Source organism: Peromyscus maniculatus, chromosome 2 (assembly GCF_049852395.1).
Source record: "Peromyscus maniculatus bairdii isolate BWxNUB_F1_BW_parent chromosome 2, HU_Pman_BW_mat_3.1, whole genome shotgun sequence".
In the NCBI taxonomy this organism is placed as follows: Eukaryota; Metazoa; Chordata; class Mammalia; order Rodentia; family Cricetidae; genus Peromyscus; species Peromyscus maniculatus.
This window is the reverse complement of record NC_134853.1, coordinates 110107869-110179957: the sequence shown is the minus strand read 5'-3', so window position 1 is coordinate 110179957 and position 72089 is coordinate 110107869. Positions and strand designations below refer to the sequence as shown.

General features: G+C 39.3%; 1 pseudogene; it reads left to right on the top strand.

Moving 5' to 3' along the window:
* Window positions 1–13621: 13621 nt before the first annotated feature.
* On the top strand, window positions 13622–61566 carry LOC143271738 (hsc70-interacting protein-like; annotated as a pseudogene).
* Window positions 61567–72089: the final 10523 nt, after the last annotated feature.

Here is a 72089-nt window from a genome sequence, read left to right as displayed (position 1 = left end):
TCTCCCTCTATCAAGATATCTCTTTCATTGCTCTCCCACGCTGTCCCTCTCCCAGCTCCACCATCCCATTCCCTCATGTTCTCATTCCCTTCCCCTCCCCTCTTGCCCCTCCCATGCCCAATTTACTCATAGAGATCTCTTCTGTTTCCCCTTCCCAAGGTGATCCATGTGTTCCTCTTAGGGTCCTCCTTGTTTCCTAGCTTCTCCGGAGCTGTGGTCAACCCCCTTTTTTTGTCTACCTTTTACTCTCCTGACTTTCCCCTTTCCCTTCCCCCTTCTTCTCACATGATCCTGTTCAGGATCATGCTCACTCTGGGCTCTCCCCGATGTTCCTATCTCTGGCTATGCTCTCCCTCATATGTACAATAAACCTTTTCCTCCACCATACCTAGGAGCAGTCATGTCCTTTTTATTTATTTATTTATTTATTTATTTATTTATTTATTTATTTATTTATTTATTTATTTATTTATTTATTTTAGTTCATCTGGTGCCCGAACCTGGAAGTGGCATAAAGAAGGTCCCTCCCAAGGAACTCAGCTGCTCCAAACCAAGCTGCTGACCTAACTCTTCTAAGGCATGCACAGATCATTTGTTTCTGCTGGCTCCTGCCATCCATCAAATTAGATCTCAAATTTTAAAGTCCACCTTCTCAGTTACTTCTCTCCTCCTCATTCTCTAACCATTCTTTCCTTTTTATTCCTTTTTTTTTCATTCAGTGTATTCTCAGAAAGTCCCATACCCATTTCTGTGAATGCACTTGGAGTTTCACCTGCTTGTACATATTTCCATGTTGACATTGGCATCCCAGAGAGTTGTATTTTGCTCTAAACCCCTTCATACAGATGCTGCAGCTGGAGTCAGCATAAAAAGGGCAAACCAAGACGGCATGAGCAGGCTGGTTATTATATCACACACACTGATTTATAGGTTCAGTCTGCCTTTACCTAAATGTCTAGTTATTTCACAGCTGTCGTGAATCAGCCGGATAGAGGATTAAGAGCTAGTGGGGATGAGGAGGGGGGAAGTAGGTGAAAAAAAAATTTCTCTACAATGGAGGAACAAGTTGAGTCAGGTTTCCTGTGGTGATTTCTGTGTTCTGATGCTTCTTAAAGGGAAGCATTGTTTAACGGGAAGATGAAGCAGCTTTCATACACCACTGGGCAGTGTTCATGTTAACCCTGTCAGTGAGGGCGGAAGGGCTGCAGATAGATAGGTTAGGAAGCAATGTGTTAGTAAGCTCTGAACAGCCTCCCTCCAAATACTTTTAACCATTACCTTCTGACTCAATTAGTTTTGTATCTTCACTGTCTCTTGGTGACTTTTAAAACAGAAACCAGTCTGCTTCATATTTCCACACATTGTCTTCTTGTTAATGACACCTCGGGAGAAAGAGGTGTGGAATTCTTCAACAATGAGGCAATGTTTGTGCTGCACCTGGAGTGAGGTAAGCTCACCAGGAGGCACGAAGGAGGAAGTGGATATTGGAAAGCTGTATCAATTTGTGTGAAAACACAGAAGGGAAAGTCAGAAGTTGGTGGAGAGGATCCTGAGAGAAGGTTAGAGTGTTAATTTGGGGTAGGGCTTGGCTGCCTGGCTAAGGTGTTATTGGTCCTTAGGGGCATGAAGAAGACTTTGAAAATCATTGGAAAGGCTGACCTGATCACATTTTGTTTTGTTTGAGGAAGGTAATTCTGGCAATGGCTCAAAGGATGAATATAAGATCAACCCAGGGCGAGGATGACAAGTTTGATGGTTTTGCAAGAGCAAAGATACAAAATGAGTGGGAATAATGAAAAATTGTCAGATAAATAGAACATCAGAGGCAAAATTAGGAATAAATCCTGAAATAAGTTAGGCATGGATGTGCGACTTGAAGTGACTTGAAGGAATTGAGGAAGAGGAACTGAGACTAGACCAGTATGTGTCAAAGAAAGTTATAGTGTGTTCTGTCATGAGCACAGACACAAATAAAGTTCTATTAAATTTAATTTGACTCCATTATTTGAAACTGATGGTCTCATTTAACTTAGCATACCATTATACTAACATGCAAAAAAAAAAAAAAAAGAAGCTACCTGAAATTGTTACCCCTCTAGAATTTCAGTTATAAAATTAGAAATAAAATGGAGTAGAATATTCTCAATATTTCATTTTGTTGCAGAAAGAGGTATTTTTTTGATAATTCTTCTATCTGCAGTAATATATATGCACCTGGAAGGCAGTTTCCAGTGGGATGTGTGTTTATTATGTCATCTACTCTTTGGGGGCACAACAGGAAAGGCTGACACTAGATTTGGGGGAATTTTGTACAGAAAGAATTTGTTAAAATGAACTATCACATGAATTTAATATTCAACTAGAATATAATTTAGCACATTGCCCAGAATGTTCCACATTCTGCTCAAGTTAAAACTCTAGCTGGCCTCTGGGCCTAGTGATACATACCTTTAATTCCAGCAATAGGGAAACAGAGACAGGTAGATTTCTGAGAGTCTGAGACCAGCTTGGTCTACATAGCGAGTCCCAGGCAAATCAGGGTTTCATATTAAGATCTCATCTCAAACTAACCAACAAACCAACCATCACACACACACACCACAACACAAAATAACAGGAATCAACAATCACTGCTCATTGATACCTCTCAATGCCAATGGTCTCAATTCCCCAATAAAGACCTAGACTAACAGAATGGATGAGAAGATAGAATTTACACTTCTTCTGTATCCTAGAAACACACCTTAACATCAAGGTTAGACATCACCTCAGAGTAAAAGGATGGAAAAGACATTCCAAGCAAATGGCTCTTATTGGTGAAATCATTAAGGCCACTCCACGTAGTTAAAAGGGAGGTTTATTTAGTGGCATAACTTACAAGTGAAGGGATAGGTAGGTTGCAGGGTCTGGGAAAGGTGTGTCGCAGTCCGGCAGTGTTCTTTGGAGAACTCTGCTCAGTCTACCTCCAGCGTCCAGGGTCCAGGCACCAAGAGAGACCCTGCATCTGGAACTCCAGTCTTCAGCATCCTCTCTCAGGCCCACCTTGTAGGCATGACAATTACCGAAGCCTCAATGGGGGTTGGAACTTCCAGGTCAACGCTGGAATGGCTACCTACTACAGGCTCTAAGAACTACAAACCAATTTTCTTTATGAAAGATGCAAAAATTAAAAAAAAACTTAAATTTGGAATCCAAGAACACATCAAAAAGATCATTCACTCTGAACAATTAGGCTTTATTTCATAGATGCAGGGATGGTTCAAAGTCCCAACTAGACATCTCTTGCCATCAAATGAAACCTTCAGTGCCAGGAATTGGTTACATCTGATTGAGTTGTTGGCCAAAGGGTATCTCACTGAACTCCCAATCAATCCAGGCTGTTGCCAAGACTGTAGGTTGCTCTTCACAAACTGACAGCAAAGCCCCATTGTTGAAGACAACACCTACACAACAGAGTGAACATGGAGAAGTCGAGCTTGTGCCTCCATGGAGCCTTTACCCCTGTTCTAGCATCTTTGGTAGAGGAGGGTACTCTGCACACTACCGAAAAGAGAAATATGAACACCAGCCCAACCACAAACCTTTTATCTACAATGGTGTCTTGCCTGCAAGATATGCTAGTGCAATGATGACACAAAGATGGTGGGAGTGACCAAGCAAAATCTGAGTAGACTTAAGGCGCACTACATGAAATGAAGCCTATACCTGACATTGCTTGGGTGGGGGAAGAACATGAGACTAGATAGTCCAGGAACCTAGGGTAAACCAGACGAAAGAACATAGCAACAAAATGACTCTTAATGACATTCTGCTATACTCATAGATCAGTGCCTTGCTCAGTCATCAGCAGAGAAGCTTCCTCCCACAGCAGATGGGAACTACAGAGACCCACATCTAGATATTATGAAGAGGATAAGGGACCTTGAAACACTCAACCCTAAATGAATATCTCCATCTAATCACTCCCTTCAAGGCTCAGCGAATCCTGCAGAAGAGGCAGAAAGAATCTAAGAGCCAGAGGACATGAAAGACACCAAGGAAACAACATTTCTTGAAATCAACATGGTCAAAGCTCATGTAATCTCAGAGACTAAAGCAGCATGTATAGGATAATGCACAGTTCTGCACCAGATGGGGTCCCAGAACTTAAAGAAGTGGGCACTTGCCCCCATCCCTAACCCAGAAGTTACCTCCAATTGATAGTCACTTGCAAATAAAAATTCAGTTTTCCCCAATGGAGTCTCTCATTTGGGAAACAAAATACTCCTAAGGATAGTCTGCATGCTCAGCAATAGATGGCCAACAGAAAATGAACTCAAAGGCATCCAAAGCATCGTTGGAAGTTCCTTGTCTCATAATGTCATGTCAGGGATTTGTTAAAAATTTTATTTTTTATCTTACAGATCCTTTGTGTATCTATTATGGCTTTTGGTTTAGTGTTTTTATGGGATTCCTGAATGTGTGAACAATGTGTGTGAACAAATGCGTCTCTGCATCTATGTCTGTTTCATGTGCCCTTTTTTTGGGGGGGGGTCTTTCCCTTTTTATTTTGTCCTATTCTCATGTATTAGTTTTTGTTTTATCTCACCTTATTTTATTTTTATTATTATCCTTCAGAAATTTGTTTATTTTACAATGAGAGAAAGAAGGGAATTGGATCCAGGTGGGAGGGAAGGTGGGGAGGAACTGGGAGGAGTAGAGTGAGGGGAAACGATATTCAGGGTATATTTGAGAAAAGAAGGCTATTTTCAATAAAAGTGAAAAAAACTAGCACTAATGCATAATAAAAAGATTAAAAAGTAAATCCCAGTTTAAAAAGAATAGGCAAAAGACCTCTGTTGTACCATAGAGGATACATGAATGGTTTATAGGGACAAGAAAAAAATGTGTAAATGAAAACCACAATGAGTCCATCTCATACTAACTAAAGCAGTGGAAATTCAAGTTCAACCATGCTGATCAACAGAAGAAGGCAGAACTAGTGGATCATCTACCCTGAAAGAATTAAACAGTGGCATCTCTGTACAAGAAAGGGCATAGCCACTCATTCCTAACAGTTCCAGACCGGAAGCAACACAGGGGATGGGCATGGTTATTGATGTGTGTGTAAGAGGGGAATATTAACTAGAGATAAAAGAACAAGAGAGAACACAACAGTATGGCCGAATCTACGTTTTGTAAAGGAGAGAAGTCGGACATGAAAGAATATGTGCCGTGTGACTATCAGCTAGATTCTGATGGATGGTTGGAGGATGGAGGTCATCGAAGGAGAAACCGTGGGGTTTTCTGTGATAACAGAACTATTCTATTATAAACTTTATTTTGTTTGGACAACTGTTACATAAGTATGTATGTTTGCCAAAATTCAATGAAATATATGGATATGTAGATTTTATTATGCATTTGCCTTGACCTCAGTCAAAAGCGTATGTATTAGGTAGTTCGGATTTGATTTAGATGATTTAATAAAGTACATAGATTTGCTCCCCCCCTCCCCCAGTGAACCACTCACCAGCATTATTATCATGGTCAGCAGCAGATGCTACTGCACAGACTCTATTCCAAACCAGCTAAATCAAGATTTCTAGGACTGAACTCCAAGCATTGGCATCTTCCCAAAAATCTTGATGATTCTAATGTGCAGCCTAAGTGGAACCACAAATGTAAAATATCGGCTGACTAAGAATAAAATTAACTAGACAACATAGAGGCAAGTCAGGATGAAGGACATACATGTCTATAAATTAATGTAATTGCTGTCATGGATAAAATGCTTGCACTGTCCCTAAACTCCTAACGTGACTCTAGAGACAGGGCCTAACTCTAACCCTAACCCTAACCCCTAGAAAAAGGTGATAAAGATTATATGAAAACAGAAGAGTGTGCTATGATCCAGTAATAACAGCATCCCTGTAAAAACGGGAAGATCTTTTATCCTCCTCCCTTCTCTGCCTCCCCTCCTTTTCTTTCTTCCTCTCCCTCCCCTCTCCCACCATACGAGTACTAAAATAAGAAGGTGGCTAACGACTACGGGTAACAACTCTCTCTCCAGATGTGGAACCAGCTGACCTTATGCTTTTGATTTTTCAAGCCACCAGAGCTGTGAGAAAAAAATTCTGTTAGTTTAGCCACTGAGACTATGGACTTTGCTAAGGCAGCTGGATTGTACTAATATCGCTGGTATTCTTGGATGATTTGTCAATTAGAAGGCAGTATTATTACTGTTAAACTACATTAGATGTTGTATGCCACCTTGGAAAATGCACACTTCTACTCACCAAATAAATGTGTTTTATTTTTGAACCATAGCTAAGTATAATTTTAATTCATAAGATGTAAGTGACTCAGAGGATGATAATCAACTAATAAAACACATTGCTTTATGTTTACTCTAGTGGAGCCAGCATTTAATGTTCAGCTGTGTTTCCAGGTGTTTTAGAATACAACAGAAACATGTTCAGAATTGTATGACAGTGATGCTTCAGCAGTTAAATACGATTTTATTAGTAACAATAAGAACAAAATAGATTTTATTACTTTTTTAAAAGAAAATTAATTTTTCTTGGAACTTGGAAACTTAGGTTAGCTTTTCTTTCTAAAATATTTTTTAAGATTTTTTTATTCATGTGTGTGTGTGTGTGTGTGTGTGTGTGTGTGTGTGTGTGTGTGTGTGTGTAGGAGTATATGGTATATGTGTATGAATTCCTACAGAGGCTAGAAGAGGGCATCAGATCCCCTGGAGCTGGAGTCAAAGGCAGATGTGACGTGCTCGATGTGGGTGCTGTGAATGAATCCGGGTCCTCTGGAAGAGTGATAAAATCGTCTTAACCACTGAGCCATCTCTCCAGCCCCCAACTTTTTTCTTTAATGTGGAATAAATTGAAACCTATCAAAACCATCATTTCCTTTAATAAATCACATGCTAGTTAAGATTGGGGCTTATAAGCATATTTCTTTGAACTGCCTTAAAACTTTTGAATGTAGGTAGACTGTGAGTCTTGGGACTCTGAGTCATAAATTAACCCAAGAGCATGATTGGTAGTGAGTGCATTCCAATGGAAAGATTATGCTTTTGCAATATTGGCTTATATAAAATATATTCACAATGTCATGACCATATAGCTAGGAAATCTCTCATAACACATAATTAGTTTCAGTCCTGAGTTAGAAAATGAAATGTATTATTTAAAAATCAGTGTGATTTTCCATGCTTTTCAAAAGGTGTCCAATTTTCAAGGAACTTAAATACCTAAAATAGAAACTTGAAAGCCACTTCCTACTTGAAGGTTTGAAAATAATTGCAGTTTTATTTTTATTATATGAATTTATTAATGTATACTCAACACTTAAAAACTTAATAATTTTATATAGCTAATACACTATCATAAGAGTTTTAGAAAATTATATGAACAGAACAGATAACCTAGTGAGTGTTTAATCTAGGTAAATATATATATATATACTTATATATATATACTATATAGAGAGATGGAATTGTTTTAAGGTCTAAGGAAAAAGAAATTGTGTTTGAATGAAGAATCAGGAAATTTTCTTTGTGGAAAAGAGAGAATTTGAGAATAGTGCTAGGCCTTAGAGGCAGTTTAGACACACCTTTCATTGAGAGGAGCTGAATTTGTTCAGTGCCGACCTGTTTAAGTCCCTCACACACCAGTTCTTCAGGGTCATGCAGTCCTCTGGATGAACTGCTTAACCTTAAAAATCTTGAACCTAAAATTTAGTCCATCAATCCTAGCTTTTCAACCCTGCATTAATAACTTGCATCACTTTTTGCTGTCAGTAGCATTGCTAGGTCTTAACGGGTTTTGAGTTGAAAGACCTGAAGTGAAGCAGAAAACTGCTAAGCTCCGTGCTCATTTTAATCTTTGGTGTCACCATTTGAAAGCACTATTACCAGTATTTCCCGTCTCACAGGACAGCTGACCGGTTCCACTGGGCCATGCACAAAAAGACCGAGCACGGTACCTGGCTTCACTACCAGTGAAATCAGTGCTAGCTGGTGTTTCACACAGTTCTTAAGGTAGTATGCATCAAGTGCCTCCTGGATTGATTTTTTTCTTTGCTCACACATGACCAATCACTTTGGAACTTCTGTCAGAATTAGCAGTGGTTCCAACCAAGCGTTCTATGAGCCTGGATCAAGCATTTTTCTCATGTTCCTACTCACAATCTGCTGCTCATTGCTGGAGGCGATCACTTGACAGTGGATTTGGTGCCTCACCAAAGTCGTAGGCATTCACTGTCTTGTGGCCTGCAGTGATCTTAGTTCCTTAATTGCTGAAAGCCTTTCCTACTTGTATTACTTACTTTCTCATGGCTGCAGTAAAATACCAAAAAAAAAGAAAACTTAAGGAAAGAGGGGATTATTTTGGCTCATTACTGAAGGGTGCGGCCCATCATGGTGGGAGAAATATGGTCTCAGGAGCATGAGGCAGTTGGCACATTGCATCTGCATTGGAGAAGCAGAGATCAATGGATGCCGGAGCTCAGCTTGCTTTCTCCTTTGTACTCAGTTCCGGACTCTAACCCATGAAAGCCTACTGACTGTGCTTAGTATGGGCCTTCCCACCTCACCCTATAAACTCCCTCCTCTCTGTCCAAAGGCTTGTCTCCTGGATGATTCCAGATTCTGTCAAATTGGCAATCAATATTAACCATCACAAGTCGACCCTTTGTTAACCTGACATCCAACCACATTACTTTTAAGTCACAATCCTCCACTCTTTGTCTCCAGAGACCTGTGGCATCTCACAGCACAAGCCTCAAAAATCCTGTAGTCTTATGAAACTCAGGCAACCTTTAACAGTGAGCTCCTGCAACATCAGAATTTCACAATACCAAAAATAAAATGGCATTTCTTTCCCCAAAGAGAGGAATCAGGGCATATTAGGGAAATTTTGAAACAAAACAAAACTAAACCTAGCAGAGAAAACACCAGCTCCTGCAGCATGATGTTGGCTACTTGGGGCTATGACAGAACCATCAGGGCTCCGGAGATTCAGCACACACAGCTTTTCTCTTGAGCCAATAATACTTTCTACATGTAACTTTCCTTAGTAGATATCCTATGGTACTGGCATCATTAACACCCTGAGTTTTCCAATAACTTAGGTTTCACCCACATAGCTCCATATCATGGCCTCTTAGGGCCTCCTTGCAGGAACTCTAATCTTGCCACACCTTGCATGTCTGGCTTCAATAGCCTTCTGAAACCTTAGCACAAGCTTCTATTACTCCCTTGTTCCTGTATGTATTATGCCCACAAAGCCAGTACCATGTGGGTGATGCTGCCTAGTTCACTGCCTGGCTTGAGATGTAAACTGGCCCTCTTGAACCCGTTTGCCTTAGTTCCTCTGTGCCTTCAGGGCTGACTCTGAGGAAACACTTCTCTAGAAAAAGGAAGGAACCCCATTAGTAACATTTTCAGGATTGGTCCTTTCTTTCAAATGTATTTGAATTTTAACAAGATAGAGATTTCAGTAGCTGGGTCTTGCGCTCTGGGCACTTTTCCTATTGTCCATATTCACAGATTTCTTTCTTTTTTTTTTTTTTTTTTTTGGTTTTTTGAGACAGGGTTTCTCTGTGTAGCTTTGCGCCTTTCCTGGAACTCACTTGGTAGCCCAGGCTGGCCTCGAACTCACAGAGATCCGCCTGGCTCTGCCTCCCGAGTGCTGGGATTAAAGGCGTGCGCCACCACCACCCGGCCACAGATTTCTTTTTAATGGTGTGTCTTAGTTAGGATTTCTATTGCTATGAAGGGTCACCATGACCACAGCAATGCTTATAAAGGAAAACATTTAACTGGTGCTGGCTTACAGTTCTAGAAGTTTTTAGTCCATTATCATCATGGCAGGAAGCATGGCAGCATGCAGGCAGACATGGTGCTGGAAAAAAAGCTGAGTGTTCTACATCTGGATCCCCAGGCAGCAGAAAGAGACTGAGACACACTAAGCCTGGCTTGAGGATCTGAGATTTCAAAACCTGCCTCCAGTGACACACTTCCTACTCCAACAAGGCCACACTTCTCAGTAGTGCCTGTCCCTGTGAGCCTCTGGAGCCATTTTCACTTAAACTATCACATGGTGCTAATATCTTTAACAGTTACAGCCACCTTGTCAGCACTGGCTCTGTCCGCAATGTTAGACTCCTTCATTTCTTCCCCAAATGACACATTTTTCACATCGTCTTGCTCCCACGGTTGCTTTTTCTCATTGTAGACTTGGATACTAGCAGTGAGCAGAAACCATGACACAGACTGAATGATATCCTGTTTTGACATTTCCCCCCACCACCCCACCAAACACATCAGTCTATCACTTTTGAATTTAGCTTCACTCAACTTCTCAGAGCGTGAGCAAAATGTAGCCAAATTCTTTGCCAGAATATACATAAATGATACTGGCCCAGTTCTCAATAGAATCCTTGTTTCTAGATGAAGCTTCATGAACTAGACCTCCACTGTCTGCATTTTCTTGCAAAGACATTCCAGTCTCTCAAACGCCTGCCACTCAAACTTCCATTAAGCTATGCTTACAGCAGTTTATGGCTTGTCTATCCCAAAGTTCCAAATTCTCTCATACTTCTCTTGCAAACCAGTTCCTAAATATCATAAGGACCACATGGTCAGGTTTGTTATCACAGCAATGACACCACTCTTGGAACCTATTTTCTACATTATTTCCCTTTTCTGTGATAAAATACTGGACAAAACCAACTTCAGGCAGAAAGCATTTATTTTGGCTCACAATTTGAGGGCACAGTCATGGTGGTGAAGGTCTGCTGGTAGGACAGTGAGGCAGCTGGTTACAGTACATCCACAGTTAGGAAACACACACACACACACACACACTACCCTGGAAACACCATCATATCCATCTGTAACTGTATTGTCTGCATACAAGCCAGATATTTACACTAAAAATTAGGTCAAGAAAGGAAAGGGAAAACTATGACAATCCAGAGTTGCTTTTCTGTTAAATCCACATTTATGACTAAGTCGAGAGGAGAGAGTGCATATAGTACAATATGATTCTATAAGGACCCTAAATACAACAGTTGACTCAACATCCACTTTACCTGTTCTAGCAAGAATAAAATGCACAAGCCTATACAAGCCAAATGTTCTAATGTCTGCATTTTAAACATGAAATTTTAAAATAATTTTTGTATGTTTAAGGCATATAAGAGGATATTGCAGACTATATATAGAAAGTTTAAAAAAAGATCACTGTGTGAATAGTTAACATACCTGTCTGTTCCCACCCCCCTCACTTTTACATAACCTTTTTTGTTTTGTTTTCTGGTAAGATCAGATTATACCTCATTTAGTTCAAATCCTAAATGCATTATGATTTTAAAGAAAGTTTTCCTTATTTAGAACAACATTAAACAGTGAATAAAAACACCCTAAAATGTAGAGCACCCATCAGAGAAGAACTGACACTTTATGCCTTGGGACCGTCAGCAGCATCTTTCTTCCTTTTGAACAAGAGAATCTGCATTTCCTTTTGTACCAGACCTCGAAGTTGGGTAGCTAGCTGGCCCTGCCTTTAATAAACACACAAACTGCAATGTGGTACCAGATTTTCAGTTTTGAAATGACATGCCATCCCACACTCCATCCTATGACACTCACTGTGCAGTGACACAGTGAAGTCCTTGCATCTTTCATTGTTCTCGTATCAGAGATGCAGCCATACTGTCTGCTGTGGATGCTGAGGTCTACCAAGTCCCCCGCTTTTATTTTTTTTTTTATTTTTTTATTTGAGACAGGGTTTCTCTGTGTAGTTTTGATGCCTGTACTGGAGCTCGTTCTGTAGACCAGGCTGGCCTTGAACTCACAGAGCTCCGTCTGGTTCTGCCTCCCGAGCGCTAGGATTAAAGGCGTGCACTGCCGCCGCCCGGCTCCAAAATTCCCTTTTACAGCTGTGGAATTCATGCCCCAGCTGCCAATTGGCTGGGTAACAAGTCACAGATAAATCCCAGCCTCAGATATGGTCGAAGGTGACCGCTTGCCTCAGCTGGGCAGAATTCTGCAAAGGACTGGCTGTCGGCTTTGCGCTCCTGAATTGCAGGACCCATTTCTGTTTGCCAAGTTCTACTTTCATTTTTCTCTGGCATATGCCTCCCAACAGGACTGCCAATAAACTCCCAGTTTACCAGTTTGGCTTCCAATAGCTTTTCGCTAGATTTGGACATGAATGCAGAGGTATCGAATTTTTAGCAAATCACTCACTTTTCGAGTTGACAATTTACTGTGCTTAAGTCTGATAAATGTTTGATCATTTGCCTTCTTTTCCCTGTAGTTTTAGCTGCAATTATGTCTACTTCTGTCCGTTCCCAACAAGATCCTGTCATTCTAATGTTTTACACCAGGAAGACTATTTCTGCATGTTTGCTAGCCAAGGGAAACCATAATTCTTAAACAAAACACAACCCCCTCACGGCCACTTTAGAATGTACTTTTTGCTCTTACAAGCATTTTCTTCATGGGAGGAAAAAGAATACGAAAGCCAATATTTTAAAGCTGAATCAGTTATTGCCCTGAATATTTTTTAAGGAAATTACTAAACATTTTTTCACCATGAAGTGCTTTGGGGCTAGCTTTTACTTGGACGTTTTCAACCTCTAAACTATCAATTAAATCCCATTCCTTAACTTGACTTACTATGGCTCATGTTAGCAATAAAAATGCTTCTCAGTCATGTTCTTTTAGAGAAATAAAAACTCCTCTAAATATGCAAATATCTCAGACACAAGTTTCTACTGCCAAGAACACGTCTGCTGGTTTTAGTGGCATTATAGTGAGTAAGGGTACATTCTGCAACTCATTAGGGAAGTATTTGCCTGACTCAGTCCTTGCATTTGGCTACCGGAGTTAGGAAGATAAAAATTAATACCATCTGAGTCACAAGGTGTGGATAAGATACATTTCCTAATGATGAGAAAATTGTTCTCACGTAGGCCACTCGATCATTTTCAAACCTGATGAATTTCACCATCAGTCCAGAACAATTTCTGGATATCAGTAGTCACTGAGAGCCAAGTTTACCATAATTGTGATGTACCCTTCTTAGTGAGACTTCCCAGGGCACCCCATTTGAAATGACACCCCATCTTCCTGTTCACTACCCATATGTTAATTGCTTTTGCTCAAAAGCACCTATTACCATTAACACATACAAATTTTGTTTTTCCTTCCTGTCACTTCCTACAACAGAATGTGAATTTATCAGAGACAAATCCCCTAGTTTATTTGTTCTTTGCTATATTCCTGGTGACCAGAGCAGACTCAGGCATTCTTAGTATTATTATTTTTGCCAATTAGTAAGAAAATGGATGAGTCTGCAAGCCATCCTTTTTTCCCCCTATGATTTGAGCTTTCAGTTTTGTGACTTACTTACCCTGAAAATTCTGTGGCACCGTGAATGGAAGGAATGATGATATGGTTTCAGCAGGGAACATCTAGACTTTTTCTAATAAAGTCGCGTAACCAAATGATGTCTTTGCTATGGTCAGGCTCACATATTTCAGCAATTGCAACAGAGAGCACTGTTTTTTAGAAGGTTGTGGAACCTTTAGGACTGTGGCCCAGTGAGCAGCCATGGGTTCCGAGGACTGTGGCCCAGTGAGCAGCCATGGGTTCCGAGGACTGTGGCCCAGTGAGTAGCCATGGGTTCCGCCTTTGGAAACTATACTTACCTCTGTTTTCGGCTCTAAACTGCTGCTTCCTGCTCTCCTAAGATGGGAGCAAGCCTTACTGCAAGCTTGACGATCACAGCAGAACCACCTGACTCCGTGCCTCCCCCCCGCCCCACCCCAGGCCTTCCCTAGCTGGAGCCAAAATAAACGCCCCCCTCCATCAGGTCCTTTCTGCTAGGGAGTTTGTGACAGTGACGTGGAAAGCAACACATATAATCATCCCTGAAATCACAGAGCGTGTCTGCGAGCCCAGTGCCCTAGCCAGGCAAAATGAAGCACACCAAACTATGGCCGACATCTAAATACCAGGATGTTTGATGGCCTGCAATTTGATGAAATCCTTAACCAAGGATGACAAGGCCATCAAGTTTACCCTACTCAGTATAGGGCCTCTTACTCTGTTCTGCCTCAGGAAAATAGTGTTTAAAACTTAGGCATTTTTTTTTTTTGCTGGTTAAGAAATTAAAATATGTATTTATAAAAGGGATCAAAAGAAGTAATATTAAGCCTGATCTTTGGGAAGGAAAGAAGTTAATTCACACAGATACTTTCTCTGAAACTCTTACTACATCATTATTCTGACTCATGTGATTCAGTGTTTTGGATGCCATTGTTACAAATTCATGTTCTTTTCTTCCTCCCGGCCCCCTTTTCTTTGACAGGGTCTTTTATAGCCCAGGCTGGCCTTGAACATGCCATTTAGCTGAGAATGACCTTGAACTTCTGATCTTCCTGCCTCTACCTTCCTAGTGTTGGAATTACAAAATTAATGTATTTCTTTAAATAATCAATTCTGATAAAGGAGCCTGTTGAATGTTTAGACCTCTCAATGAGCATCCCTACTAAGAATGGAGAACAGTGAGAAAATGTTTTCGAAGTAAACAGAAAACTGGTTTATACTCACACGGCAGACTGTAATTTTACCAGAATGACAAGAAACATCTTAGTAAAACTGACGTTAGACTCTAAACAAGCATTCTCCTGTAACTCTGAAGCCTTCCTAGCCCGTGACTCAGTTTCCTACACCAAGGGGCTGTTGCCCCAGCAGTAACAGTAGTGAAGGGAAGGAAACGCTTGCTCACCTTTGCTCTGTTTGTAATAAGCACTCCACATCAAAGAAGTGACTCACTGGGCCCCCTTGCCAGCCCGGAGCTTGCTTCCTACCTCCCACCACCCTTTACTGGCTGTGCGGCTGTTTGGCTCGAGGGGCCTCCAGCAGCAAGTCTGGGTTTGTGGTGTCTGGCACGCTCCCCTCCCGGGATGACGAGTCTTCCTGAGGTGGGCTGTTTTGCAGGTTGGAACCTGAAGGTGACCACTGCTTTACCTGACCTCTGGTTCAAGTCATATGATTCAACATCAGGAAGCTGGGCTCATATTGTCTCTCCTTGAACAGCACAAAAAGAAATGGAATAATTTTGTGTCTGTACACCTCTTAAAAGTAAACGCAAACAGGTTATGAGTAACCCCGAAAGTTTGTGAGTGTCTACTTTTGCTGGTTTTGGAAAAATTCGTTGCTGTTGGGAATTCCACAAGCTATCAGCTTTTAGGGAGCTCACAAGTGCTAACACAATATGGGGTAGGTGGTGGGTGCTCAGAAAGTATTTATGCCTGAGAAATACGCTTTTTTTTTTCTGGTTGGAAACCACTGTAGAGAAATAATTCCACATTAATGTTTCGTAGAAAGGAAGAATCTATATTTATTTTAATAAAAAAATCCATCACCAGATTTAATAGTAGATGAAGTGTAGATGTGGAAAATAAAGGGCTTTGGACTTAGTAGTAGAGATAGGACTGAGATTAGAAACCTGGGCAACTCATGTTTTAATGAACTAAATGTGGCTTGGTGCTAAAGGAACCTGGAGTCGGAAGGACTGTTCTGGAATCTCTTACCAGCAATGTGACTGTTAAGCTTGATTCCTCCAATCGTCTATTTGGTCATTAAAATAGGGTTAATAGTGAAGATTTCTTAGGCTTCATATAAGCTCTAAGTAGGACAATACAAATAATGTTCTAAATACAGATTATTTCCCGTTTTGGAAAAAAAAAAAGAGAATAAAATATGCCATCCTCTGCTGCCCAGAGATGCTGCAGAGCAGATGCAGTAATATGAAAAGGCTTTTCCAAGTGTGCTGTATTAGCGTTATCTAACTTCCTCTTGGCCATAGGCACCTTCTTTCCCCTGGCTTTGAACACAGCCTTGCTGCCCTTATCTTCTGGTACAGCCCTTGACTATTTGCATGTGGGGTTTTACCACATTTACCAGCATTCACAGTGCTTGCAGCTCACGGCCACATTCACGTTCAGAATGGCAATCTGCTTGCTCTTGGCAGCCGAATCCTCAGGCACTTTGCATTTAAGTGTTCACTGTGCGTGGCTAGTTAGAAGAATATAGAGCTATCACTAGTGGCTCAGGAAACTTCGGGATGTTGGCAGTGCTGGTAAACGCTGAAACCGGAGCCCCCCAGGACTTCATTGACAGTAGAACCGCCTGCTCGTGTTAGAGCACCACGCTTCCTGCTCGGTCTTTCCTTCCAGACAGCCTGGTATTCCTTTTTTTTTTTTTTAATGGTTTGCCATGCTGATTAATAATGGGAATTTGAAGGAGAGGTGATGTGAATGGGTTTATGTATCATCCAGATGACCTCATGATTACTCATAGTTAACTGGAAAACTTCCAACCATTTCTTTTGATCTTCGCTTCCTGAGGGATTTGACCTGCCATCTGCTATCAAAGCCCATTTGGAACGAGCATGCTTGAGTACTGGTTCATCCAGAAAATATGAAATGGGAACCATTAGTAGGAAGATGATGTGAAATAGAAGAAAATCCTTCAGTAAAAGATCAATACAGCTTCAATACCCAGGCCATGATTGCAGGATTCCAAGAATAACCTCAGAGAAGCCCAGACAGATCTGTAAAGTAAAGCAGCATGCATCACAGCACTGCACGTGCAAACTCCTCAGCACTAATATAATGGTAGCCTCTAGTTATTTTGTTTTCTTAACATTTTGAACTTTTTCAGAAAGAGAAAATATTTAGAGAAATTATAAGATTTTTCTCCAGGAGTCCTCATCCCACAAGGTTGTATTGGAGAAAACAATAAAACAACAATCTGTAAAATAGCAAAGAGTTTCTATGGTTATTTAGAGAAAAGGTATTTGGAATCCAAGAAATGTTTAGGACTGTAGCAAATGCAGTGATTTTTAATATTAGAATATAAGAGAAAACCATTGGTGAATTAGCCTACTTTATAGCAAGGACTCATTACATTTCATTTTCTACTGTTTTGATAGTCTTGTTAGTATTTGTGGCTTCTCTCTCTCTCTCTCTCTCTCTCTCTCTGTGTGTGTGTGTGTGTGTGTGTGTGTGTGTGTGTGTGTGAGAGAGAGAGAGAGAGAGAGAGAGAGAGAGAGAGAGAGAGAGATTAGGCTTTTTATGTTAATGAAAACTTACTCTGCTTTTCTTTAAGGAAGGATTAATGTAAGAAGGGGAAAAGGTTTAAAGTTTCATCTTATGCCTGCTATTTTACTAAAATTTCAAGAAAAATGGATAAACAAAAGATAAATGAAGCTAATACTAATTCAATCTATTTTTTAAAACTTCGAGTAATGGATCTATTTTTAAAGGATGATTTTTATTTTATTTTATTTTTTACTGATATGGAAAACTCCATTTATTTACAGGTAAGCTATTTTAATTAAAAGTTCAGCACTGGGATTGGCTGTGTCAGCACAGGCAAGGAATGGAAAGGGTTAACAGGTTGCCTGGACAATCTGACTAGGGAAGGTAGCTGACGTAGGTGTATAGCTCAGTCTTCCACATTTTGTGGTCAGTTTTATTTGCCAGCCCTGCCTGGGTAATTATATCAGATTTCCACACCCTTGGCTGTGTGGACAGAGAGAAGGTTTTTAGCTCACGAAAGAAGGTTCAGGAAGTCTGACTTGCATAATTGGTCTTCTGTCTTGAAAACATCTATCCATGAGTGCTTAGTTGGGTAATATGCCTGAACTTGCCTTTTGGAGTTTCTTATGCTGGTTAATAGTTGCCATTCATGACTATGGCATTTTATGAGACTGTGTAGAAATATATGTTCTTCTTATGGTCCCTTTTTCTCTCCCTCACCATTTTTTAAACTTTTTCTAAATGATTTTCATAAAATCATGTAATACTGATACTACTTATAATTCTAGTATTTCTCACCTTTACTAATTTTATATAATACATATATAGCTATTTGATTTTTAAATAATTTCTCTTTGAAATAAACCCCAAATTATTCACTTTAGATGCCTTCTAAATAGTGTATTCAAGGTTATGGGTTCAGTGCGTTGATTATTTTTCCTGATAATAAACCAAGTGTGTACATGTACCTAGTCAAATCATGTAATTTAACTTTAGGAAATGCTAGTCTTGTCTAATCTTTAAATGGGAAAACTGAGGTGCAGTAAAGTATACCGAGTTTTCTACAGGCAGATAGCCAGCTAGAAAAAGAGTTAATGATTAAAACCAGACTTTTAGACTCTTAAATCCAAGCCTCTCTCACTAACTACACTGATTTTGGTTGGGCACCTATTTGGTAAAATTATAAGAAACATTCACTTAATAAAATATTATAGAAAGACCATCAGTTTTAAAGCAACAAAAATGGCCCATCTTTCTATTCAGGCATTCTTTAATTATTCTTAAGTGTCTAGTGGACCACAGATGCTTCAAGACAATGGTCCTCAACGAAAGCATTCATACAGGAGTTCACAAAGACCTCTCAAAGCCATGTAGAGTGTTAAGAATGTTGTAGAGACATGCATTTCCCTCAAATTCCGTAAGAGAGGGATTTGTGGGAAAAGCATTCCTATTGAGGATGCTATTTTGCTGCCATAAGAAGAGAGTCATTCTTTTCACACCCTTGGGATTTTGTTAGGATTTCCCCCTGAGTGAGCACACCAGCAGTGATACTAAATGTATGGATGAGTGACAATATCATATGACTGCTGCTGTGTGTGGAAAGTGAAAGAATTTCATATCTGTGTCAATTCTTTTCTCTCCACACAAATGAATGTGTACTGAACAAATTCCATTTGATAGATCTTCAAAACTAATTTTTTGCATGGTAGGTGAACATGTAATTTGGTACACAAAATTGTGCAAAGATCCAAGGATTGCATTACACCTATAATAAAATACCTCTATTTACATCTACAAAGGGATGTTTTAAACACTTATCTCAATTAAAATGTTAAATAAGAATAGAATTAGATGCTATACTCATAGATCAATGCCTTGCTAAACCACCATCAAAAAAAGCTTCCTCCCGCAGCAAATGGGAGCAATACAAAGACCCACAGTCAGACATTTGAGAGTGAGAGAACTTGAAACATTCAGCCCTAAATGGGGTATCTCTATCAGAGCCCTCCCCTCAGAGCTCAGGGAACCCCATGGAAGAAGAGGTAGAGAGTGTAAAAGTCAGAGGGGATGGAGGACACCAGAAAAAGTCCCTCTAAATCAACATGAGCAGAGCTCATATGAACTCACAGAGACAGCAGCATGTACAGGATCTGCACAGGTCTCCACCAGGTCCTCTGTGTATATATACTACGGCTTCCAGTTGAGTGCTTTTATGGGATTCCTGAATGTACAAACCAATGGGGCTTTGATTCCTGTGCCTTCTCTTGGGCTTGTTTTCTTCTGTTGGCTTGTCCTGTCCAACTTTGATGTGATAGTTACTCTTTTATCTTATTATATTTTACTTTGTTGTATTTCATTGTCCCTTTCCAATGTGAGACAGAAAGGGAGTGAATCTGGATGGGAGGAGAGGTGGGGAGGAACTGGGAGGAGTAGAGGAAGGGGAAACTGTAGTCAGGATATATTATGTGTGAAAAGAATCTATTTTCAATAAAAGGAAAAAAACATTTAAAAATTTAAAAAAGAGAAAAGAATAAAATTAATGCTAAACTTTAACTTATTCTAGCAATAAATAACATTCATACGCAGACCTATAGGTAGAAAACACTCAGACACATCCATCTCCTTGAAATATGTTCATTGTTGATTTTCATTTATTAATTTATCATTTTTCATATTTATGTAATTATATTGAACATAATCCATTAATATAATGTATTTGATAAACAATTTACTAACAAAATTATAATGTACCACATGATAAATATTTTAACATTGAAAAACTATTGGAAAAATTTAAAATTAAACTTAATTATACTTTTCTTAGAAAAATATAGTTACCAACTCATATCATTCAAAGGTAAAATAATATTATGTGAATAAATTTCTATCAAACTAGTATATAATCTAGAGAGAAAGGAAAACGAACTAAAAAAATAAGAGGAAGATATAAAATTGCAATTTCTATGAAGATCTCATTTCTCAATTTCTGTTTTTAGTATTATTGATGGGGGACCAAATCACTATGTTATCTAAATTTCACAACAAGTATTTAAAATTGTGGAATAATTTCATTTAAAAAAGATTAATATAAGAAGCCAGGCAGTGGTGGCACATGTCTTTAATCCCAGCACCTGGGAGGTAGAGACAGAAGTAGGTGATCTCTGTGAGTTCGAGGTCAGCGTGGTCTACAAAGTGAGTTTCAGGACAGCCAGGGCTGTTACACAGAGAAATCTTGTCTTGAAAAATAAAAACAATAAATAGTCAAACAAACAATATTAAATATTAAATTAATATTAAAGTATGCTATGCTTTCACTATGAAAACAACTAGTTAGTGAACTTGTCAATTATATTTTAGCCATTCCACAGTGGCTTGTGTACTTCAAGCCCTCACGTTGTACATTTAAAAAAAATACAATGTTATTAAAAAAAATTAAAATAATTAGAAAATTAATGAATTAAACTGGAAAAACATAATTTATAATATTTATGTCTTGATTAAAGTATTAGATTATTCAAGGGGTAGAGAAGATTTGAAGACTATTACTTTCAGGGCTGAAGTCGATGTTCTAGACGGAGAATTTTCCATGGAGAAACTCAGGCCAGGTGTCACTTTTCCAGGACTAAGTCCGGTAGTTGTCCGTGGAGCACACTGCAGTCTACAGGGTTGGTGGCATCTCTGCAGCAGACTGTCGAGAGTCAAGTCATGAACCTGCATGTCCTGTTGTCTTTGCTTGTTACACTGAGTCCAGAGTAGTTCAGGAAAGGCTACACTAGTGTTAAGAAGCTTCTCCAGTTTCCCACACCATGATAGAGCAGAACTTCTGTATTTACCAGATTAAGTGAAGTAGTTATATCTTAGAAAAGTTAGAAAAGCTCAAGTCAAACGAATTAGAAATAATTAGAGTGAAAACAACATTAACTTAAAAGGTACATGCATATGTAAAATAACTGGAGTTTTTAAAATTCATTTATTTATTTTTGTACACTGGGGTTTTGCCTGCATGATATCTGTGTGAGAATGCCAGATTCTCTGGAACTGGAGTCACAGACAGTTGTGAACTGTCTGTCATGTCGTTGGCTGGGAACTGAACCCAGTATTGTTAACTACTGAGCCATCTTTCCAGTCCCATAATTGCAGTTTTAAATCATGTATAACCATATTTTTATTAAAAGTTTCAAGTCTGGCTTGGTATTAGAAGTTATCCTCAATGAGAGATAATTCAAAACCTAACACTTCACTCTGGTAATCTGTTGGAAAGTTTTATCCTGAGTAAATGTGAATTATTTATGATTTATTCCAGCAATATTGTTTTTTAGCATCAAAAGTTTGTTACTGAAAGACACAGAGTTTAATTTCTTCTTAAATTTTTAAAATTGCTGGCAGAAAAAACTTAAAAGTAGAAAGGTAAATTTGCCCATGTATTTAAAAGTAATTGAACTCTAAAAAATTGTAAATGTGGTAAAACTGCTTACAATGGAGTTTTTTTTTTTAAACACAATTAAACCATATCAGCCTCATTGTAGAGATCACTTTTGGCTTTTGCTTTAGCATATTATAAAATAGAAAATTTATTCTGTTCTATTAAGTGTCAATTATATTCAAAAGTGATTTATCTTCCTTTTCTTTCCTATCAGCATTTTATTTTCACTTTCAGACAACCAAAACAAAGAAAATAATGAAATTTCGAACAATATGGAGATATTTCCACTTAGAACTCCTGTCCTGACAATCTGGAAGTGAATCCAGTGTCGGTGCACTTCTTCATAACATCCATAATCACAACGCTGCTGTCTGGGACTCACATTTCACTCCTGGAATGTTTCAGAGAAGCCACGGAAACCATAATCATCAGATGAAAAATTGTAGGGAATCTCTTCCATATAGAAAAACCCACTTCTGTGCTAGACCTGCAAGAGTGTATTATAAATACTATGTTGCTTGGAAAGTCAGATATTCAAGAATCTCTTCTAAGTAATTAGGAAAATATACACAAATGTTTCAAATTGCTTTTGAAAACTAAAGCTCAGTTTCAAAAACAGTCAATTAAAAAGCAACAACATAAAGACAGGCAGGCTCAGCTTGTAGATCACTAACTGCACAAGTCAATGACCTGAGCTGGAGCCTAGGAACCCATGGTGGAAGGAAAAAACCAGTTCCCACAAGTTGTCCTCTGATCCCTTTCTGTGCACTAGTGTACACACACACACACACACACACACACACACACACACACACACACACACACACACACACAAACACACAGGAGTGATACTATAAAAGCCAAGAATCCCATTGTTTTGTTTATGTTACTTATCTAAATGAATAAAAGCACTAAAACTGAATACAACATTTTCAGTAGTGTCATAAAGATGAAATATTCCAAGGTTTGTTCCTACCCATTTTGAAGGGCAAAATCATGGGATTTTATCAAAGAATAAAACTTGATAGAAATGATGGATGACTAGGATGATAAATTTTAGATGAGAGTGGATACCTCATGGTATTCAGGTCATTTGCTTAGAAGAAAGGAAGAGATGAGTTGTACCTTGCCTTTGTGATAAAATCATGTGGCAGTTGATGTTTCATTCAGTATTTAATTTGGTGTATTTATCTATATTTACAGTAACTCTGTTCCAAGTTGATTAAGGCTTAATCACAAGTGACTAAGCAAGTAGGCATGAAAGAAAGAATAAGTCATAACTATTACTCACTTATGAATATTTTTCCAATATTCAGGGATTTAGATTTGCTTGCACATTTTATGACCAACTTGACCTGTTTTTTTCTATTAAAAGATAAATTAACTTGTGATAAAACAAAGAAATAGGAAATACAGATGATGTTATTAAATGCTCTGCTAAGTTTTCACACAGATCTACAGACCTATGTTTCCCAAATATGTCATGGAATATTGACTTCTCGGTGTACACAAAACTTGCCAGAACCAAGTCAGATCATAGCTGTGCACTAATATTCTGAGACCAAAAAATTCTAGTTCCAGGTAAGTAAGACAGTTCAGAGACTTGGACACATGACTACCCACCCCCCTCCAATAGCCAACTAGAACAAAAACTGCCCGCTCCTTGTGCGGCATGTGGGGCGTTTTTCCTTCTGCGGGTTTAGGCAAGTCTGGTCTTCAACCCATGGCTTGGCAGGCTGTGGAGTAGGAAAACTGAACAAATTAAGCTCTTATACTGCACAGTGGAATGCTGTCTTTGAGGATGATTGAGAGTTAGCTGAATCATTTGGAGATTTTAAAGATGTAAATAATTTACCTAAACACTTTAAATATCAGTGGCAAGTTATACTTAGCCTCCTGATAGCAAGGAAAAGAAGAAAACATTTCAGTTTTAAATTCTGATGTTTCATGTTAGGTGTCAAGCAAAATTTTAGCTAAATATTACCAACTACATAGTAGTTGTCTTGTTCTATTTCTAATTTAATAACTGAAATAATTTTCTGGGGACACTGTATGAGAACACTTTCATGTCACAGTTGGGGGAATAGCATTATGAATTTTCTGTCAGATATATTGATTGTACAAACTATTAATAGACACAGATCCACAAATAATGGAAACAGACATGCCATCATTTACAAAACAATAAAAGATCAACAGTAATTCATTATGAGAATTTTACTAAACAAGTAACAACTTAAAAAGACAATATCCGTTTTGTAATTTAAATAGAAAATAGAAATGTCCTGAAAACTGAATTCAGAGGCTGACAGAAGTTTATTTTTTCTCCCACCCCATTTGTTTTCTTGCTTTCTTCAAAACACAAAGCCCACACTCTCCTTTTCTTTGACTATATACGTGGACAAGACATTATGATTATCATTTTTGTATATAAGAAGTATGAATGAAAATAAGTATTATTATGATAGTTAGTAAGGTGTCCATGTAGGGATTTTCTCAAGGACAGTTTGCCTTCCAAGTCTGGCTAATTGTTTTATGTCTAATGTTGTATTTAGAAGCAGCTTTTTTTTTCTTTTTCTTTTTTTATATTTTTTTTCATTTCTAATTTTTCCTACACATACAATGAAGTATATTTAAAAAAAAATTGGTCAGACTGTCCTGTTAGTTATCAATTTAAAGGAATTTACAGAGCTGTTATAGATTATTCTTTTTTTTTTTTTTTTTTTTTTTGGTTTTTTTTGAGACAGGGTTTCTCTGTGTAGCTTTGCGCCTTTCCTGGAGCTCACTTGGTAGCCCAGGCTGGCCTCGAACTCACAGAGATCCGCCTGGCTCTGCCTCCCGAGTGCTGGGATTAAAGGCGTGCGCCACCACCGCCCGGCATAGATTATTCTTTTGGAATAATTCAGTTTATAGCAAATGCCTAAACTGGTTTCTTCATTGCACAGTATATTCTCTTTAAGTGGGTGCTTAAAACAATTACATACAGATTAAAAATCCGCATTTCTTTGCTTAATTAAAACGTTAATACTCTTAGACAACACAGATCTGAAATGGCGAAACCAGCAATACCCCCTCCCCCTTACAACAAATTAAATTGAGACAAAATTACAAACACATTTCACTACGTGATTATTATTAATAAATATCAGTTTCTTTTTTTTTCTGTTTTATAAAGTTGCCCGTAGAAGCAGCTTTGAGTATGGAATTTTCCTGGGATGTTACTGTTCATGGTCACCTATCACTGGAGATGAATGATTTAAGTAGTTTATTCCTTCATCTTTTGTTCTATGTTCACAATTCTATTTCACTGATTGATTCTGTCAATCAGTGAAAAGAAACATGTCAAAATGGAAGCTGGTTGGTGTTTTAAACAGAGGTATCAGTAATTCATATGCTTTTTATTGCATTGTATAATTTTAATTTAACTTTTAATGACATCTGTTTTCAAAGTGTGGATGAAATGAATACTCAATGTTCATACTAAATTTTGTGTAATTCATATATTTTTAATACTCTGAGGAAGTATCTTTCTGTAACCTTCAACTTAGACATATGTTCTTACACATTTAGAAGATGGTGTTGTTGATGACGGACTGAGTGGGGCCAGGAGACACACACGCAGGACTGCCCAGGGCTTCGAGGAGAAAACACAGCCCACTCGATGCCTTGTGGTACTGGGTAGATGGGGCACTATTATGGTGAGCAAATATACAGTGTATTATGGGGGAGAGAGAGAGAGAGAGAGAGAGAGAGAGAGAGAGAGAGAGAGAGAGAGAGAGAGAGAGAGAGAGAGATTGATTTCGTGTAGACAGAGGCATACCTTAAGAGTTGGAAGTGGTGAGGAGCAGGCTGAGGTGGGTGGCTTGATTGCCACCCAGGACCATGGTGATGTCTGGGTCCAGCTGCTGAAGGGGCCCATGCCTAGGTTCATGGCCATGATACAGCCATAGTCTGTGTTGATGTCTGAGACTCCTGATACTACCAAAGGCTGAGAGGATAGGGCTATACAGAGTTGGTCCTGCCCCTCCCGGGCTGGAGCACTCAGGAGAGAGGGTCCTACACCTCACCTGGGAAGCACAATAGATCTGACCCTGTTTGCAGGAGCATGGCCAAGATGGCCCTGAGGGTGTGAGAATGGGAGAGCAGGTTATGCCCCTCTTGTCTGCCATGTGGTGGCATGGGTGAGGGAAAGATGCCCTCCTCCCATTGCCCCTCGACACCTGCAGCAGGTGGGGCACCTGACCCAACCCCCCACCAGCTGCAGCACTCAGGAGAATGAGCCCTGCCTGGCAGTACAGTAGAGTTGGCTTTGTAGATATGGGTACAGGTGAGGCAGCCCTGAGGGCGTGAGGGGGCATAGCTGGTACCACCTCCCTTGTCTGCAGTGTGGTGATGGGGCAAGGGAAAGATGCCTTCCTTCCTTGCTCCTATGGCTGACCCTCCCCTTTACCAGATCCAACACTTAAGAAAACGGGGCCTGCATTTCATCTGGGCAGCACAGCAGATCTAACCCTGTTAATGAGGACACAGGTGAGTCAGCCCCGAGAACATAAGCATGGGCGGGGCAGGGGGGGGGAGAGATGCCCCTTCCTCCTGCCCCTCAATGCCTGAGGCAGGTGGGACAGCTGGCCCTGAGATCATAGCAGTGAGAGAGCTGTCCCTGCCCCTCACCAACTGCAGCACTTAGGAGAGTGGCCTCTACATCATCACATGGGCAACACAGTAGAGCTGGCCCTGAAAATACAGGTGTGGGAGAGCCAACTCTGAAGATGTGAAAGCAAGAGACCAGCCCTGCCCCTTGCTCATCACTGCAAGGGGTGAACTAACATGGACAATGCAGGAGAGTTCACCCTGAGGGTGATGACAGGGAAGAGCTGTCGGGCTGACCAACCCTGCGACTGCCCAGGCCCAGAACCAGGGTTATGTGTTGGCCCCACCCCAACATTCACCCCATCTATGTTCTGCTGGAGCATGTGAAGGGGCCAGTCCAGCAGAACCAAAGCTGCAGAATCTCCATGAGAGGAGTCCCAGTGATGGTCCAGCATCAATAGTGTATCAGAAACCAGAGGCCTCAACCAGACCAATGACTCTTTGCAGTGAACACGTGCACACAGAGATACATAGATAAAAGGGTTTACTGCGTGACTCACTATGTCACACCACAGATTCCATGATGAGATTTTTCCCTCTTTTTATTTCTTAAATTTTGTTTTATTTTATTTGAGGGGGGTGAGGTTGCAAGGGCAGAGTACTGATAGGAAGGGGTGGGAAATGAATAGGATTGAGATGCATGGTGTGAAAGGCACAAAGAATAAATAAAAAGAAAAAAAAGAAAAAGCAAACAAAATGAGAGAAAAAAGATGGTGTTAAATTAGGACAATGCATTCTTTTTTTCATTTTTTAAATTTATTTATTAATTTAATTTTACATATCAGCCACGGATTCCCTTGTTCTCCCCCTCCCCCTCCCCTTGCCTTCCCCCCAGCCCACCCCCCATTCCCATCTCCTCCAGGGCAAAGACTCCCCCGAGGATTGAGTTCAACCTGGTAGATTCCGTCCAGGCAGGTCCAGTCCCCAGGACAATGCATTCTAAAGTAAGTCATACTGAGTGTTTCCATCTCCCTGCACCCCAATGGTTATTATGTCTCTATCTATGTAAAATCATGAGTGTGAAGCTGGAGAGCAAGTAGACATGAGGAACCATGTAGTAGATGCCTTCTTTTTACAGATAAACACACTGAATGAAGCCCAAGGGGCCGGGTGGTGGTGGTGGTGGTGTTTGCAAAGACAGGAATCTTGGTATGAAAGAGAATCAGGTGTGAATTCTGATTAGTGACCATGTAAACTTGGACAAGTTCCTTAAACTTGCTGAGCCCGAGTGATTTCCTTCCTGAAATGGATACAATTATCTAGAAGGCCCACAGTGGATTTAATGGAAATCATCATTGCATATCGCACAGAAGACACCTGTTCTTTATTGTTTTGCCTTTCTGAGGTAAAGTCCATCCAGACAGAAACCTTCTTGGGAGTCTGAACAAAATGATCTACTCTGTGCTATTTCTGTCACAAATTGCTGTTGCATCCTCCAGGAAGCTTCAGCCTCTGGAACTGAAATCCCTCACCCCAGCTCACATAGGAATTTTGTCAACAAATGAGGTGCCTTTATCCAAAGCCACAGCCTCTTTGATTTGTCACAGTTAAGGGAGCATATATATAAATCATTTCTAAGTTCACAGGGGCTCAAGCTAAGATAGACCCAATTGGATCACCAGGAACAGTTTATTGAAAGATTTTTGTCTTTCAATAGGAAGCTACCTCATATTAACTAAGTTTATTTTCATTGTTACTTTCTCTATAAACACTTCAAAGGTCTTTGAACCCCCTACTCTCATGGTACTTTTGTTGGCATCTCATCCCAAATGACTGCTTTCTATCAGTGAGACAATGCAGTCATGACCACAGCATCAACTGCCCCCTTGGTGAAACCACCTTGCCTTTCATTTGGATTCTCTGTCCCCAGAAACCAAGCCCTGTAGTGTTGTTACAAGTTCATGCTCATTGATTCTATCACATTTTCACTAATTCCCTGTAGGGTTGTGGATGACAAGTTTCTCCGTAAGAACTCAGGGTTAGAGATTTCCTCAACTCCAAGACTGCTTAGACACCCCACCTTTACAAGTCCCTCTGGTCTCAATTTTTTTCTACCCCCAATCTCTTTGGATGCATGGTTTCCTTTCTTTCTACTCACTTTGTCCTTTGTCCCTCCAATATCTGACAAGGGGGAGTCTTCCTGCACTTTGCATGTAAGTTCACAAATCCAGTTGCTTTTCTCTAGTATTTACACCTTTGCTTTCCTCTTCTGCTTCCTCCTTTTGCCTACAGACATTTTTAGTTCTCTTGTAGCCTAGGACACTTCCTTCAAATCTTTATCTTAAACAACTGTGATTAGATCTTTCCATGTCTAATGTTTGGGAGAGTGTCCTGCAATTCCCCATCTGCTCACTCTGACGTGTACACACCACTCAGACTAACTAGTTTATGAATTAGCTCTACTTCTGGTCAATTCTCACTCATGTTTGCCAACTACAAAGGTCTATCACCTTCTGAGTTTTTTTCCTTTCAACTCATCTCACTATTGCTATCACTCTGTTCCTACTCTCCCAAGCTCTCTCCTGTTAGGACTTGAGTAACAGTAGCTGAGTCTCTTTGACCCCACTGGCTGCTTCTTGCCACTTCTTGACCCATTTTTCTTAATGTCATGATTATTTATGTCATTATACTCAATCAAACCTGTTGCTTTTTCAGGTTGAAATGTTGAAGATAGAGCTGTGTTTTTTTTGCTTTTTCTTGATTTCCTTCAGGAAAGTTGACCACAACAGAGGGAAAACAAACACTTTTACAATAAATATTTATCACATTCATGAAAAATGGAATTCTAAACTTTCATTTTAAGCCAGTAAATCTTTAGCACAAAAACTTCAGTTTACTCAATGAAATAATTAGGCATAGCAATAATTAATTCAATTCTGACTAGCACTTTAGACTTTGAAAATTCAAAACAAGGAACTTTGTTGTTAATAGCAAAATTATTCAAATGTTTTGCCTTTTACTCTATCTTTTCTAAAGTATCAACTGCCTTTAAAATTTCTCCTTCTTTCTCTCCTCTTTTCCCATTTCTCTCTTCCCTTTATCTTATCCACTCCCAGAAGGAGAGCTGATTGACAGATGTTAATAGATAGGTAAATGGTAACAGGATATCTTATCTGGCTCCTTCAATCATATGGGTTTTCTCTGTCTCATTTTTAGAGTGAATTGCTTGGGAAAGTTAAAGGTCATTAGTGCTGCATGACAGAAGATGGATCCCTTCATAATTATCATTGGGTCTTGTTTGAGGCTTTCATTTTTTAAAGAGTTCAATGTAAAGTCAATATATAACAGAAAGTACCTACCAAGATAACAATGATTAACAAAGAGTCAAAGTGGTAACTTAGAAAGAGTCTAGATATTTTTGTGTGTGCATGAAACTGTGTGGTACATGACAAGAAATGCATTACTAATAAAAAGCAACTGTTTAAAAAGACAATATTTTAATGTCTTATAAATAATAAAGGGTTTTATGTTACCTAATAAAAAGCTTCTGCTCACTTACATTTTATTAAGTATTCTTTGGGAGAGAGGCAGATGAGCTGGTAAAGAAATAATGCCTTTAGCATTATTATTATTTAGCCTTAAAACCTCCTTCCTTAATTATGTATAAATGGTAGAAAACTTTATTGATATGCTAAAAGTAGTTATAAATAAATCTATACACACAGAGTTCTGTACCATGGACTTTTGATGGTAGGTTAGGATTAGTCAGAACAAGGTGGATCGAAACATGTCACTCTTTTAGTAGCAGTAAATATATTGTCAGGGTATCTGACTCACATTCTCCTTCTTTCCTGCACGTACTCTAACACACGAGTCTGAACTATGAGATAAGGAATGCCCACACAAACCACATCCTTTTAACTTTCTCTGTTTTTCTTCCTGCCTGAAGAGAACAGGGAGAAGCCCAACCAGAAGTACAGTGAGACTACACTCCAGGCATCTGGTCAAAACTGAGCACAAGTGGGAGGCAACCATGAACATTCCTTGTCAAACCCAAGAACTTCATTTGACTCCGTGTGATTGCAGGAGCCACTCATCTGTGACCTCGGTTCCAGTATTTCTTATTTCACTGGGACAATATTATTCAAAGACCTGTTTTGGTGGGGTCTTGCTTGTTCTTTGTATCTTACAATGAAATAAAATTTGCAGTAGCTAGTTTCAAGCCTGATGATTTAGTAAGACAAGAAGGAAAGTTCACTTGTTTTTAATTATTGCAGTTCATGCATTCCCTTTTCTGTGAAAGCTGTATGAAAGAAGAAGAAAATAGAAATGAAAAATAAGCACTTGGGATAGGAATAGTGCAGGTGTGGTAAACAGAAGCATTGTCATGAAATCCATAGTTAACTTGTTTAATGAAATCCAATGTCCCAAAGACACCAACTATTACCCTCCAATTACTTATGGTTCTTTTTTGACCAGCAACATCTGAAGACATGGGAATTTGTTAGACTTGTGAATTCTTAGTGCATCCCCTATACAAAAGAGTATGGACGTTTCTTAAACAAACAAACAAACAAACAAAAAACAGCAGTGTGTGGTGGTACGTGCCTTTAATCCCAGCACTTGGGAGGCAGAGGCAGGTGGATTTCTGAGTTTGGAACCAGCCTGGTTTACTTGAGTTCCAGGATAGCCAGAACTACACAGAGAAATCCTGTCTCAAAAAACCAACCAAACAAACAAATACATAAAATTTAAAAAGCCAGGTTAAAAATAAAGTTGTCATATGATCTGGCACTCCTATTTCTGGTTATATATCCAAAGAAAATTAGGTCAGTAAATTAAAGAGCCATTTGATTTTCCATGTTCATTACAGCATCATTCCCAACAAACAAAAAAGGAAGAAAATCTGAAGTGTCCATCAATAGATGATTGGCTAAAGAAAATGTGGCCTTACTTTGGTCATAGGACATAGAGAAATCAAATTGGTACTGACCAGAAAGCTTCCTCCCTACTGCCTAGCTTTCATAGTACAATATGGGCTGCTGTGTGTGTTTGTGAGAGGTGGGGGGCACAGGTCATCTGACACAGCTGTGAATCCCGGGAGCTACAATAATGACTGGGTTGGCAAGATATGTCCCTGGATACTAGTTGTAAAGCAAAGGATAACCAGACTACAACCCACAGCTCCAGAGAAGCTAGGAAACAAGGAGGATCCTAAAAGGGACACATGGATCACTCTGGGAAGGGGAAATAGATGAGATTTCCTGAGTAAATTGGGGGTGAGGAGGGTCAATAGAGGGTAGGGGATGTGGGGATGAGAACATGAAAGAACAGGATGGTCAAACTGGAACAGGAATGAGTGGGAAAGCCATGAAAGAGATATCTTGATAGATGGAGACATCATGGGGATAGGGAGAAACTTGGTGCCGGGGAAGTTCCCAGGAATCCACAAGTTTGACCCCAGCTTAGACTACTAGCAATAGTGGTGAGGGTACCTGAGCTGGCCTACCCCTGTAATCAGATTGGTGAATACCTAACTATCATCATAGAGCCTTCATCCAGTAACTGATGGAAGCAGATGCAGAGATCCACAGCCAAGCACCAGGCCGAGCTCCAGGAGTCCAGTCAAAGAGAGGGAAGAGGAAGTCTATGAGCAAAGGGGGTCAAGATCATGAAGGGGAATCTACAGAGACAACAGAACCAAGCTCCTGGGCACTTTGTCCTTGTTCTTGTAACATTCTCATTCTATTCTGAACACTTAACACAGATGTTAGAGAAAACCAGCGCTCTCCAACACAGTCTAAACAACATGGGGATAGACAGCTGGATGAGAAAGGACAGTCGCTTCAGAGGGCTCAAAACTAATGTTACTTTTCTTCATGTTCACTAGAACAATAAGCCAGGACCTTAATTGTACTGGTGAATCAAATAGAACTACAACATGGTTTCTAATAGGTAGATTTAATATATATGTGTGTGTGTGTGTCTGTGTGTGTGTGTGTGTGTGTGTGTGTTGTAAAACACACATAGTACTATAAATGCATATATTTATATATCCATGTATACTACATTATATATATAAATATATACATACATACATATATAAGTGTTGTCAATTAGGAAAATGAATAGCTAGAGGAAAATGCATTCTCAGGTCCTGGTCTACCCTGACTAAATCAAAATCCTTAGAATAGACTCAGAGGTTTTTCCTTGGTCCACTCAGTTGATTTCGGTGCACAGTTAAGGATGTGCAGCTTTTCTGGTTAGAAACTGAAGTGGTGAGGTAGGAAAGTATCTCTTGGGGCAGCCACAGACCACCAGCAAAAGGCTTCAGTTTCAAGGGCTGAGTGAGCCAGATAGCCCTTGATCTGTAAGAACTATTTTGGAGCCAATTGGCAGATCCTGAGAAGCACGAGTATTCCGGTCACAGGGACTCCACTGTGTGGCTGCCAGGACCTTCTTCTCAGAGAAACACCAGGGCCATCCAAGAAACAAATGCCATTTCTTTCACGTCTCTTTTTGTCTGCCTCCTGACCCAGTGGCGCTAGTGACCTGCACACCAGATTTAATTACAGGCTCACAGAGATGAGCTAGTGTTTGGATTCAGTTCCCCAAGGGAAAAAAATGACTTGTTTCAACTGTGAGTTTTGTGCTTTCAGAAGGGCAGAGGGACTGTGAGGGCAGGAAAGCCTGGAAGATTAGCTCTCTGTGAGAGCTTCCAACCAGCCTTCAGGATGTGCTGAAGATGGTCGGAAAGATGAGGAAGAAAGCTTGTTCTCTTGCTGGGACTTAGGCATGGGAGGAATATTTGGAGGAAGTCTAGGAAGCTGCTCAGGTCCTGTACTAGCTCACACAGAAGCCCAGAGACCTACTGAGCATGCCTCCTGAGTGTTACAGGCAGAATGTAGGTTGCATTTGCAAGTCCAGACCTTTATTTCCCAAATGTAAGCATGGCACTTTGTCCTTATTCTTTTACATTCTCATTCTACTCTGAACACTTAACACAGATGTTAGAGAAAACCAGCGCTCTCCAACACACTATAAACAACATGGGGATAGACAGCTGGATGAGAAAGGACAGCCCATTCAGAGGGCTCAAAACTCATGTTATTTTTCTTCATGTTCACTAGAACAATAAGCCAGGACCTCACATATCCTGGTTAGTCAAACAGAACTACAATATGGTTTCTAATAGGTGGACTTAAAAAATAAATAGCAAGCAACTAAGATCAGCTGGTGGTATCGTTAAATCCTGGCTTTTAGCTTTGTATTCTTGGAGAACTTTACTTAAACTTGGAGTCTTATTTTATCCAGTTGTGAGAAACAATCCTTCCTAGTTGTGTGAGAATTAAAAGAAAAGCATGTGCCAAGTAATGATACAGTCCTGACTTCTGGTAAGTGTTCACATACAGAAATATAACAATACATTCATTAACAATAGCATTAAGAGAGAAAGAACCCAATGAAATTAAGCTAATCTTTAACAAGAAATATAATAGAACATGGAGATAAAAACAATAATGATACAAAAATAACAGCACTAAAAGACTTAATAAGAAACATGGGTTTAGAATACAGAAAAATATACATGTAGGTATGCATATTCCCTGTTTGCAATTCCCATTTTGTGTTTTAGGAATACATCCTGAGAATATGTCGAAGGTACCTTCTCTCTGATAAGAGAAAATTCCACTTGATTTCTGAGAGATTTCATTTCAGATAGCCAGAGGAAAAATCACTGTGAAATTGATATAAACAAAATCAAAATAGCTATTGATAAGTACATTCACTTAAACCAATTTGTTATTAATGTGTCAAAAGCAAAATATTGAGGTTCCACTTAAAAGAAGTCGAGTTGAACGTAAATTTGTTTATAAATAAATCTTCATTAAGTTTGAATACTTTCAACATAGTTCTGGATGCATACAGACCTTCCCATCATAAAAGGCAATGGACACACAAGAGCTGTTTTTTGCACATCCACATTTAACAGCTGTGCTAGTCATAATTGCCCAAAGATGGAAACAACCCAAATAACCACCAGTGGGTGAGCAGATGAAGAAAGCCTGGTGTACAATGACAGTGAGATAACACTTGCTTTAAGAGAGAAGGGAATCTTACTACATGTTGTGCATTATGGATGAATCAGGAGGGTCCCGTACCAAAGGATATGAGCTAACCACGAAGAGAGGCCCACTGTGAGACCCCATCCACTTGAGGTTTGTAGTCAAACTAAAAACATTAAGTAGGGCAATAATTGTCAGGGAATAGGGGCCAAGTAGAAAGTAGTTGTTCAGTGGGTACAGAGTTTCCATTCTGCATGATTAAAAAGTTCTAGAGATTTGTGTCACAATGTGACTATCCTTAACCATGTCTGTTCTATTCCCTCAAGCAGAGCTAAGCCTGTAAATTTTATTATGTGCTTTACTAAATTAAAAATAAATCACACTTCATTCTCTGCCATTGTTTATGCATATATGGGGAATCAAAAGAACTCACTGGTAGATTGCTCTGCTTTGGTGAAATTATTATTTTCTTAACCTAAAGCCTGAGGCACAGTACTGATAAGAACTCTCAACTTCTTCAATTTAGAGACTTCAGCACAAAAGGCATAAAAATGAAATCTGAAAAACTCTCATTAAGTATTCATCATATTTTGACATGCAGTTCTCCATGTTTAAAACTAAAGGGCCTAATAAACGAAGTTAATCTTCAAATGGAATAATTGTAACACAGAGATACCAATAGTCTGGATTCCTTGTTCATTTCAGTCTTTGAAAGAGAAACACTGATTTCCCACAATGCAGTCCAGACTGGAAAGCTACTTGGATGAAGACCTATTATGATAAGAGGATGTCTCTGGTTACAGCTCCCACAAAAACCTCAATTTTCTTTCAACACAACAAGCGTCACTTTTAACAGTCCTGCACAGCAGACAGAAGCCGTCGAAGCTTTGCTATCATTTAATCAGCCCCGTTCTTTGCTTTAGAGGTCAGGGTTCTGCAGGTTAGAAAGTTTATTGTGACCCTTTTGGTGCTGGCTGAAGGAAGAATTGACCTTAACTGCAGGGGAAAAAAGGCCTCTCAGGACTTACTTTAAAAAAAAAATATTTGGCTTAAATTTTTTTCCACTTTATCTCAAAACAGCATGGCTGTCTTACTCCCTCATCTCTATTCTGCTCCTCCAGGACCTACTGAGATTTGCAGCTTGTCTGCCCCGAAGGCTTTCTTTCAAACTCCTTATTTTGTGTAACCTTCTATTATTTCCTACAGAGATACAGTGGGATAACCTGTACAATGCTGAAATCCTGGATCTCACACTGCAATTCTTGGTTTCAAACTCCACATCTTTTTACTCATTTCCTTTGCCTGAATGATTCACATAGTATCCATGCCCACGTTTTCATTTTGTTATTCTGTAAAATAGGTCATAGCAAGATTCAGGACCACTTTTTGGCCCCACATTTCACAGGGCTGTGAAGGTGTGTTCCTATGGTGTCTTTCTCATGGGGCGAGGAGACCGAGGGGAGGCAGATTCAGCCCGACCCTATGCATCTTTTCCCTAGACCATGGTCTGAGACATTGGTCCCACGTGGATGCAAGAAGCATTTTCTCTGCTCCTCCTCCAAAAGATACACCCTGATTCCACTGGACACACTCCAAATCAAAAAATATAGCAAAGGTCTGTCTACACAAGATATAGGCAGGCATTGGACATATGAGCTGGAGAGTCCACATATCAATTTCAAGGATCCCCATGGTGTAGGATTGAATAGGAATGGGAAAAGAATGGTTCAGTCATGGAACAGAAGTTTTCATTTGTATTTTGCTTGGGGGAACCATAAGTGTAATGGACAAGCCTAGCCTATTTGCTTTTTCTATTCCATGATTCACCCCAACTCAGATCCTGAGCAATTATTCTTGTCTCATATTATGGAAGGTGTCTTAGATAGTTTTTATTGCTGTGAAGGGATACCATGACTATGACAAGTCTTATAAAGGAAAAACATTTAATTGGGGTGCCTTTCATTTTCAAAGGTTTAGTCCATCATGGTGTAACATGATGGTGTCCAAGCAGACATGGTGCTGGAGCTGAGAGTCCTACATTTTGATAGGCAGGCAATAGGAAGTGATCTGTTTCACTGGGCATGGCTTGAACATATATGAGACCTCAAGCCCGCCTCCACAGTGACACACTTTCTCCAACAAAGCCACACCTCCTAATAGCACCACTCCCTTTGAGGACCACTTTCTTTCAAAATACCACTGGGGGCTTTACTAATGGAGAGATAAAGAAGATCATGCCTTAGAAGTGGCAATAGCCTAAAGGGGGGGGGTCCTAAAATTATAAATATATGCTTTCTACATAGTGTCAAAAGAAATCTAAATAACCACCTTTTCTTCACCCTCAGCATCAGCTCAGGTGACAACAGAATCCTGAATTTACCTTATCCTGTAATCATTGGAACTTATGTCAGTTAGGATCTTACTGAGGAAAAAAAGTGTTTCTTGAGAAAATTGTGTACATAAGCCAGTGTCAGTTGGTGTACATGACAAGAGGCATATTTGACTTCTGGAATCAATAGGAAGGTCAGAGGAAGAAGGTCAAGAGCCAGCAACTCTTTTTGTGTATTCCTAAAGGCTAGACAGATGTTAAATGGCTGGCATGGTTAGATATGTGCACCCATGGCTGTACTAGTGGCACAGATGTTCTGGAGGTAACCAACCACTTTCTGATTGGCTTAAAGGCCTGCTCCACAGGAAGAAACACATGCCTGGTACTGTCAGTCTGGTTAAGAACACATGGCTTGCCGGGCGGTGGTGACGCACGCCTTTAATCCCAGCACTCGGGAGGCAGAGGCAGGCTGATCTCTGTGAGTTCGAGGCCAGTCTGGTCTCCAAAGCGAGTTCCAGGAAAGGCGCAAAGCTGCACAGAGAAACCCTGTCTCGAAAAAAAACAAAAAACAAAAAACAAAACAAAAAACAAAAAACAAACAAACAAAAAAGAACACATGGCTGAGGAGCTTACAGGCCCCAAGTGTGAACCTACTACTATTTATATCAAACTGCCCTATAAGCATGTGCCTCTCCCTGTAGTTTGGTGTAATTCTCTCAGACCTCATCAGAGAAGTGTCTTTGTGCAGTGGATGATACTTAATGTAGAAATTCACAACTAGTGCAGAGAATAAGTGGCTGTGCAGTGCTCATCCACAATGGGACACTGACATCACATCTCAAAGGCTCAGGAGCCATCACAGAAGAGGGGATGGAAAGACTGTAAGATAGAGAGGTCAGGAAGAAAATGAATGAAGCAGTGTCTTCTGGATATGACAGGACGACTGCATTCATTAACTCACAGCAGCTGTGGTTGCCTGCTGCCTGCACATCAAGCCAGTCAACATTCTAGCAAGAAGCAGAAAATGGTTTGTGAGCTTCTACTCTTAACTGGGGTGCTGTGGAGGGTTGATAGCTTCTGGGGTTTTGCTTATCGATGTGGCTACTGGTAGGCTGGCCACACTCAGTGGATGGCCCCCACACCAGAAGTATATGGACAGCACAATTTGGTGTTGATGAGTTATTAATAAAAAGAAAATGATACAAAATAGGGAGGTGGGAACTGATATGTTAGGAGTTAAGAGGAAGACTTGGAGGTGAACATGATCAAAATGCACTGTATGGAATTCTCAAAGAATTAATAAAAATAATTTTTAAAGAAATTGAGTCCCCTTTTGCCATCCATGATGTAACTTATAACAAATAACTCTACCACACTCAGTTTCTTCATTTGTTACCTGGAGATTAAGTTTATCCAATGCAAAATGTAACTACTGTGTAGTTTATTTGAAATAAAAATTTAAAGAGCTTAGCATGGTGTATAGTGAGCACTCAAAAATGATAATTATTATTTAAAATCCGAGGAAGTCAATTGGGCTTATTATCAACTGTTTTAAAAAATATTTATCTAGTTTTATATTATAATCATGAATGTTCTGTTTGCATTTATGTACATCATATGAATGGGGTGCCTACAGAGACCAGTAGAGGGCATTAGATTTTCTAGGAATGAAGTTATAGATGATTGTAAACCACCATATGGGCGATGAGAACCCAACCCAGTCCTCTGAAAAAGTCGTAATTGCTCTCACCCACAGAGCCATCTCTCCATCCCCATATTCCCATTTCTTCATAGGCAAAAAAAATGTATATTTTCTACAACTCTATCATGTATCTTCCAAGATCTAGCACAAATCAACTATTTGTAGGCAAAAGAAGCAGCTGATAGCTTTTAATATGTATGTTTTATTGGAAATGATTTCTTTAATCCAATCTGTGAATTTTCCTGTTCTTATCTACCACGGTCTGTGGTGCAATGTGTTGGTTGAATGGATACATAACTACCAGAGAGATGGTATGCTTTAAAAACTCCTGTGCAATGTCTATGATCAACAAGGCAGTGTCTGGGATTTCTCTGCAGACAGGTACATTGGGACCCGCAGCCCTAACAAACTCCATACTTATGCATAAATCAGAATGACCTGCATTCCACCCAGGAAAATTTTTCTCAACTGACTTCCAAAGTGTGAATTACAGTGAGTATATGAAAATAACAAGCAAAGGAAACCTACACATGGATTGGCTTTCAGCATTCAGTTTCTATGCAGTCAAGGAAACTCCTCTAAGAAATAGCACTGTCTTAGTTTACTCTCTACTGCGGTGATTAAACGTCATGAGCAAAAGCAGTTTGGAGAAGAAAAGGTTTATTTGAGCTTACAATTCATAGTCTATCATGGAGGAAAGTCAGGGCAGAAACTCATGGCAGGAACCTGGAGGCAGGATTGTAGAGGTTATGGAGGAGTGCTGCTTACTGACTTGCTCCCTCCGGCTTGCTTAGATTGTTTTTTTATATCGCCTAGGATCGCTTGCCCAGTTGCATCACTCACAATGAACTGGACCCTCCCATATCAATTACTAATCAAGAAAACACTCCCCAAGACTTGCCTACAGACCAGTTTTATGGAGGCATTTCCTTAGTTGAGGTTCCATTTTTCTAAAGGACTGTAGCTTATGTCAAGTTGACAAAACCTAACAAACACTAGCATTTAATCTTCCTATCATTTGAATATTTATTTAAAATGACTTAGTGATATGGTTTTTACTTTTTTTCCTGGTGTATGCATGTGTGAAATAAAAAGCACTGAGGCCAACAACAGCTAAAATACCCTCTCAAGTGATTGTTTTCCTATCTTGTCAGCATTTATGAATATATTCCTGACAGGACACTGATGCTCAATGATAAAAGACAAATCAAAGGCTCCCAAGTGGTATACTTAAAAGTTGTCAAGAACCAGAAATGTTGTATTGTGCTTACACCAACCCTAGATTTAATATAAAATTTTCAAGTTTCACTTTTATTTTGTCCTGAGAAAGATAGTTTTCCCTTGGTGATTTTTCAGAATTAATATTTGCACAGAAAACATATTTGATCTTTGCTCTGTTGATTTAAGTTGTAATAATTACTCCCCTGTTTAAGTGTATTTTATATAATAAAAACTAGGGGGTGAGTAGCATTGGGACATGGTGGAGGGGGAGAGAGATAATTGATGGGGTCTGGCTGGGCAGAGTGGATAGTATTTGATGCTCTGGGGCACAGAAAGATGTCTATGACTGACAATAAGTAACAGAATACTTGAAAAGCTCAAACAGAGAAACTTTTTAATGTTACCAGAGCAATTTTTTTCTGAGTGTTTGAGGTAAAGGATAACCAAGTTACCACAATCCAATCACCCCACGTTGTGAAGGCATTGAAGCATCACACCGGATTTTATAATTATGTAAATCACTGTGCATCAATTTTGTCACATTCTGTGCCAGCATTGGTTATTCATAGCTAAGGTTCATCTTGTTACATAGTGTTTAGGGAAGGTCGCCTAGAGACAGCAGAAGGACAAGGGCAGGCTTTTGTCCATTGTCTTTCATTTGAATGAGGACTTGCAGAAAGTGGTTCAAGTTCCAAGCTATAACAAACACTTGTAGGGTGAGAGGGTAAATAATGATGGCTGGCAGGGAAAGTGCCTGGGAGCATCAGGGAGAACTCGTCCAGGCTTTGGCAAGATGGAAACATGAAAGAGCAGAAATGTGAGTCTCAGACTTGTGGGCTTTGATGAGGACTAGGAGATAACAACAGGGACTTCTAGATCTCAGGAGCAGTTGGTATGCTAGTCAACTTCCATCACTATGGAAAAAAATACTTGAGACAGTAAACTTAGTAAGGAAAAAGGTTTTTTTTTTTTTTTCTCTTTCATCCATGGGCTCTTAGGCCCATGACAGTCCACTCTATCATGGTGGGGTACATGGTGGAAGAGGCATGTTTATCTTAAAGCAGCTGGAAACAGAGGGGGTTGGGGTAGAGAACAGGGTTTGTCCAACTGTGCTCCACCTCCTAAAGGTTCCATGATTTTCCAACAGTGCCACAGTCCCAACTTTAACACGAGGGACTTTGGGCAGACATTTCAGATTTAAACTTATAGCCATTAGTTTCTGGAGAGTAAATGAAATAGGGAGGAAGAGAGGGAAATTTTTGGAAACTGGCAATCAGGATAAAATGGCAGATGAAGTGCGGACCCTCCTGACCTCAGTGTGGTCAGCCAACACTGGCTTGTGTTGCTTGGCTGGGGAGGGCAGGCATTGAAGAAAGCCTTGGTGGGAAGAGTGGCCAAGCATGCATGGTCTTCAACTCTGTCTATGCACTGGTGCTATGCCAGCCTTTTTATTTGTCTCTGCTTAGTCCTCATGACCCTTCGTGAAGCAGAGATTCCCACTTCTCAGATGATTATCAAGTAAAGGTTTTTGAAGTTAAGCACATCCAGAGCATCACAAGCTTCACCCATGTTCTTTTATCATTCTCTCTAAGGATATTTTTAACTTTGAATGGCTTTATAAACATTGAAAGGACTGATGTCAAGACACCCCCACACCAAGTTCTCAACACAAAGCAGATTTATTTGATCCAGAGGGACAAATGACAGGGGATAAGAGACAAAGACAGTGGGGACAGAGGACCAGGTAGAAGAGGAAAAGAACAAGGGGCGGGGGGAGGGACAAAAGACTGCCTCTGGATAGAGAGGAGACAGATGTGGCTGTTTAGAAAGGGATAGAGGGGAAAACCCCATGTTAGGATGAACTGATTAATTTTGATTGAGCATGTTAATTAGGTGAGCCAAAAGGGAACTTTTTAATTGCTGGACTTCAATACTTTAATAGTTGGATCTTGCTAGTTGGCCTCAGAAGGAGAAAGTGGCCAAGTAAGGGAATGGACCTTGGTGGCTAGCTTTAGGAATGTAAGCTAACCGTTTAGCAAGGTACAGGGAAGGGATAAGGGCAAGGCCTGCCAGGGCCATATTTGCCATGATCAGGCCTTTGAGAGCCCTTCAAATATACTGGTGGGATTTCTCTAAGAGGGGTGCCACTGTCTTCTCCTGTGCCTCTTCCTCCTCCTTCTCCTTCTGTTGTACGGCATTACTGTGTTGTACTTTAAGCTGTGTTACTTTTCTTTATGTTGCATTTGTTTACCTCTGTGAAGTTGTGTTACTGTGACTGTCTAAAACACCTGACGGTCTGATAATGAGCTGAATGGCCAATAGCAAGGCAGGAGAAAGGATAAGTGGGGCTGGCAGGCAGAGAGAATATATAGAAGGAAAAATCTGGGAGGAGAGAGGAAGAAATGGCCAGAAAAGGAAGAGGGCTCCAGCGGCCAGTAACCCAGCTATGCAGCCAGCCATGGAGTAAGAATAAGATACATGGGAAGAGCCCAGGGGCAAAAGGTAGATGGGATAATTTAAGTTAAGGAAAGCTGGCAAGAAACAAGCCAAGCTAAGGTTGGATATTCATAATTAAAAATAAGCCTCCATGTGTGATTTATTTAGGAGCTGGGTGGCAGGTCCCCCCAAAAGAGCAAAAATAACAACAAAATCCTTCTTCTTTTCTTTTTAGCTCCTGAGCAGTGACGTTCCTCTGGCCATCAAAGACAATGGCCTTTGAACCCCAGACCACACAAGAACACCTGGGGAGCTTATTGAAATTGCAGGCTCTGGAAGCTTTCCCTGAGCTCTGATAGGTCTGGAGTGAGGTTCAAGTATCTTCATTTTACTCAGGCACCAGAAGTGATTCCAGGTGCATGTCATCTAGGGTCACCTTTAAGATATATCACAGTAAGGCAGTGTAGGCAACATTTATTTCCATATGGAACCTATGGCCCCTGTTTCTCCAGCATCACTTTATTATATAATTAAAAGAAGTACTGCAGGGAGGGAATGGAGAGTGGAGCATAGGAAAGCTGATTGAAATGTCTAGGTCAAGGAACAGCCTGGGATGCTCTATTATAATGCTGCTGTGACTGGAAAGTACTGTATTACAAGGTCAAAGCCAGAATGGTCTGGAACTTGTCCATAGCAGAACAGATAAACCTAGGGGGCCAACTTCAACAAGAAATACCTATTAACAATTTATTTATTTATTTATTTATTTATTTATTTATTTATTTATTATTTAATTATTCTTAAAAATAATTCTGAACAAGCTTAATCACTTGTTAGCTTAAATAAAAACCCAGTGGTTTCCTAAGGAATTTTCTTATGTTGAATAATGAGTACTATTGAGTTTATGTTAAAAGGGAACACACACACACACACACACACACACACACACACACACACACACACATTTGTATGACATATAAGCTGTAGAGATGCACTTACTCTGAACTATCTTAGCAGAGGTGTACAGTTTGGGAGGCTGGAGAGCTGGCCAGCTGATGAGAGTGCATATTGCTTTTCAGAGGACCTGAGTTTGTTCCCCGCTTTCACATCAGATCACCACCTGCAACCATACCTGCAGGGGACCCAACACCATCTTCTGGCCTCTCACGTGCAAATGCTCTCCCGACAGATACACACTTTTAAATGAAATAAATATTTTAAAAAGATGAGCTTATTATTTTTACAAAAAAAACCCCACAAGTTAATACATTTTTAGTACCCACTTCCTGCTACCAGATACAAATCCACACTCTTTTATACAGGATATTTTTTTCAGTACTAAATTTTTTATTGACATTGCAAAGGACATATTTATGTATTTATTCTTTTTTTACAAAAAGACTAAATGATTCTGAAACCCAAGGCAGAGTTCATGTGTCTGGGCTGCCATTCCATCTTTGGTCTATAAAGTACCAGGCAGCTTCAGGCTTTTCTGAGGAAGGCCCATATCTGTGCATATATAAGGCACCTCACTTTATGCATAAGACTAATTTCTAAAAAATTGGCTAGAAAATAGACTTTTACAAACTGATCATATCAAAATCTTACTCTTCTCAGGGAGCCTGTAATCAATCCTGCTTTGGGGGAAAAAAACACAACCACCCATTAACTTTTACACCATGGAATCTGGACTTAGCTTTGCTTCCATGCATTTATGCATATCCTGGCAGCATTTGGGACACTCAAAAAAAAATAAGAAAAGGTTTTTAAAAAAGAACACTTGTATGATGAATCCTATAGTAAGGGGATAAATAACATGGACATTTTTATTTGAATAAGTAACTAAAATGTCATTTCAAAAAGAAGGGATGATACAGAAGCATTGGACACAGGGCTATGAATCCATTCTTGGGGTAAGTTATGTTAATGAAGTATAAAATCAATTCTACAACTAGTTTCAAAACACATATATGTTTTTAATCACAAAAGGGCATACTGTTATCTAAAATGCAGAATAAAGCCACCAAAAAGAGTATAGCCAGGAATGCCAGAAAGCAAATTAATGAAGGATTTTAGCTACCAAATAAATGGGTTCAGTGCTTTTAGCTTCTCTTTCATGGAAATTGGCAACACATCAGTAGTCCCAATCCTACAAATGTAGATGTTTAAAACAGGTTGAGGCAGCAACATTTTATAGGCCAGCATGAAAAGAAAAACAATCATAGGAATGACATAATTACAGGGTAATAAAGACATAAACACCATTAATGCATTAATTTTGTATTTGGGGGTTTTATCCATGGTTGGCTTAACAACTTATAACTCCAAGGTTTTGATTACAAAGTCATTAGGATTTTTTTCACCTATCCTCCTCATACATGCATATATTGGATTTGATTTATTTTATAGGAGATTTGTGTAATTGGTTATTGAAGAAAATAGGGGATTTAAGGATATTTTTAAGAGGAGAGGAGGAGAGAAATAGAGGTGGTGTTGCTTATTTTTGCTCTTTTGGGGGGGGGGATCTGTCACCCAACTCCCAAATAAATCATACATGGGAACTTATTCTTACTTAATTTGGCTTATTTCTCTAGCCAGCTTTTCTTAATTTAAATTATCCTGTCTACCTTATGCCTCTGGGCTTTTATCTTTCTCTGTTTCTGTATACCTCTTTTTACTTCTTACTCTGTGACTTGCTGGATGTGTAGCTGAGTGGCTGGCCCCTGATGTCATCCTCTCCTTCTCCTTTCCTTGTGCCTTCTTTTTTTTTCTCCCCAGATTTCTCTTCCTTTTTCTTGTCTCTGCCTGCCAGCCCTGCCTATCCTTTCTCCCACCTTGCTCATGGTCATTCAGCTCTTTATTAGACCATCAAGTGTTTTAGATAGGCAAAGTAACACAGCTTCTCAGAGTTGAACAAATGCAAGATAAAAGAATGCAACACATCTTTACATCATTTAACAAATGTTCCACAGCATAAACAAATGTAACACATCTTAAAATAATATTCTACATTTCCCCCCTTTTTGTCTAAATAAGAAAGGTTTTAACTTTAACATAGTAAACCTATACACAACAAAACAGTTATCAATCAAGAATTACATTTATAATATTCTGTCTATTCATAGTTAGCATATTCAGAGAAAATAATGCATTATCTATCCTATTTTAGTGAATCCAAAGTTTTAGACTTAATTTGCTTTCTAATAACTAATGAAAACTGTGACTATAACTATCTAGTCTTCAACTTCCTCAGAGACCCAGAAGGATATAATATTATCTAACAATGGAGACATTTGGGGCCTGGAAAGTCACCCAAAGTTCCCTTGCAACATTGGGGCATCCATACTCAACCTACTGTCCCAGAATAGCTGGGAATCTCAGTGAAACAGGAAATTTGAAGGACTTTCCTGCCTTGGATTGGCAAAGCTTTCCTCTGTGTCCTGCAGAATGTCTGGCAGACTCTCCTTTGAAGCAGGAACCCTGAAGGACCATCCTACCTTGGTTGGATAAAGTTCAGCAGTCCTATGGGTCCTGCATGTCCAGTTTATATAGCATACTGTCAAGCTTTCAAGGCAAGAGCAGTTTCTTGCCCAAATGGCTAACTTTGCCACAGTGAAAGCAAACTCCTATGGAGTTTCTTTGATGCCCATCATCTTTTTGTGAAGTAAATTGGTGCTGCCAGAAGCAGATGTCTTTTATTGTCATGAAAAACCTTTACAAAACATTTTAAATGCCATATTCTGTAGATCTTTGAAGTGTTTGAAGACCATTTATCTAAAATAAACTTATTTAACCTAGAAAACATACCCAATGTGACTACAAGTTTTATTACTATAGATTACTAACCTCATTTCTTATTTATACATTGCATTTTTAAATGAATTGCATAAGCACAATACTCCAAACAAGAGTAGAAACATACATTCAGTATAACAAAATTAACTTCAAATTTGTATCAATATACCAAAATTCATGCCAAGGCAAAATATCTGAGGTTAATAGTTGTCTTTTTATCCTATATTCCTATATTCCCCTAAATTATAACATAATAACCCACCAAATAACCAAAAGCCTCACACACCCCTCTTGGGAAAGTTGGCATCCTGTTCTCCAAACTTCTTCCTGCTGTCTGTGGATGAGTATCTTTTGGGGCCCTGAGAAAAATTGAAATAATGGCCAAGTCCTGGGAAGATGAGCTATTATGCTTGTTGATAGATATCACCTGTCAAAATTTAAGAGGTCTCCCCTGACCAAACCTGATTAATATCATTCCTGAAGGAATCCACAGCCTCTCATCTCCTGTGGGAACAAAACTCCAAAGCATTTTTGATTTCCATTTGACAAATATTTTTTGACTTCTTTTTTAAAGTTAATATAGCCCTAATGAATCTGGGTTGGTTTAATTTTGCAGTCCTGTTCACAAGCTCATGTCTGCCAGCAGCTGTCTCTTGTCCATCAGCAATCAAAAAATTCAAAATCAACACAATAACACGCAGCATCCAAACTCCCCATGTATTTCCCATCTTTACATGGCTTTTTCTTTTTTCTTTTTACTGTCTCTTTAATGACTTTATTTTATTGTTAAAGTATTTAGTTCTCTCTATAACTGCCTATACCCATTTTCTTTCTTAAGCCTACGCACATTGTAAAACACACTGGAACCCGTTTAGAGTTTTTTTCCCCCATCTGCACCTCTTTTACTCTAGACTTTTTTTGACTGCACAAGGAAACTTTAAACTGTTAAGCTACCCTGGGTCCTCCATGAGGATCTAGACTGGCTCCATTTGCTTCTTGGGTCAGGAAAACCAAGTCTAAAGCTCACAGCCCAGTGTGAGGTTCATGACTGATAACTGCATTCAACCTTCCCAGCTGTAGGAAGGTAGTACCTGTGTTGACACAAGTGGTTTTTATACTTAGCTAGCTGTTTTTATTTAGTGCTGCTGGATGAACAGCAGCGCCTCTCAAAGGATCTGTGTCCTTTTCTTTTCTTTTCTTTTCTTTTCTTTTCTTTTCTTTTCTTTTCTTTTCTTTTCTTTTCTTTTCTTTTTTCTTTTCTTTTCTTCCTTCAGCTTTCTTGGGACCTACATGGAAATTTAGCCCACACTACTATGCCAAAATGTAGTTTGGGTTTTTTCCTACTCTTCTGTTCTTTTGGCTCTTTACTGTTTTGGGGGGCCCACCACCCAGCTCCCAAATAAGTTCACGGAGGCTTATTCTTAACTTATGAATGCCTGGCCTTAGTTTGGCTTATTTTTATCCAGCTTTTATTAAGTTAAATTATTCTATCTATCTTTGGCCTCAGGGCTTTTATCTTTTTCTCTATTCTTGTATATCTTTTCTTTCCTTCTTATTCCATGTCTGGCTGTGTAGCTGGGTGGCTGGTCCTTGTCCTCCTCCTTCCTTGATCTTTCTCCTTTTTCTTCCCAGATTTCTCCTCCTTTTTATTGTCTCTGCCTGCCAGCCCTGTCTATCCTTTCTCCTGCCTTGCTATTAGCTGTTCATCTCTTTATTAGGCCATCAGGTGTTTTAGAAAGCAAAGTAACACAGCTTCACGGAGCTAAACAAATGCAAGACAAAAGAACACAGCACATATTTGCATCATTAGATAAATGTTCCACAGCATAAACAAACGTAACACATCATAAAATAATATTCCGAAACATAGGGGCTACCCTGGACTTTTTAGATACTTACAATGAATCCATTGTCAGGTGTAACTATTACTGTCCTTTTTTATTGTTCTCTTGGGGTCATTGATGTTCTCTTTCCTAAATTTCTGTTAAGGTGTAGTCTTATTGGGAGTCAATTACATGATGTTGGCCAGTCATTTTAACTCTCCCATTCGATTTCCTTACCTGTAAAATGTAGATAATAATGTTGCTTCCGACAGCTGTTCTAAAGGGAAGAGATTATGCAAAAAAATGCCTTGCATAGTGCAAGACTCAATAAATGCCACTTATGGTTTTAATGCTTGAAGAGAAAGCTGGAACGAGAAACAGGAGCCTCATTTTGATTCTGTTATGCAGTTCTTCATTCATGGTCAAGGGCCAGTTCTTTGTGAGAGAGTTGGCTCATGAATTCGTGACATCAACACCAGTAACAAAGTGAGCTCAGTTGTTGGATACAGAGTGGAAAGATGAATCATTGTGTGGAGGTGTAAGGTAGTGTAGGTGTGTGCATATGAGTTTAAACAGAAACAGACATTTAAATAAGAATGAAATTAAATAAGCTATGTAGATTATAAAAAGAATTCATAGTGGCCATTTCTGTAGCTAAGGAATACATTTTCAGAAATGAATACTGAGGACCCTCCGTGAAGCAGCTGTATGCTTCTGGTGTACCTGAGTGCTAAGGCTGAGGGACAGACCTTTATGAAATTGCTTATCTAGAAGTCTGGTTGCACTGGGTAGTCCTGACAACTAGGCTCTGTACTTCTCACCTACTTTCAGATATCTACTCCATTTCACCTCTCACTGTGGAGCTTTTTTGTCTCGTGTTTGCTGTAGTGAAAAGCCTCAATAAAGAATAATCACACAGTGACATGCTTGGAAAAGCTTCATTCTGGCTGTAGTCACAGTGTAGTAGAACCCTGAAGGCTTGAAGAAGACCTAGTGTTCATTTGGGTTCCCTAGAGGAACAGAATCAATAGAACACATGCTTGGTTGGAGGGAGATTTAAAACTGGCTTACACAGTCAAAGGGAAGAGATTCCAACCATGACTGTTTGAGATCTTGAGAGTTCAAAAATGAGTATCTTTTCAGTCTAAGCATTTGGAAGTGTCAGAATAAAAGGGACCAAGGATGTTGTTCAGCCCTGTTTGTAGCTGATCATGTGGAAGCTCCCAGAGAGTTGCCATGGTGAGTTCACATTCAGATACTGAAAAAGCTGGAGTCTCCTATCTGTAGGTCATCATCATCAAAAAAACAAAAAACAAAACAACCTCTCTCTCTCTCTCTCTCTCTCTCTCTCTCTCTCTCTCTCTCTCTCTCTCTCTCTCTCTAAAAAAAAAGAATGGAGTTTGTTTGGGGGCAGGTTTCCTCATTATCCTGCTGTGTCTCTTCTGGGCCATCTCCCTTTGGGCAGTGCCACACATACTCAGGGCAGGTTCTGAGTTCCCTGACCCATGTGCCACTCTTTTCTAGAAATAACCTGACAGACACACTCACAATACATTTGTTAATTTTCTGGTCTTTCAATCCAGTCCAGTGACAACCAAGATGAACCCTTACGGTCCGATTTAATCTAGTTTCTCCAGCACTACTTGCCCACTGTGCTGGTTTTGTTTAGTCAACTTGACCTAAGCCTAGACACATCTGAGAAGAGGAAATCTCAGTTAAGGAACTGACTCCATCAGACTGGCCTGTGGGCTGTCTATGGGGGCATTTCCTTGGTGGTTAATTAATGTATGAGGACCCAGCCCCTGTAGTCAGTGCCATCCCTGGGCAGGCTTGGACTCTACAAGGAAGGTAGCCGAGGAAGCCAGCAACTAGCTGTCCTCCATGGTTCCTGCCGCAAGCTCCTTTCTTAGGGGTATGGTGGACTGTCATCCCAAAACTGAAGTAAGCCCTCTCCTCCCTGAGTTTTGGTGATGGTATTTATCACAGCAACAGAAAGCAAATGATAACACACACTATCTTTTCCTTCATCACTTCATTTTCATGTAACTTTATTTGAGGCCTTCTGTAATTTTTGTTCTGAAGAACGTATTTTACAAGATACCAATTTAAACTTAGCTCCATCACTGTGATGAACATTAAGCTGTTTTTCAGTGCAAAGACATTACTCTCAACATGAACTACCCTCAGATCTCTTGAATTCTTAGGCACCCCATCATCTTCCTCTGTTCTCACTTTAACCTCTCACCTTTCCTTACATAAGATTTCATGTGTTTGACGGCAATGGTTGGGTTTCCTTTCCTGGCTTGTTTTCCTTGCCATTTTAAAGTCTATCTATGTACTGAGTTTTACTAACTCAAATGCCTTTGATCAGATTTTCTTGGGGGGTAGAAACCTAATAAAAATAACCTGATAATACTGACAGTTTGAAATTATTTGCAAACATTGTTTAATCCAACAGACATAAAGGAGTATGAATCACCCCAGTGTACAGATTCACAGTAACTAACTGCAAGACAAAGCACTCACTATTCAGATTCTCAGTTGGTAAGAAATCCATAAAGAACAAGGATGTCTGAAGAGTCACAGTCACAGAGGTAATCAGTGTCAAATTCAGTAGTGGATGTGGAGAAAATGTTAGCACTTTTCAGCATGCTGAACTTTTCCACATAGTAGCCAAGCATGGTTCAACTATAGACTTGAACCTCATTGATGAGGACATTTGATCTTCCATTTCCTTTCAAAATGGAAATGTACTTTTCTCTAGTGCTTGGGCATGGCAGTGGGGAAATTACCCCAATGGGGATATAGCATAAATGAGCATTCTGCACACAATGTGTGGGGAAAGAACTGTTGATCTAAACACAAGTTCATGTGGCTCAATCATCTAAAATTGTCTCAGTAGAATGCTAAGGAATTCCAAGGAAGGGAAACATCCAATGGAAAATTTAAGAGCATATTAGGCAAGGCAAATCAAACAGAACAGAGAGAAGATATTGTTTGAACTATTGCCAGTACACTTCCCACCTCCAGACCAACTGGTTTCCAATGATATCCAGCCTGAGCAGAGAAAAGGGCAGGAAATTCCAGTGGAAATAATTCATAAGATCTTTGAAGATAAGCAGGGCACAAAACAGTCAGCTTCGTATTAACCAAACAATAGATGGATATATCTTAGGATGTAGCCCAGAAAATTTCTATACGGTTCATCTAAAACATAGGATCCACAAATCATCAGTCAGTTTCTTAAGCCGGTGACACAAAATGAAAGGGGACATCCAGTTCCCAGGAGCCCAAATGTGAGTGTATGTATACATTTTTTTATTGGTGTCAAACAAACATACCATTTTACTTCTTTAGGCTTCAATTTCTGTGTGAGTGAGGTAGTAAAGAGGTACTAAATGTTGTGTGAAGTTCTTTCCATCTTACGTTGCATGATGTCATGGCTTGATTTTCCATTCCTTTTCTCTTTACTGAAAAGTAGTTACTTAAAACATCATGTACAGAGTGACAGCTAAAACTCCTTTGGTGGCCTTTGTATAAATGCACATTCTTAGACTCTGTTTCTAGAAATACTGATTCAGTGTGTCTAAGGTGAGGTTCAAGAACTGGTATGTTTTTTTAAGGTTCTCCGGATGCATCTCACCCTAGCCGATAGCCAGGCTTAGGAACCATCGAGCTAAGTTGCAGCAGTCAGGAACAAAAGCAGCATTGCTCATTCACAGAAAAGCACTTTCATTTGCTTCAATTGGTAACAGGAAATCTGAAAGTCTGTTTGCTGAAACAAGATCATGGCAGGGTGGAGAACTTGTTTCCACCTTGGTTCTGTTTTCCTCTTATGAAGCAGCTCTGACTCTTTGGGGTGTTTTCAGCCTTGAACTTTTAAAAGTCCCCTTGTCTCTTGTGTGTCTTTGGTGGAATGAAGTCATTCCTAAGCTTTCCTACAGCCCTCACATGGCTTGTCTCCTGCCCCACCCCCATCCCACATCACTTTTGGCAAGAACTGAATCATGTGCTCATTCATAAGAGAGTTACTGGAAGGGTTTACTTGTTTGTTTGTTTATTTATTTATTTATTTATTTATTACCAAGATCAGTGGTTCTGAGGCTTGGTTTTACATTAGCATTATCTAGGAAAATTTTCTTTTTACCTGTGACTACCTGCACTAAACATCCAATTTTGTGATTTAATTGTCCTGGAGTGTGGCCAGGGCATTCAAAGTTCGAAATGTTTCTGATATAACTCTTACATATGGCCAACTTTGAAAGCCACTGTCCTAGATTTAATCATCTAAGGGTGGATGCTGCTGAGGCATCAACTACTGTGACCACTGAAATCCTCTAAAATCCCTTCAGCAAATGAGCATCTACCTTATATTGTGTTTACATTCACTGAGGAAGCATATGGACTTCCCAGATAAGAACAACCTGACAGTTTTATTGACTCTTAAATTTTTATTTTCTATCCCACTGTGCCTATCTCTATATCTGGAGTCAGAGTAAAAAGGAAAAGAAGTCACAGAGTAACACTGTTGCTGACTCCACACCCCAGTACAATGTTAATGTACAACCAAGCCTCAGAACCATTGGTCTTGGTAATAAATAAACACACCAACCTTTTCCAGTAACTTGCTTATGAATGAGCATAACCGATAACCATCTGTGTTGAAATGGTGTCAGCTGTCATTTGCTGTAGTTGTAAGGGGTACAAATAGACAATGTAAATAGATGTGATTTAAAAAAAAAGAGTCACATTGCAGGAAGGATAAGTTTAAATCCTAGTAAATTTTTATTTTTTTCCATGATATACCATGGGACCTTTATAACAACATCATAACAGCCTATTCTGTGATATGAGCAGAAAAAAAATGTTCTTGTAGGAAATCCCTACAACAATACCTTGTTGATGAAATAGAAGGGACTCTATAAAAAGTCAAAGAATGATAATGTAGGAAGAAAACCATTAGGCTTTTTTTTTTTTTTTTTTTTTTTTTTTGGTTTTCCGAGACAGGGTTTCTCTGTGTAGCTTTGCGCCTTTCCTGGGACTCACTTGGTAGCCCAGGCTGGCCTCGAACTCACAGAGATCCGCCTGCCTCTGCCTCCCGAGTGCTGGGATTAAAGGCGTGCGCCACCACCGCCCGGCAACCATTAGGCTTTTAAACATAACCTTTGAATGGATATCTTCTTGAAATAGCTACAATGTTTTATCAACCTTGTTTTTAACTAATAGAAAATAATTCTGAGGTGTGTGCATACCCAAAGTCACTAAGGGGGTTTTCCTTAGCATTTGCTCAAGTTATGTGTGTTTTTTCAGCTGGTCTTTTATAACTATATAAGGTCTCATAAGAGTAAGTCTTATTGAATGTCTCTTGAGGCCATTACTTGAAAAAAAACTTGGATGTGGCTTCATTCTAGATTATGGGAATAAAACTGTTGAAAATTCTCCTCTCAGATTAAAAAAGTAGGTTTAAAAAGTTAGAATTCCATAGGATGAGGAAAGCAAGAAAGTGATGGTTATGGCTTAACAGATAAAAAAGAATAAGCTACCTATTGTGCTATTTCACATATTATAAAGTCCTTACATTAAATCTGGCGGGGGGGGAGGTTAAAACTCAGAAACACAGGCTTAAAGGCTGTTTCAGCCTATGTGAATGTTTGATTATGTTACCCTAAAGAGTAGACACAGACTGCCGAAAGACTTCACATAAACTCCTGAATGACAGCTCGACAATCAGCCACTAGGATTTATTAAACATTTGTCACTTTGAGAGGCCTATATTCTTTTGATAATATGGAAATAGACAGCAACAAGAACTAAAAATCCTAACTGGCAAAGAGCATTATTTTCTCATCTCTTTATTCTTATTTGTCAATAGTATAATATTGTTTCCTCCCCATTTATTGTCCATCTCATGCCCATTCCACAGGAAATAGATGTTAGCGGAGCATCAACAGTGAGCCAGGGTTGGTTTCAGACTTGGTATTATGGATCCGTAATGATTCTAGAATCAACATCAAGAACTTCTTGTCCCATTGAAGAAACGGTTAAGAAAAGGCTTGGCAACAGCCTAGCATGCAATTCAGTGTTGCATAGCTTGGTGCGGGATATGTGGGAAACATATCAGTCTCAAGTACATACAGGGATCTGAAGTAGGCACAGAAAAAGATGATTTTTTTTTAAAAAGTATCATGCACACTACACATTAGAATTTGCTAGGATAATCTTAGGTGAACATTGTGATTATTTTCCAATAAACTTAGTTTACTTTCCTATAAACCAAAATTATTCTATATCAGTTTAAATTCTTGAGATGAGTTTGGCATCAACAAAGTATTAAATGTGATTGTCCAATAGATAGATTTGTGTGTGTGTGTGGAATGTTATGACTGTGTGAGACTTGCTGAGCTCACAAGTTCCCAGACAACTGGTAAAGCATTGTTTATGGGTGTATTTGTGAAGCTGTATCTGGAAGAAGATCTCTGATTGGGAAGCTAGTACATCAACAGTGTGCTCACCACTGAAACACAAGGACCCGAGTTTCATCCCCAGAACCAATGTAAAAAAGTTGAACCCAGTGTCACATATTTGTAATCTCAGTAGTGCCAGGCAAGTGGATACAGGAGAATCTCTGTCTATTTCTCTCTGTCTCTCTATCTCTGTCTTTGTCTCTCTGTCTCTCTGTGTCTCTCTCTTACACACACACACACACACACACACAAACACACACACACACACACACACACACACACACACACACACACACACACACACACACACACACACACCCCTACCTTACTGGATCTGCTACTCTGGAAAACCTAACTAATACTGAAGACTTTAAGGAGGCTGTAATGTCAGCCTGGGAACTAATTAGGCACAGAAAGAGGAATTAGTCCAGTCATGAAGACACATCATGAGTAGTTCAGACATAAACAGCTGGTTTTAAAAATTTGAAACAAGGTTCACACCACAGAAGGTATGTGAGACACAATATTTTAATGTGAAAGTGCCACCTTGAACATTGCCCAACAGGCTTTTGGGAGTTTCCTCACTTGCTAAAGTTTAAAGAATCAAATATAAGAACTCACCTATAATCTTACACTGGGGATCCTGAGGCAGGAGGGACTATCCTGAGCTTCTTAGTGAGATCCTGTTTCACTGGTCTCACTAGAATGTGCCTCCTAGAATGTGCAATGCCCGGCTCCATCACTGAAGCCCAAACAACAAGAAATAACAATGCCAACCCTCACACAGTTTGAAAGTGTTATGTTCAAAGATAGATGCCCTAATCGTGTAAAATTGTAGGGATTTGTTCTGCAGAAACTTAGGTTATGATCGGATAGGCACCTTGGTTTAACCAAAGATGTGACCTGATGGAAATGCCAGTACCATGGTGATGAATGGCAGAGGATCCTGAAGTCAATGCTTTATGCCCCTGAAGGGCTTCCGTTTTTGAAACTCTTCCCTTTCTGCTTCCCCTGGAGCATTAAATGTCCCATCTCCTCAGTCCAGGTCTTGGCTGACTATCAGGAAAAATGCAAACGGTGTGCCTAACAGATTAATAGTTATAATAGGAGGTACCTGGAAATGGTTGCTCCCTTGAAATCAAGATCATCTGTAACAATGGATGATATAGACTGGGATTTGGGTGAGGAAAATTCTTTTAAGTATGAGGTGTGAAAGCAGATGACATTGTAATCTCTCAAACCAGGTAAGGATAAAGATGTTATAATAGCTCAGAAGTCCTGGTCCCTCCAGGGTATTCAGTGATGCCATACAGGAATTGTCACTCTGCCCCCGATTTAGTGCATATGGGATCTATTTTAAACCTTCACCTTGAGTGTAAAAGAGTGAGTTTAATGGGCAGCTTACCTAATCCTTTCCCACCATCTCATAGTCCAATGTTAAAATAACTTTGCATTCATAGTATAAACCATGAAATAACCATTCATTCCATATGCTAGATTTTGTTTTACATTTAAAAAGACTCTATATTCAGGAGTGAGTTTGACCTCTAACTATACTTTCTCATATTGGGCTCTTTGGTTTAGTAATTAAATTCTTCTGTGAGTTGGCTCATTCTCATTTTATGATTCTTTGAAAAATAATCACAATTATCTGATTCTTTAATGTTTATAAAAACTAACTCTAAAGCCACCTGGACCTGGAGTTTTCTTCACGACAAGATTTTAAAATATGAACTCAATTTATTTTTGATAAAAGGATACGCATTTTCTCCTTCAGGTAGCTTTTTTCAAATTTATGGTCATATATTTGAAATTTTACGGGTTTTCAAGTTTATAGGCATATATTCACTCCAAAGAATCTTTTATTTTGATTTTTTTTGACTATTTTCTTTAAGGAAAGGTATCATTACACGGCCCCCATGGGGTCAAACTTGTGATCCTCCTGCCTCAGTCTCTCAAGCGCTGGAACTGAAGGTGTGCATCACCATGACTGACTCATCTGTTATTTCTTAAATCTCCTGGGTTAGTACTTTTACTCCTTTTTAATTTGAATTCTTTAGTTGATAATATTTAATTTTATCTGAATTTATGATTTTTTAATGTTATCTTTTTGTTGCTGACTTTTATTTTTATTTTCTTATTTTTTTAATTGAAAATAGATTTTTATACAATAGATTCTGATTATGGTTCCCCTACCTCAACTTCTCCCAGATCCTCTACACTTCCCCACCCACCGAAATACACACCCTTTCTTATTCTCCCTCATTAGAAAACAAACAGGAACTAAAATAATAAGATGGGATGAAATAAAACCAAACAAATCAGAATAAGACAGACAGACAAGCAGAAAAAAAAAGAACCAAAGAATCACAAGCTACGCACACAGTTTACAGACACACATTCGCAGACACAATCCCACAAAAACATGCAACTGGGAAACACAATATATATAAATGAAAGACCTGTAAGGTTAAACAAAATGTCTGGACAAAACACTATGGAGACAAAAGCACCTTTAAAAATACTGTTGAGTTTACTTTGTGTTGGCCCTCTACTGCTGGAAGTGTGTTTGTTTACCCAGTGAGATTGGTTGAAGGAACGTTAACATGGTTGTCCCTATTCCATGGAGTCAGGATGAATAGTCCCACAGAAAACCTGTTTTCCCCAACCAGGACTCTTGACTTCAGTGAGTAACTTTTGCTAGGGTAGCTTTTGCTATAATCATTCATTATGTGGATATAGTTGAATAACTATCAGCTACATAGTTGAGCAATATTTTTCCTGGAGACTGAGCCAAGGGCTAATAGCTCTGAGTCTGTCATCTGGAGCTTGAGTTTTCTAAAGCAAGAATCCCCCTTTCTTTATATCATTCCAGGGTTCCACAGGAGTTATCTCACTTTCATAAACCTAGGTATGATAATAGCACAGTCATTTAAAGTGCTACAATATGAATAGTCTATGAGGAGATGGCAAGAGTTTTTCAAATATAATATTATTAATTCTTCAAGAATTTCATACATGTATACAGTGCATTTTGATCATATTCAACCTGACTCCTCCTGGATCCAATCTCCCCAGCCCCAACTTCACAACTTGTTTTTTTTTTTTTTTAATTTTAGTTTTTTTCTAATGTGCTGAGTATGTCTACATATGTATGGGTCCATTTGCTAGGTGATAGTGGTTTTTGAACCTGTGCATTAGGAACCAGGAGTCAAGGGAAAAGACCACATATATTCCTTACTGTATCACACAAGTAGTTGGAGATTTATCTTGTCTTTATACTTTTTTTCCTAGATGATTTTCATAGTGGTGAAAGAAAATACTGTAAATGATTCTAATCATGCAAATTTATTGAGAAATCTTGACTTGGAATGTGATTGGCTTTAGTCAATGTTCCATTGGACACGTGTAAAGTCTGTGTTCTGCAGCTGTTGGATGTAAATGTTCTGTAGGCATCAGTGAGGTCAGCTTTCAACCAGCTTCTCCTGCTGTCACTGGGTTTTGTGTGGAAGGAACATTTGTCATGTTTATGATTATTATAGCAGTTAGCTGTGTATGAGTAAAATTTAACAATGACTGGGAAGAAAAGAGGCTCAGATATGTAGTCTTTGTGAATTGCTGTGGAACAAATATTTCTAATAGTAGTTTATTTAATATAAAATGATGTGAAGATAATCAGCTTGCAAAAATCCATGAAAGTTTCAGGTTGATTTTTTAAAGACTTCTTAGCTTGGCTGTATGTGGGTAAGACACTAGGACTATGTGAATCTGCCCAGTGTTGTAACTTAGGTTAGTCCCTGCCTTCCTGTGTTTGAAATCTTTTGGTCAGTATTCACTTTCCTTCATGGACTTATTTACGTTCTCTTGTTCTTAGCTCCAGACGATTCTTAATTTCTTTCATTCTCTCCCATTTATTTGTGTGTGTGTATGTGCATGTATGCACATGTGTCTGTCTCTGTGTATGTGTGTGTCTCTGTGTTACTGTATATATATATACAGTCCTCATACCATGAGCTGTTGTACCTAGAAGAAGTCAAGATATTTTACACTTCCTGTAAGAGAGAGAGGTTGAATAGGAGTCTCCCCCATCTCAAAAGTTGCATTGGATTTGTGTTACTGGACTTCAGTATAAGATTTTGCTGGAAGTCCAGTTTCACAGTTGTTAAAAACTTACATCTCCTTCTTTTCATTTTGCAAGGCATTACTAGATTCTGAGAAAGGCAGCTCCTAGTAGACATTGGAAAATGTTAAAGTAAAACACAGTTTGTCAACTAGATCTGCGTTTATTCAGCTTTTGTATTCACACTTACACTGACTACATGCTACCATCCAGCATTAAGGCAGGGTGAGCTCATGAATATGGCATGGTGCCTATGGTAAAAACTACTACCGAGCCCTTGGCATGCTTGAACATTTTGTATGATTTCCACCGGCAATTTTCTTCCCTGCAATTTTCAGCTGAGAAGCAATTTGAGGATCTCATTTTTCTCTTACCTTCTTTGTAGTCCTGATTAAACATAGAACTCGTCAAAGGGAAGATAACATTAAAGGAGACCATTTCTGAAGAGAAAGGGTAATCCACAAAGAGCTTCCTAGAAAGTGGCCAACTGAAGGAGCTCCCTGCACATTGGAAGCCACGTTTCCCTCAGATCCAAAGTGTGCGTATTTCAATACTTCATCACTTGACCTTTCCAGTGGAGTTAAGTGCATAAATTAAAAGTAGGTTCTGGTGATAGGGAGTTAAACAAAGTCTTGGTCATCTTATCTTTCACAATATATTTATAAGACTCCTGTAGTTTCGATGTTATTGAGAAGAAATAAAATCTTTCAATGTTGTCTTTTTTCTCCAACTTGCTACATGGTTACTCTTACAAATTATGACTCTTCTGTCAAACTCCTATTTTAATTTTAAAAAGTCTTATTTTGTTTTTAACTCATGTGCATGTGTATTTGTCTCTCTGTGTGTGTCAGGTATATGCTGTTGGAGTCCTTGGACCTTGAGTTACATGCAGTTGTGAGCTGCCTGGTATGGATGCTGGAAAACCAAACCTGAAATGCTCTTAGCCACTGAACCATCTCTCCAGGCCCTTCTTAAAATATATTTTTTAATATGTAGTTTTATGTTATAGGATTTTATAGTGTTATATTTTTTCTTTCTCCAATGCTTAGTATGCTATTATATAGCTAGTATGCTATTTATATAGAAATGTAAGCCCATTCAGTTATTCATGCATCATAGTGAAGAAAGCTATACAACAAAGCCAGGCCCACTTAGAGAAAGAATAAAAAACATGTGTCTCTGAGTCTACAAAACTCCAATTTTGATGAATTTGTGCTTGCTAAGAAGAGGGGAGAAATGGAAAACCACCATCATCTGGAATATGGAAAGCTGTTTTCTGTTTTTCTGTATTGACAGTGGTCAATAATGAGCCTACCCACCCAACGTAACATGTTAGATGCTGAAGCAAAAGCTTGGTGTTACATCATTGCCTTCTCTCTCATCCTTCTTCCAACATTGCCTTAGTCAGCCATCTCCAGAGAAGCAGAGACAATAAGATAGGTGATATATGATTTCATATAGGGAACATGTACATACACATATACACACAGAGACTGAACAAATCCCTATCTGCAATCAGCAAGCTAGTTACCCAGGAGATATGATATAGTTCCACCTACAGTCCAAAGGCTTGAGAACCAGGTGAACTGACTGAGGTAAGCTCTAGTGTGAGTATAGGAGACTGCTCTAGCAGTTAGACAGACAGGGACTTTTCTTTTCTTTTTTTTTTTTCTTCATGTTTTTGTTCTGTTTATTTCTTCAATAGATTGGATAAGGCCTACTCACATTTGGGAGGACAATCTGCTTTATTCAGTCAATCCATTTAAATGCTAATCTCATTCAAAGTATTCTAACAGACACACTCAGAAATAATGTTAACCAAGTATCAGGGGACTCCATGTCCTAGGCAAGTTGGCACGTTCATTAACCATTACAGTTGTCATACACCAAGACCTGTGTGCTCTGCCTCCAATGATCTCCACCCCATTGGCTCTTCTCTGTGGTGACTCCTCTCTTTATCAGTGCAATATGACAATCTCTTTTTTTGTCTCTGTCTCTATCTCTCCTGTGTGTCTCTCTGTCCTCTCTGTTTCTGTCTGTCTCTCTTTGTCTCTGTCTCTGTGTGTCTCTCTGTCTCTCCACGTCTTTGGCTCTCTCTCTCTCTCTCTCTCTCTCTCTCTCTCTCTCTCTCTCTCTCTTTCTCTCTCTCTCCCTAAACCTCATCTTTGCCTTTACTTTATCATTTTTCTAATATAAGTGGTACAATGTGGGGGGTGGTTTCTTTAAGACTCATAAGACTTGAATTAGAGCTTATGCAAGTCATTCAACCTTCCCTGACCCCAGATTTTGTTGAAGAACCTCTGTGAAAGTGTACTATAAGCCAAGGAACTACACAAATACAATTTAGATACACTGACTCCCTTCTATGGAGTCTCGAGGAGTCAGCACCGGGGCACGGCACTGTGCCATGGCTGCCTCTGCCATTGCCACCACCTCATCATGACCACAGTGAAGTGAGTGGACTTGCAGCCTTGGTGAAGATACAAACAGGATTTGACTGTCCTGCTCCCAGAAGTAACGTGTTTTCTGAGGGAGCAGGTGGAGAGCATGGGGAGTAAAGTAGAAACTGCTGTTCAGAAAGCTAAAACAGAGGAAAATATTAAGGGGAAAAATGGACAAAAGATGGAAAACCACAGAAACAAAGGAACCACCAAGTGAGGAAAGTGATCTAGAGATTGACAGTGAAGGAATCATCGAAGCAAACACTAGTGCCTCTCAAGAGAGGAGAGACAAAAAATGTAGAGGTAACCTAGGAGAGACAGAGCAAGCAAATGAAAGGGTTACCACTGAAGCCCTAAATGATGGGAGCTGCAGAAAGCCACTGAGTTGTTCATAGACACTTGTTCATCACACAAAATCCGTGCCTAGCTAATCTCTAGGTCATTAGAGCCAGTGTCTTTGTGAAATTACAGAAGCCAAATGCATTCAGGATGGTGACAGAACCACCGAAATGTATCCTGCTCAGCCTTCGCAGTGAGGGAAAGCACAGCCTCTGGGCCACTGGGAAGAGGTAGCCTGTGATCTTTCGCATGCCTGTAAACTGGACTATGGGAGGATGCTAACACAAGACTGAGGCTTCAACAAAGGGCTCAGGAAACTGCTGAGCACTGGGGAAGTGTGAGCGACAGCAGAAAGAACTGGAGATGAAAGAGCAGAAAGGGTCTAAGGAAGTTTGGGTAGAGCAGAAAAAGGAAAGGAAAAACCCAACTGCAGTCAGGAGTTCAGTGTAGCTTTTTTCTAGTTATCCTTCCAAGGGAATGCTTGGAATGAGGGGGCTTGGACATGCCTGGAATTGCAGGACTGCCTGGACTCCATGGAATTCTCAGTCATCCAGAGGTTCTGTGAAGGATCTGGAAGTTATGATGGCCATCCAGGAAGTAGTCCAGAAACCAGTAAATATGTCAAAATATCAGAACAACCCAAAGGTTATACATCTCATGAGTTAATTGTCATCCAAATTTGGAGGTCAAGCATAACACTAATGGGACAAAGCCCTTGCTAAAGCAAACACAACTTAAATCACTGGATGGATGTTGCAACAATACAAACCAGGGTACCTCTGACACGGTTGTTGGGAAAGCTGGCATGTTTTGAAGACAATCACTGCCTTCTGCACCAAATGCAGTTTACAGTGGTTTGTCACTAGGTAGTGTTCATTCAGACCATGTTTTCATACTATGAGTTACAAACTTTGAACATCTTTTCACCTTAAAATACTTAAAACAAATTTAAAGAGTGCTAATTCCTACATTTCTCTTTAGTGACCCTTTTAGGTTTTCCTTGAATTACTGTACAAGGAAGATGGGTGTGGATGATTTACTGCTGTCCTGTGAAGAAAAGATTTCTAAAGCTGATTGAGTTTGAGTTGGACATGCAGCTACTCTAGCACTTTGATCTGTCCTGAAATTTTTTATTTTTAAGAATGATTTATCTCAGTGGTAGAATTGGAAACACTGACATCTCTATATGGCTTGGGTAAGATGGGAGGTACTTGGCAGGGCAGCGGCACTCTCACTAGGTCTTAGTTAACAGAAGTTCTTCTACTGTGCTGAGGGCTGGCTGGTTTGTTGTAGCTGGAGTTATCTCCAGTCCCACCTGGGCCTGCAGCCACTCACACCCAAATAAACACACAGATGCTTTATATTATTTAAGCTGTTTGGTCTAATGGCTCAGGCTTCTTTCCATCTAGTTCTTATATCTTAAAGTAACCCATTTATATAAATCTATACCTTGCCACATGGCTTGTGGCTTACTGGTATCTTACATCATGCTTCTCATAGCGGCAGCTGGCAGCATCTCCTGACTCAGCCTTCCACCTCCCAGAATTCCCCTCTCTGTTTATCCCGCCTATACTATACTTCCTGCCTGGCTACTGGCCAATTGGCATTTTACTTATCAATCAATCAGAGCAACATATTCACTGCGTACAAAAACAAAAACAAAAACAAACAAACAAAAAAAAAAATCCCCAACAGTTTGCTGCAGGAGAGTTGGATTACCTAGCTCTGACTGTTACTGTCCAATAATTCAAATAAATGTTTCATATCATTTCCACAACAAAGAAAAAGAAGAATGACATATTACTGCATGTAGGCTACTTTTTTTTTATTCTCTAAAACTGAGCATGAGAGCTCTTAGGCATGTCTTTGAACACAGAATGTGAGTCTTCACATACTTTCTTTTAGAGTTAGGGACAGTCATCAAATCGTCTTGGGAAAGACATCATGGGTGACAGTTTGGATTTTGCTTATTGCTTAAAGAAGAAAGGATATATCAAATATGCCAAAAGCATTGACCTCACAGCCATTTTATTGAAGACATTATAGTCTGGGAAACAGTGGTCCATGGGGTTGAAAAGATGGAGTTGGAAGAAGACTTCTCAGCTCAGTCAAGTCCTTGGCTGTGTGATTTGATTCAGTCCACTAACTTTTATAATTTTCAACTTTAAAATACTTTTAAAAGATGGATGCTATATCCTTTTGGTTGTACTGAAGATGAAATAAAACTATGGGTGTATAACATTACCAATAGCAGTCCAAAAAATCAGCTATATAAGCAACACATATTTACTTTTGGTATCTCAGTTTTATTTGTTGGAATCTGTACCACCTCACCTAACTATGGTGAGAATTCACCTCAGTGCTTGGCAAATTCCTTTCTGCTCTCAATGTTCTCCCATATCTAAGGCTAGCCTATGTCTAGGAGCCAAATTTTAGAAAGTTATACTAAACATGCATTTCATTTTAATAACACACTTTGTTTAACTCAATATGCATAAATGATATCATTTGGACATACAATCAATATGAAATATTGAGGCATGTTATACTAATTGTTTATTGTAAATCATTGGAGCCTGGTGTATGTTTTACATGGAGAGCACATTTTACCTCAAGCTAGTTATTTTTCAGAAGTTCAGTAACACATGTGGCTCATGTCTGGTACACCAGGAGGGCAGAGCCAGACTCTTAGACAATAGAAAATTGTTTCCTCGCTAATATATACCTCTGGATCTACATATATATATAGCTCTTGAAAATAACTTTACAAAAAGCTTTAGTTTAGAATGACTCTGCCAGTCTAGACTTTCTTGGTTCAAAAGAAACAACTAGAAAAACAAACAATTCAATTTATGTAATAAGCCACTGCTAGTTAAAAAAGTAAAAACATTGAAATCCAGCACCCTTCTACCTTCTTTCCAGGGGTTAGTTATTCTATTATCTTAAATGAATAAAATAATAGAATAGACTCTGTTTGATCACACAAAACTAGGGCTTACATCATATTAATCATTGATATCATTTTTTTTCTCCACATTTGCTTTGTGGTCTCTGAGCCAAAGGAGAGGCAAAGAAATGAATTAATTTTGTATAAAGCTATTAGAAGTCCACAGAGGGGTGTGCTGTGTGTGTGGCAGGAGCCCAGTAGTAACCAAAGAACTCTCATATGTATCTTTTAAGAGTACTACATGATGGTAGGAAGTATTAATAAACTCCCCTGCTTCATAAGTAAACCAAGGCTCAAGGAGAATAAACTGGAAACCAGAGAACACACAGTAAATGGAGTCATTGATGATCAGATTCCCAAACTGACCGCCCTTAGGCTCCACATTCTTGCTGAACTTTAAATATAAGAAAAAGACAGCATTTTCCTAACTCAACACACTGGAGGCTTGAATAGCAGATGCATATACTTTACAGAAATTGATTGAATTGTCCATTGGTAAGTGCAACCCATTTGCTGGATATACTCTCTCATATCACAGCCTTGTAGATGACACTTGGATTTATATTCCAAAGCCACCCACATTAACTTCTTTGTACAATGGTATATAAACAGCAAGAAAGGCAAGCTGCAGACATTTGCATGAACATGGATGAGTCATTCAAATACAGGCTGAAAGAAGCTGACAGAAAAATAATGTAAGCTGTATGGTTTTACTTATTCATAAATAAAACCAAATTATTTTGTTTAGGGGACTCTAAACAAACTAAAGCACCTAAGAAATCATGGTATGATTTCCTTCAGTGGGGAAAGAGAAAGTCATGAGTATGGAAAGGTTCAGGGGAACAGACATCTATGAGATGGAGATTTCCTATCTCTTGACAGGAGTAATATTTACACAACCAACTGCTTTATAGTAGCTTATCAAGCTTATGTTTCTAAGTGTTTAACAATGAACATATTTGAAAAGTCCACAAGTTTTACAGTTGTCAGGCAGTGAATTCTACAATGGTGATGATGTCAGTATTACATAGTGGTGAATGACCTAAAAGTACAAATTTGGTTTCTCCACTATGGTTACGTTGGAGAATCTCTCACTGATTCCATCAAGGGAACTATTGAAGATACAAATTCTCACGAGTCCTCTATCCTAGACACTCACTCACTCACTCACTCACTCACTCACTCACTCACTCACTCACTCACTCACTCACTCACTCACCAGTACTTATTTGGTGCCTGCTGTGTGCCAGGTACTGTAGGTATTAAGCAACTTGGCATACTTCTGCTCTCCTAGAGCTTTCAGTTTAACTCAGAATGACCCAGAAGCCATAAAGAGCCCTTTATTAGTAGTATGAAGTTAAGTATTTCCTAAAATACTTCTCAGTCCACACTTACAGGAAGATGTACGTGAATGAATTCAGAATTTTAAGGATATGGAAGAAAATTAGTTGCTATTGATTCACAGAATTATTTTTATATAAAGTACAAATTCTATATTACTGTGAGACAAAAAGAAAAGATATCCTAAAGAATCTAATTCCTGCTCTAGGCCTTCAGACCTTAGATTCCACCCCCTGGCATTAATGTTTTGAAGTTTAAAATGATTTCATCCTTTTGTCTTTCTCCTCCTCCCCTTCTTTTCTTTCTCCTCATTATTTCTCAGGTAGAAAGGTATTATTTTAGCTCACAGTTTCAAGTTACAGTCTCTCACAGCAGGGAAGCCAAGGAATCAAGAGCTTGAAGCAGCTGGTCATATTACATTGACTGTCAGAAGATGAGAGCATTGAACATGTGCATCATAGTGTTTCACTTGTTTTCTCCATTTTAATCAGCCCAAGATCCCCAGCTTAGGGAATGGTACTGCCCACAGTGGGTAGATCTCAATAATGCCCCCACACCCATTCTCTCTCTCTCCTCTGTCTCTGTCTCTGTCTGTCCCCCCCCCTCTGTATTTCTTAGCAAAAATGATAGCCTAATGATGCGGTAGAGAATTGGAGGGAAGTTTATCTTGATGCTTTTCAATGGCTCAGTTTAAGTAGCTGAACTTTAATGCAGGGGATCTAAGAGTTTCTTGAATTCCTAGGTGGTATTCCTAGTTGTTAATGGTAGCATCTAAATGGCAATCAAACAACACCAACCATGGAAACAAAGACTCACCAAGCTATAAAAAAAATTTATTTGAAAATGTCCCATTCACTGCAGATGATGTAAGTATGAATGGGTAGAACTGAAGGTAACATAGGCACAGGGGTTCAGGGCCCCTCAGGAGAATGGAGCTGGCAGGAGCAGAGCCTGAAATCTTCTCTGATGTTATCTTGCTGTTAAGAGATCTGCGAATAAACCTCATGCATTCATTTATTCATTCAATTCACTAGGCAACCTTCTAAGATGTATCTGCAAACAAAATGTTTAAGATTTTCCATGACTTCATGATGTTTATATTATTTATGCTTTGCAATGTTGGTAGGGGAATTAGGAAGAAGTGTCATAAAATATAAAACATGAATTGAAGTTCTAAGGAGAAGCCACACCTATGCTAAAGCCTCTAACTCTGACTGGTTAGAAATTAACTATGAAGAGTTAACATGTTGCAGACTCAGGGACAACTTACCTTGTTCTGTCTTTACTTTCTGTAGCAATTTTTCATTACCCTTGTGACAGGTATTTGACTATTTGACCTAACATGTCAATGGCTGTCAGATACAACCTTTTGGAGTTTGTTTACTTAACAGACCTTAGCTTCTTACCAGTTCAGAAGTTGGGAATACCCCAGAGAGCCTCTGAAACCCATAGCAAGCATTTCTCCACTTGGCTCTCACCTGCCTACCTAAGGTTTCCACCAACGTAATTTAAAACCACCTTAGATTATGTATGAGTTTCTTCTGCTCTGAAACAAAAAAATTCATGAAACCATTTCAATACTGGAACAGGCTATTTCAGGAAACCTGAATCCACGTTCCTGGGACATGGTCACTCATATTTGGCTCAAGAATAAACTATCTCCTTTTCCTGTAAGGTGAAAGTTGTGTTTTGCCTCAACAAAAAACAGGTTATCTAAGGAAGTAAGATGTAATTGTCAAAGAGAAAAATAAGACAGGCTACAGGAGAGTAGGCTGTGGGCAGGAATGAGATTTAAAGTTTTACCTGGATGGGTTTCAGAAGCCTTAATATGAAGACAGCTGGGGTGAGTGCTCAAAAGAGCAGAATGTGTGAACTCTGATGACATCTAGGAGAAGATCATTCCAAATGGAATCATCGGGCTTGTTTCACAGCCTGGAGCATGGGGAACCGAGGCTCTTCCCAGAATCTTGGTTAAAAACTGGGTGTATCAATTCCTTCCATCTCACAGACTAGATGAAGTAAAAGATAGAGTCATGGATGTAACAGTTGGCATAAATTTCAAACTTAAATTGACTTAAATGGTCTTTTGTTTAGCAACTAATTTTTGCCAAACACTGAGCATCTAACTGTTCTGAGTATAATTAAGAACTGCTTATGATATGAAGAGACTTGTCTTCTTATTTTATACAATGACTGTAGGGACTGAGATAGAGTAGATAATATAATTGGCATTTTATAGATGAAGAAATTGAAATTCAAAGATCATACATGAGGGCAGAAGAGGTGGAGGGTATGAGTTTTGAATTCCTGACCAAAACTTACACCCAAACTCAAAAATGATGGTGCCCCAGGCTCAGCCCAGCGAGGCTAAGAACACACATTTTTTTTTTCACACTGCGTGTGCCATCACCTCACCCATGCCGTACACAGGCAGATTGGATGCAACGGAGCCAGTCACCGAGATGGGGGCTTTTTCCTGGAACCTGAGATGAGCGTTCCTCCCCAGTCTGGACAGCCACGTGGCACATGGGGGATGTAGACAGCAGGTTGAGTTGAGGGGGCTGGGTTGAGCCGTCTAGGGCTAGAGAGAAAACAATCTCAGCTTTCACCTGCTCATTCACAACTCTTCCCAGATGACTCTTCCACGGTCTTAGTAATTAGGTAAGAAAGGATGCATAAAAGAGCTTAAGAATTTTCCTGAAGGTCATGTGACCGGGATGGGGTATTGGTGGTGAGGACATGACAGAGTTCTTTGTCTAATCTCCTTGTTCTTCAGTGATTCATTGGCGCCAAAGTGTGGGGAGCTTAGAAGGCATCCAGGCCACTGGGTCTGTGTTCCCCTGAAGTAAAATGATAGGAGAGAAGGCTAGAGGCCCACAGAAGTGGGCACTGAACTTCTGCCTGTAGTACTTTCCTCGATCTTTAAAGGGCGATGTGTCTTCTTGGAGAGAATGTAAAATGTACAACTGCTGAGGAAAATATTATAGGAGTTCCTAAAAATGTTGAAAGTAGAACTGTTGCGGCAACCCCTCTGTTGGGTGTATAGAAAAGGAAAGCAAACCATGCTGAAGAGATAGCCACACCCCTATGCCTAGGGCACTACTCACAATGGCCACGAAACAGAAACAGTGTAAGTGCCCATTGACAGATGCATGGATGAAGGAAATATGGTGCATGTACATAAATTAGTATGATTCATAGTTTATAAAAAGAATGAAATCTTTTTTTTTTCTTTTCGTTTTTTTTAAAAGACAAGGTTTCTCTGTGCAACAGTTCTGGAACTAGTTCTGTAGACCAGGTTAGCCTTTTCTCCTCACTGCTGGGATTAAAGGCCTGCACCACCACCACCCAGTAAAGAATAAAATCTTATCATTTGCAACAACATCAGTGGAACCAGAGGTCATTATGTTAAATGAAATGAGCCAGGCACAGAGAGCCAAGTATCTGCATGACCACACTAATAGCAGAGTATGAAAGAAGTCAGTCTCTTAAATATTGAGAGTGAAATGGTAGTTATCAGAGCCTGGTGAGAGGAGGGAAGGACAAAGGATGGTGAAAGGTTAATTAACAGGTATTAACCTACATTTAGGTAGAAGAAAGTTCTGGTGGTCTGTGGCACAGGACAGTGACTACAGGTAATGATAATGCATTCTCTCACTTTTTTTTTTCAGAGAAAAAGGTTTGAATGTTTTACCACCAAGAAGTGAAAAAATGGGCCCAGGTAATGGCTCTGTTGATAAAGTGCTTGCCTTGTAGACACAAGGACCTGAATTTGAGACCCAGAACTCATGTGAAACAGCTGGCATAGTGGCATGTTTTCATGACCCAGTATGGGGAAGAAAGACAGGCAGAAATCTGGGGCTTGCTGGCCCACTTGGTGAGTTCTAGGCCTGGGAGACCTTGTCTCATAAAACAACATTGGTCTTGAAGGGTTGGGAAAAAAAAAGACACAAGGTTCAGTGAGTTGGGATGAAGGTGGTGAACTGGAGAAGAATTAGGGGAAGGGGAGTAAACATGATTAAAACACATTGCATGAAACTCTCAAAAAACTTTTTTTTTTTTTTTTTGGTTTTTCGGGACAAGGTTTCTATGTTTAGCTCTGCCTGTTCTAGATCTAGCTCTTTAGATCATGCTGACCTCAAATTCATAGAGAGACTCTTGCCTCTGCCTCCCGAGTCCTGTGCCATCACCACTTTAAGCAAAAGACAGCAATGTGAATGGCATCCAAGACTGAACTCTGGTTTCCACATGTGCATGTATATGTACACATACACACATGCCCACAAAAAATGATAGATGCTTGAGGAGACAGATATGTGTACCCCATTTGGATTGCTATGTAGTGTATTTATGTATTAAAATATGTAAATTAGTACAATTTACATCTTTCCTGTTTTTAAAGTCTGCATGTTTTAATGGAAAGTGCAGAAAAATTAGGTCCCACCTCTTCATAACAGGGAAATGACTTAGAGGCTTTCATTTCAGAAGTAGAGAATGTCTGTTCATGAAATGAAGAAATATTCCAGAGGCTTCCTGAAGTCTCACTCCACTCCAACATTTTTTGATCAGTTCCAAATCCCTATTCCTGCCCCCTTCCTCAAATCATAAGAAATCCCTAAAACATTTTTCTATAAAGATTTCTGCACATACTGTCTCAGAAATTCCTTGTGAACCACTAAATAATTTCCTGTCTCTTGGAAAATTAACAACAATGCATTCTGTTGCTATAACTCAAACAATACTGAATTATATTTGTCCTAGGCTTATGAAAGGCATTTATTCACGAGAGTGAATTTTTTTTAATAAACAGCTTGCTTATTTCCACTAAAAATAAGAGAAACAGAAAACATGGTCTTTTTGCTAACTAGTTTGATTGATACCAGTCGGTTGCATTATTTGAAAAGCTGAGCACCTCGTAAAATTTCCCATGAGTGTACAGTTTCCTGTGTAGTTTACATAAATTCATGGATTATTCCAAGATACGTACACTCATAGTTACTCACTTGAGAAAATAGAGTTGTGCGTACTTGCACATCATAGAAAAACACCCACACATACACAGCCTGCATTTTACCAAGACCTGAGATGAGAAAAGAAAACAGCCAGAATGCTCTCCTGCCACCTCCACCCTAACCACACCTTCCTGCCCTAAGCCTGTTGCCCAAACCTGACTGTGCCCCAACACATGCCTCTTTGAAATTTGAAAAGACATTGAGAAGAAAAGTCAAATGAAAGAATAGAGTGGGCAAGAGAAACTTGTGAAAAAGAGACCAGAACAGGAAAGGCAGCTGGGTGGAGCTTTCTGAACTGAACAACCTTGTTTGGAAGTCGAGAAAGCAGCTAATTCCTCAATTTCTTGTTATGCTGAAAAATAATGATGGCTCAACAATCTGGTTAAAATAGATAAATGGGGCTGTTTTAATGAGTTCAAATAAAAATGTACCTCTTCAACATCCAAGATAGTTCAAGAAACTCAAAGAAATTCCCGATTTTGCTCATTTAGTTTGGACCTCTTGAGGTAGACAGCTAATCAAATTTATCTTCTTGTACCTCTGGAGTGGTATCTGATGTCTATGACAACACTTCCGGTAGTGTCCCCTCTTAAGCATATCTTAAATCTCTTTCCACTTCTCTCTTCCTCCATGGACTTTCCTTTAGAGAGTGTAAGTTTGCTCAATTGTCTCAGCCCTTATATTTGCACTGAAGCCAAGCAGTCTGCTTAGTCCTTTAAAAGCGTAGGTAAGGTTAAAGACAGAGCCTTTGAAAAGCCAATAAAAGGAAGGCAAGGTAGTATCCAGAGAAAAGTCCTGCTGGGTTTTTATAGACAGGGCAGGAGGTGCTAATCTGCTACCAGGGAATTGGGGGAGTGTGCTGGTGTTCCACAGCTCCTGAAAGCAAGCTAAAGGAGACTCTTGCGGGCCCAGAGCCGAGCAAGTTGCTGCTTCCATAGTAAGTTCAAAATGTGTTTGCGTCAGCCAGTTTCATGTCTACGAAGCAAACATTTGAATCAATTATTAGGCTTTAGTCATTTTAATGCAGATTACACACAATAATTAAAATTTCAAAATTATTGCTTGGTTTGCAATTGCTGCTAATCCTTTAAAACAAATATTGTTGCTTTGCTAAAAAAAAAAAAAAGTTCATTCTTTAAAGAAAAGCTTAGGTGAGTAAGAGCTTGCAACTTACAAAAGGCCCAAACTCCTCCAGTCTTTATAATTAGTAATCATGCTGCAGTTGCTGCAAGTGCAAATGGGAGCATCTGCTACATTAGCATGTACAAACAGCTTGGCTTGTTTAATCTGACCCAAGCCAAGAGTCTTATCCTACACCAGCAGCCTTATCGGCATCACAAAAATAAACGTGCGCATTTCTCACCCTCATCAGCAACCTCTCCTATGGTGACTAAATCAATGCGTGTCTCATGCCTAGCAAAGAATTAGAGACTAAAACACTTGAGAAACATCTCAGTTGAAAATGACTAGAGAGGAATTTGATTCAGTTTCACTTGAGACACATTTATTAAGCATATATATATATATATATATATATATATATATATATATAAATGTGTGTGTGTATGTATATATTAGCACATTGTAGTAAAAAACATAGAATAAATGATACTTTCCTTCAAGCAGTTTGTTGAAAATAGATAATTACAAATATGACTAAAAATGAAATATTGGAATAATGTACTGAATCTCTCTCTCTCTCTCTCTCTCTCTCTCTCTCTCTCTCTCTCACACACACACACACACACACACACACACACACACACACACACACACAAAATCCATAACATTCATTTGTAAGTATTTCCCATTGATTGGGGCCCAGTGAATTTCCTCTGTATAAGGACTAGTTGAGTTAGTTCACTGTAGAGAATAGAAAAAGTATTTCAACCTTTCTCTAAGAGAAATGATTATAAGAT